The 62272-nt window shown below is 38.6% G+C and overlaps 2 protein-coding genes and 1 pseudogene across 4 annotated transcripts in view; all 3 read left to right on the forward strand.

Annotated features, from left to right (window-relative positions):
* The window catches only part of LOC131237770 (uncharacterized), an 11454-nt gene extending 10437 nt beyond the window's left edge, over positions 1-1017 (forward strand). For all 3 annotated transcript variants that reach the window (XM_058235738.1, XM_058235740.1, XM_058235739.1), the window contains exons 6-7: positions 619-679; positions 779-1017. In XM_058235738.1, the coding sequence (XP_058091721.1) occupies positions 619-679; positions 779-819 (102 nt within the window). In that variant the 3' untranslated portion in view covers positions 820-1017. The remainder of the gene's footprint in view (positions 1-618; positions 680-778) is intronic.
* A 10000-nt stretch (positions 1018-11017) lies between these two features.
* On the forward strand, positions 11018-40292 carry LOC131237771 (probable histone acetyltransferase HAC-like 1). The gene is made up of 17 exons (XM_058235741.1): positions 11018-11129; positions 13875-14092; positions 15254-15359; positions 15960-16116; positions 17467-17769; positions 17866-19031; positions 21229-21522; positions 21977-22255; positions 23985-24113; positions 24884-25084; positions 25610-25752; positions 25854-26160; positions 27342-27481; positions 29755-29833; positions 30182-30570; positions 30757-30883; positions 37554-40292. The coding sequence occupies exons 2-15, from the start codon at positions 13884-13886 to the stop codon at positions 30401-30403; spliced, it is 3735 nt and encodes a 1244-aa protein (XP_058091724.1). The 5' UTR covers positions 11018-11129; positions 13875-13883; the 3' UTR covers positions 30404-30570; positions 30757-30883; positions 37554-40292.
* On the forward strand, positions 33432-59229 carry LOC131228073 (histone acetyltransferase HAC12-like; annotated as a pseudogene).
* The last annotated feature ends 3043 nt before the right edge of the window (positions 59230-62272 follow it).

Genomic DNA, 62272 nt, shown 5'->3' on the forward strand with positions numbered 1-62272 from the left:
TTATTCTTGGGCCAGGATATGTTCTGTCAGTCCCACCTTGTGAATGGCTTAGATCACATGTATATGTCTAGCCAGGATAGGTTCTGTTAGTCCTGCATGATGAATAGCTTGGATCATGTGTTTGTGTTATATCTCCGAAACCAATGGAATGTCCTTGTTTTGTGTATTATATCTCTGACACCAATGGAATGTCCCTGTTTCGTGTAATATACATTCATGTCTATATAACTTGATATATGTATATATGCCTGCATGCATGTATGCAAGTTCACTCATGCGTGTAACAACTCATGTGCCGAATCAACTAGCCTCGAAAATGGACGGCCCTGAAGCGCATGACTTATACCCGGCCAACTGGATGATTGACATATGCTGATGACTAGGAGGGCACAGCAGCTGCCCTAAAAGCTGGGGCGCTAGCCAATGCCAAGCAGCCACCTGTTCTGTGCGGATCTTGGCGATAGTAGAAAATATTCAAAAACAAAAGAAGAAGGAGAAGAAGAAGAAGACGAAGAAAAGTGCCCTTGTGTGTGCTTGCATAACTTGCAATTTTGAGTATGCATCCATGTGTTTATCATTGTGGTGATTCTCATGTCTTATGTTTATTTGGTTGTTTAGCCCACTCAAAACCAGCAAGCACGCCCTAGGCGATCTCCTTACGCTCCAACAGACGGTGAAGGTTCGTCGGGGTGATTAAATTTCCATTTCAAAGATATTTATTTTCTCTGTTATTATTTTGTCACCAACTCGTCCCCATACTTTTTCTTTCCCTGCTCAGATGGAGGCAACGCTTCAGAGGACCCGAATGGCAACGAGTAATTTGTCTGTTTTGGCATATTGCTGATGATTATTCTGATACTCTGAATGTGATTCTTTCTTTCATTTTTTTTTTTTTTCTTCTTTTTTCTTCCATGAATAAGCAATGCAAAGGAATTTGCATTTCCTATGAACCATTGTGTGTGCCAACTTCTCTAAACTCGTATATATTTCTCGTTCATTCCATTTACCAAAAACACATTTAGGTTAGCTTTAGAATACCTGGTTTGTGTTGGAGATTGCATTGCTTGCCCTTGTATTCAGCATTAGTTTAAAAACTCAAAAACTCAACTTGATATCCAGTCGGATAGGGTGGACTCAAAAGACTCTATTTGGCTTGATACTTAAATGTTTATATGTTTCTACTATAGACAAGCTACACAATATCTCCTGTTGGTTATGCCCCCAGTGTCCTACCACAGCCTACCTACCACAGTGCATGTGTCAGAGGGAGGGAAGATAATGATTTAATGGAAAAAAAATGTGAGTAGAAGGAATGGCTTGAATTGTTTGATTGGTATGGCCTTCCAACTATGGGCCATTTTTCAGGTGTCTGTATCAGAGTTCAACGTTTCCCCATCCAGGAAATTTTTGGAGAATGGTCCAATAGGGGCCAGCTACACAAATCTTGTTAGGAAATTTCACGTATTTAATAATGTATCTATAAACACTTAGATCTCTAGATTCGAAAATGAAAAATACTAAGTAAAAAAAAAAAAAAAAAAGCAGTATTGATGAAATTTTGGTATTAATGGTGAAATAGACAATGGAAGTTCCAAAAACAAGAAGAATCTTTTAGAGGGATAAAAGTGAGATTCTCATTATAAACCACCCATATAAGATATTTCTTTTATTCCATATAAAGCTATAGAGAAAAGCTTTGAAAAATATAAAAACTTTGAATTTTTTTTAACGAAGAATAATTTTAATTTAGTGTAATCATAAAATTGCCAAAGTACACAAAACATTCACTAATGGGTATCTCTTCCTTCAATGGAAGTAAGTTTCAAGTATATTAATTGTCATTGCAAGCATTCATCAAATATACATATGATATTTAAAATATCAATTTAAAACCTGAATTACTGAGTCAACCCTACCACCTTGACATTATGTCGAGTTGGATTTTCATGTTTTTGAGCTATGCTAACAACTTGTTGATGAAGAAATTATTCATATCAAATTACCTACTTTCAACCGTGTATATGCTTGCATTGCATCATAAATGTTTCTTGCAATTAGCGCATCAAGTGGTGAGCTCAAAGCTTGTCGAGTTGCACGAGCAAGGAAAAATGGCATTGTTGGTTTCCAATAGGCTGTAACTGGGACTCCTTTGGATGCACTTGTAATGTAATAGATTTAATTATGACATGTAGCCAACAATATAAGGTGTCCATCTACTCCATCTAGTGGCAGAAAAGAAGTTCATAATGTAAGATAAACCCAAAAACTAAATCACTTGTACTCATACTAGCAAAAAGAAATCCATAATTTAAGATAATCATGAAAAATGGTTAATTTCAACATTTAGAAGCTTGTTGCATAAATATTAAAAAAGTAAACAATTGAAGGTAATTCAATTCATGCAAGTTTCATGCTTAAAAAGAAGGGAAATAGCAAAAACTATTGGTTGGAGTAGGATATAAAATCCTGCTTACTCCTGATAATCGTGCAAGTGCATCTTCACACTAGGGTATTGGCTGGTAAGTTTGAACATGCATCCGTGCACATATTAACAAATAAATAAATAAAACCGCATTCGTGTGTGCTTGCATAACGTGCAAGTTTGAACATGCATTATCAGTGTGGGGGTTCTCATGTCTAATGTTTATATGGTTGTTTAACCCACTCGAAACCAACAAGCGTGCCTTAGGTAATCTCCTTAACGTTCCAACAGATGGTGAAGGTTTGTGGGGTGATTAAATTGCCATTTTAAAGATGTTGTTTTCTCAATTGTTGTTTTCTCACTAACTTATCACCACTCTTTTTTTTTTTCCACTCTCAAATGGAGGCAACTTTAGAGGACCCAACGAGTAATTGGTCCGTTTTGGCATATGATACTCTTGATTGTGAATTTTTTTTCCTTTTTCTCCATGAATAAACAATACAAAGGATTTTGCATTTCCTATCATAGGGATCCACTGCCAGTGTGCCAACTTCTCTAAACTCATATTTATTTTCCATTCTTTCCATTTTCACTAAACACAAGCGAGTGCTTGCTCTCATTTTTAGTGAGTTTAAAAACTCAAAAACTCAACTCGATATCCAATTGAATAAGGTGGACTTGAAGACTCTACTCAACTCAATACTTAAACAATTAAATTATAAATAACATTTAACTAAGAGAGATGTTCCAGTGCTTTCAGAGGACTATAAGGGTTGTTTGGCAAGGTCAATTGGTGTGAATTAGAAAAAGTAAGGTTATTGGGTTGGTGTGAATTAGTGTGAAATGGAATCAGTGGTAAATGGAAAATTGCTTTTAGGTGGTTTTGAAATCACTCTGTTTTGCTGTGAATTGGTGTGAATATGTGGCAGATAGAAAGATGCTTTCTTTTAAAAGACAAGAAAGTCGTACGAGTAACAGAGGTGTCACTAAGGGCCTATTTGGATACTACCAAATAAGTAACTTTTTTAACTTACGTTAAGTTAGTAAGTTACTTTTCTTAAATAAGTTAGTTTGGTTATTAAACTTAAACAAGTAGCTTTAAAAAAAAAAAAAAAAAAAAAAAAAACTTATTTTATCAGTTAGTTTTTACTTCTTTTCAACTTCCTAAAGTAACTTATATTCTTCATTTTCGGTATCATGATAACTTATGAAATTATTTAAGAGAATGTGCTCTATGTGGCCATGTGCTCCTTCTAAGTTCATGAGATTGGAAAACCATCCAAGGAATTTGTAAATGAGCAAGTGGGCTCCACATGATGATGGCTCGTATCGAGGTGACCAATGTAATGGACGATCCACATCAAAGGTCTGCCCCTAATGATGAATGACCCACATCCAAGGCAAGCTCCGCATGATGGTTGAAGGTGGGGCCCACATGATAGGCAACCTACATCAAAGGTGGGCTCTACATGATGGACAATTAATAATGGTGGGCTCCACATGATGGACAATCCATATCAAGCCTAATGATGAGTGGCCCATATCCAAGGCGGGTCTTGCATGATGGACAACCTACATCAAAGGTGGGCCTACATGATGGATGGTCCATATTAAAGGTGGGCTCCACATGATGGGCAATGAATATTGAAGATGGGCCCTACATGATCGACACTAACATTGATGGTGGGCCCCGTATGATGGATCACTAACATCAAAGGTAAGCCCTACCTAATGAATCTTGCACATTAAAGGTCGGCCCCAATGATGAATGGCTTACAATCAAGGTGGGCCCTGCATGATGGATGGCCCACATCAAAGGTTGGCCCCACATGATGGACAACGGATGTGAGGGGAACCACACAGACTTTTGGAATAATTAATTATGATGTTGGAAAACAAATATGCTTTTCTACTTTTTGGATGATAAGTATGTTGTTTGTCAAATATACTTATCTTATGATTAAGTAAAAACCAAGATAAGCTACTTACGGCATAAGTCACTTATGATCCAAACACCCCATAAGTTACTAATCTGCCATACACGTGGCATGCTAATTACACTGTCGAACAATTTTATTATCGACTACATCACTAAAATCATAGAATGATCTAAACTTCGGCCATGTAATAAATGGTTAAAAAACATTAGCATGTCACATTGTCTGAGATTCTTATGTTGTTGGCCCACCTAAGGCTTGAAATTTCCTCATTTTTTGTCAAAATACATATTTCAATGGGTTGATTATAATCATCGTCAAATGTCACAAATGTATATTAGTTTGGGGCATTAAAGCTGATTTACCTAATCAAATTCAGGTTCATGTGCATATGCTATAGAATTCCTAATGCATTCTAATAATCTTCCATGCAAATATCACAATGATCTGACCAATATTGATGCATTTGATCATGGTCCTAAATGAAAGATCCGTTGGATTATCCCATCAGTATAATTTATGTATGATAGGCTGCAAATGTGTCCTAAGCTTAATGGACGGTTCCGATCCATTGAATGGACCTTCCAATGCTCTTTTTGTTCCCATCCATTCTTAGCCATTTCCTTTCAAACTCATGTTAGATTTGGGTCTGGTACATTCACTTGGGTTCCCATCATTTGCTATGAATTTGCCGCTTGGTGGCCATTGAATAGTTTGAGCCCAGATTTTCAATGGCTAGATCTGGACCCATCCAAGGTGGGTCCTATCCGATGATTGGTTTAGGATTTGGCAGGTCTAAGAAAAGCCAAGTCCCTGATAAGGCATCAAAGGTGGAAATCATCGACGTTTTATTTCTTTAGCTTTTTATCGCCGAATTAGTGAATATTAATGAGGACTTACGTAATCCTAATATAGGGTATATATGTGGGTTCCTACTTCTCATGGTCCATAATAAAATATGATTTGGATGGTCTGGATTGGTGTAGATGTATATAACTTGTATGGTGGATGAGTTGTCTAGAATAAAAAAATGGCGGCATCTATGCACCCTATTTCTCATTTGAATGTTTTTAATCTATCCTTAGATTATGTGGGCCACACATGTTTATAAATAAATAATTAAAAAAAAAGGACATTTGAGAAGAATCAAACCAATATTCTACGTTGGAAGATGAATGGGTTGCATGACTGTAGCCCAAACCTGACCTGAAAATCTTATATTGCGGATGCAAGGGCCAAGCCCGGCCCACGGGCAAAGTTCATAGGATGATGCCTGGCTCAATAGCTGGGTTGGATTCGTCAGGTGAGCCTGATACAAAGCCCAGGTGGGCCATAATGCGTTATTATTATTATTTTTAACGGGTTGATCTTTGTATGTGTCGTAAACATAAGGGTTATTACTTGATGAACGGATGGATTTCACATACAGTATATGGTGGGCCGAAACTTGCGGTGAACCTGACTCCATATCATCGTTCTCTTAGGTCTATCTGATTTCGATATGGAAAAGCTGCACAATATCCGCCGTTAGCTGTGGGGCCTCCCAATATCCCACCGCTTAACGTTAGGAAAGCATTGTTGTAAATAATTTCAAAAAAAATAGTAGATAATATTAAAAAAAAAAAATAGAAAATTAAATAATAAAATAAAGTTTAAAAAAAATGATTTATTTATTTGAGAAAATATGAATTATTTGTTTGAGTCCAGATGTGACTAAGTCACAAGCTTAATATGCCTCTTGTCATAAGTGCAATAAGGAATCTTGTACAGTTGGACTCCAAGATATAATGACAATGATCTGGTTCCAATGGTGCACTTGTTGTATATAGGTAAAATATCGAACTAGAGACTTATTTTAAAGAACCAAAGATACATTGCTGGTTTTGAATCTTGGACAGTTAGCTTTCAAGATACAGTGACCACTGTGACCAATCCCAATGGTGCATTTGTTGTGTGTGGGCAAGTAGAAGAAAGAAATCATTGGTTTTCAGTGAATGAATTTGGCAAAGGAACAGGTCTAGGTGCTTAAAATACTGTTTTAAATGAGTTAGGTCCAATTGGTTCAACTCAATTGGTCCAGACACCTCATTTCAACACTTGAGGTCTTGGTATCGATCCCTAGTAGGGGTGGCTAACATGGATTGTGTGTACCGACATGGGTGTGTACTAACAAGCTAACCACCCCATGGGTGTGTACTAACAAGCTAACACCCCCCCCCCCCAAAAAAAAAAAAAAAACCCTCAATTGGTGGGGCCACCCGAACAGACATGTGCCGATAAGTGTGTTCAGGTTAATAGCATAGACTCGCATTGGACCAAATTCATATGCTTCCAGAAGAATTCAAGCTCCCTGCGAACCTCTTTTCATATATACTTGATTTTTCTTTGATTCTTTTTAATATGGAACAAAAGAAATATGCTAAAATCAAAATACTTCAAGAAAAAAACATATAGAAAAATTTTAAATTTTGAAATAAAATTATTTTAAAATACAATGAGTATAACGATGATAGGACCCATGAACAGTAATTGTTTACATCATGCATTTTACACAGCTCCTAGGCCACTAAATATGTGGGGCCCATGTTGTAAATGTAAATCAAATCCAGTCATGAGGTGACAACCTTTACTGATGTCACCTGTATTGAACTGAAAATGCGGAAAAAAAAAAAACAATAAAAAGGGTAAAAAATAAGAAGGGCCACACCAATGGTTACATTGTAAAATTACTCCTGCAACCTCTACATTAATGATGTATGGCCCGCATGTGTTTTGGATTTGGCTGATTTTTACATTTTCACTTCAACCCAGTGAGTTGTATCTGATTAATGTGTTAAATGAAACATAAACACCATGGTGGCCCCATGTAAAGTCATGGTATTCCATTCCCATTGTTTCCTTTGGTGTGGCCCAGCTGAGTTATGGACTTGGCTGATTTTTAGCCCTAGGATTTAGAATCAAGGATGAAACCTGATGGATGGAATGGATTTACAAATCACCACCAAATATAATGCAAATAGCTTTGGACATTTTAACCTGGCAGTTAGTCTTTTTAACGTTGGTTAAGAGAGTTAGAGGTTGAGATTTTACCGCAAAATCACCATTGCTTGTTTCATATAGTGTGGTCCACTTGAGCTTTGGATTGCTTATTTTCGGACTCATGCCCTTAAATGAGCTGCCAAAATGGATGGATGGAGGATGGGCCCCACATGAGGTCCCCACGCAATCTGCCTCCAAGCTGGGTACAGGCAGCACCAGGGTTACTTTTACATGCATGCATAAAATCCACGCCGTGCATCACCGACCATCACGTATGTCAGACATCACCACTTTTTAGGCGTTGATACCAAAAATCATGTTGATTCAATATTCAAAGTGGGCCACCCAACAAAATTATACATAAATTAATGTGGTATGGCCCACCTATGTTTTGGAATACTTAAAATAGAGAGACAAAAGCAGCGTAGGAGCAAGAAGCTACGGCCATCAAGGAATGAACGGATGATGGGAAGAGAGAGGTATTAGACCAGAGGAGCAATTGGGCCTAACCTGCTGTCGAATCATTCGTTCCACTCCTATTCCCTCTTTTAGCCATTGTTAAGCTCTACATCAATGGCTGAGATGTTCAGCCGACTCCGGTCTGTAGGGTCCGGACGCCTACCAGTGAGCTAAAAAGGGAGGAGGAAAGAGGCCCCAGTGAACTATCATAATAAGTGAAGAAGTGTAACCTTCACGACCACTCCCCCTCTTCCACTCATCCCTAATTTGATTCAAAAGGTGATTGAATTGTGCTCATGGAAGGCATTTGAGCCTTGTTGGCAGCTTGGCATGACTTTTCTAGCTCCGGACTTATAGCTAATTGGGGGGAGGCTTTACAATGGGCTATTGGAGAAGAAGAGAGGAGGAAGATGGTTTTTTTTATACTTAGGAATATTATAAGTAGAATACTGTTTTATATTTTGAATTATGAATGTAGATGTTACAATGCTTTCAATTATTGGAAAGGGAGATTTCTTTTTTTATTGCCTCCCATGTACATGAAGTCCCTTTTATAGACTCTTGAGAAAGAATCTTTATACAAAAATAAATGTTCTACAACTTTCTATAAAGAGCATTAATTATTTAGAAAAATTTAAAGACACTTTTTAAACTAGATTAAGATGCTTTCTAGGTTTTTCTAACACTTTTTAGACATTTTTCAAATAATTTTTTTATTTTTTAAACTTATATTTTCAACATGGGCTCTATTACCTTAGTGGAGATGTAATTGATCCCATAGCTGCAAGACATCAGACCATTGTAGGGCCTTACCCTCTATAGGGATTGGAGGCTGAGTGGCATATTACCACTAGTGGATGAAGCTCGTATATAGTAAGACCTGCAATAGGTTGAGCGCTTTAAGGATCCACCCTGAGAATCAGCTATACATATTAGATCCAAACCCATAGACCCTCTCACACAGAGGAGTATGAGCACAAGTAATCTTATCACAGATTCATCGGCATATCATGGCTGGAGTAGCTTCAATAATATATCCATGCATTGTCGACTAAAACTTTTGACTTTTAAGAGCGCTCATTTAAGGCTTCATCACCCTTTAAGCTTTTTACTTCAACTGTAGGAAAGTAAAAAAGATGCTGACTGAATCTCAATAGAACAGGAAGAGGAGTTTTAAAAAAAAGTATGACCACCAAAAGTAACAACCACCTGGCCTTGGTCTCAACATCTTATTCTTTGGATAAGGAGAGATGGAGGAACATGAATGGAAGTCTACCAACAAACCAGCTTTATCATATTCCATATAATGCAGAGAACTAAGTGTAGGCGTTCTATCTGAACTGTTTTCTCCTACCCGAGTTATGGATTATCATTTTTTTTTTTTAGCTTTTATGGTTAAAATCATGCAGTGATGCTGATCAACGGTCTGGATCTAATGAAGTTCCACCCACGTAGCTCTCAGTTTTAGAGGAGCGGATTGGGTGTTACCCAGGTAACATTTTAGTGGGTGTTACCGGTACCGTGTTGCTCCCACTTGGATGAATGCGCTGTATATCCATGTCTCCATCTGTTTTTTTAGTTCATTTTAAGACCCTATCTCAAAAATTAAGCAGATCAAAATCTCCAGTAGTGTGGTCCACCCGAAAAGAGTGATAAACGAGCATTAAAAACCTTTTATAAGCTACAAAAGTTTTGGGTTAAGCTCTTTTTTTTTGCATATTCTTCTAGTCTAATTGACCTTATCAATAGCTGGGATGAAAATAAGCATTACAAATCTGCTCACAATGAACCGTGATAAGTTTTTTTTAATGGTGGGCATTCAACCACTGTTACCTGTTGTGGGGCCCAACTGAGATTTGGATCTGGTTACTAGAAAAAGGGCACGGATTAGGTACTACCCCCACCTGTTCGGAGTGTGTGTGTGTGTATATATATATATATATATATATATATATATATATATATATATAAACTCCTACAGCTGAAAATTTCTTAGAGATCACAAAAGTTTTGGATCAAGATGATATTTGTTTTTTCACTTCATCCAATCGTATGTAACCATATCAACAGGTTGGATGTAAAATAAACGATACGGTGGAACTTAAGAAGGTTTCAATGGTGGACGCCCTTAGTACCATTGTTTCCTTTGGTGTGGTCCATTTGAGGGTTAGATCTGCCTTACTTTTGGTCCATTACCATAAAATGATATGAAAAAGTGGATGGACAGTGTGGATAAAATTCATACGTCACGGTAGCAACTCAGTAGCGCTCGGAGCCTCCGCCACTCCCGAGCTCCGAACAGGCGGGGGTAGCACCCAATCCGCGCCCTTTTCCGGGGGTAGTACCGAACAAACGGATGCATTGCGTCGATATACAACACATCATCAAGGTGGGCCCCACGGTAAGGTTAACGCCCGCTATGGTAAAACCTGATCTGCTTTCCAGTTTTAGAAAGTAGGAAACCGATCGGCTACTCCGTATCCGCATGTACGTTCGCGCGGAATTGCGTGGCGACCCTGCCACGGGACGCGAGATTACTACGACGTTGTGGGGCCCACCATGATGTATGCATTGTATCTACACCGTCCATCCATTTGGAGAGATCATTTTTGGGCATAAACCAAAGATTGAGGCAGATGCAAAGCTAGTGGACCCACCACAGAAAATAATGCGGATTGAACGCCTACCATTGAAAGATTTTTGGGGGCCACAGAAGTTTTCGATCAAGCTGATATTTGTATTTTCCCTTCGTCCACGTCTGTATTAACTCATGAACAGGTTAGATCTCAAAAAAAATAAAGGTGGGCCCTATGAAGGTTTCAACGGTGGGTGTCACTGTTTTCTGTGGTGGGGTCCACTTTAGCTTTGGATCTCCCTCGTTGTTTGTCTCATGCCTTAAAATGATCTCTAAAAATGTATGGACGGTGTGGATACATGATATACATCATAGTGGGGCCCACAGAACTTGGTGACGTCACTTCAGTAGCGAATCTGGCTACTGACACTGTCAGTAGCTAATCCGCGTCAGCCGTGACGAGCCGACGTGGCGGGATTTGATTAGGCCACGTGGAAATCTGCGTTCCGTTGGTTACAATCCGACGTGGATGGAATCCACGTCACGTTCCTGCGCGAGGTACCGAGCGATTTCCGATGGTAACAGGTTTTCAGGTAACCCTGCTTATTAAGTTATAAGTAGCCGCTCCATCTGAGTCCTCCGACGAAGAGGTTTCGGGATTTCGAAGGAGTGGTAGAGAGATACTTCAAGAATGCAGGTATATTGTATATTGTAAATTCATCTTCTGAATTAATCTTTCAGCTTTATTTTTTGAAATTATATTTTAGAATTAAAGAAATTTTAATGAAGATTTTACTCATTTATGGAATGTGAAAGTTGTAATTTCCTTTGATTGGATCCTCCTCTTGTATATATTCAGAGTTCTATACTTTCTCAATGCCTTTTAAAAACCAAGCTCTCAGCATTCCAGTCCTTTCAAGGTAACAAAAACACACCAAAAAATTCAAAATCAATCTTCTTCTTTTTTCTTTTTTTTTTGTAATCAAATGCGGAATTAAAGGGCTTATATATGCCTCAGTAACGGAGACTAAACAATAGTAACAATAATAAGTGGGTCACTCATCATTAGGCTTGATGTGGACTGTCCATCATGTGGAGCCCAATTTGATGTGGATCATCCATCATGTAGAGCCCACCATTATTAATTGCCCATCATGCGGAGCCCAACTTTGATCTGGGTTGCCCATCATGTGGGCCCCACCTTCAATGTGCATCGCCCATCATGCGGGGCTAACTTTGAATGTGGTCCATTCATCATTAGGGGCAGACCTTTGATGTGGATCGTCTATTATGTGGGGCCTCCTCGATACATGCCATCATCATGTGGGGCTCACTAGATCATCTACCCATTCCTTGGATGATTTTCCAATCTCATGAACCTTAAAAGGGTTCATGGCCACATAGAGCATATTCTCTTAAATAAATAATAGCAGTATGCAAATCAAGGACTTGTCCAAGATAGTTGATGCGACAAAGTCATCGGTCGTGTAAAAAAGCCACGGCCGATGAGCCATCATTCGAGGCAATCAACTCCATTGCCTCAAGTCCTTGCCCTTGCTCCAGTGGTAGACTCCCTAGAGTTTCAACACCTGGTCAAGGGTTCAAGTACCCATAGGTGGTGAAATCCCACTGCAGCCTGAGTGTGTGGCTGTGTGTTAAAAAAATAATAATAATTAAAAAATAAATAATAATAAAAATCAACTCCATTGCCAAATTGGAAGTGGAAGGAAATGACAAAAATGCAGAGATCACAAAAATAATGGAAGAAGTGGCTTGATCTACAATGTCATCCCACGCAAGAAATGCCTATTAGATGTTGAAGATTTTACTACCAACTGCCACTGAAGCCAAGGGGAACATGTTACAAAGGTGGAATGTACACATGGATCAATCTTGGTTATCAAACTTAAGGATGAGCTTTTTGAAAGCCATGGGGAATTGATGCAATTGAACCCAGTAAAGAGGTTCCTCATCATGTGCTACAGTGCAGCTCTAGTGACACTACAATGCTGTTAATCTTAGCATGGTTTATCTTGAATGCATAGTTCAAAAATTCGAAAACAAGCTCGACTCAATGTCTAGTTGGGTTGAATTGACTCAAAGACTCAAACAAACTTGATTAATGCATAAAATTAAATTATAAATATTTATAATAGTGAAAGAATTTCAAAATTATTTATGTTAAGTCAAACAAATTAACATTGGGTAAGTTTTGCATCAAATGTCAGTAGGGTCAGTGTTTAGAGGTGTTACCTCTCTTAGGACAGGTCACGGGTTCCATTCTCAGGCCTTGCAGTTTACTTTTTAACTATTCACCAACCACTTTAGTTGCATCGAGTCAGCTGAGTCTTCGAGCCAGTTCAATGAGTCTTCTCGAGTTACGGCAGAGTCGTGCTTAGGAGCGAGTTTACTACTGACTCGAGTCAAATTTTCACCAATCAAGTTGACTTGACCAAGTCTGGAGTCGAGTCACCAAGTTTTAAAAATATGCTTGAGCCCTAGTGTAGTTTGGAGTTCTAGTATGAGTTGGTTTTTTATTTTATTTTAGGAAACAATTTGTTATTAGTAGTTGGATATGTTTAGGAGTGTGTTTGCACCAGTTAGGGATAGTTTGTGTTTCACTTGGAACCTATGTACTTAGTCTATAAGTAGGGTAGTAGGTCATGCATATGAACAAGATTCTATGATTTTTCTTTGATTTTCCTTCAATTGGAATTTTCTTTTAGATGTGTGCTGCCCCATAAACTGACAGTTTGACTCTGTCAGCTTTCTGCAGTGCGACCCCACATATTAATCTTTCTGCTTATCATCTTTTTGGTTCGAATCTTGGATGTGTGATTCACTTTATGCAATTAGTTTCAGTCTTGTTGATCCTATTTGCATTAGGCCCTACCAGATGAATGACAAACATCTTACACGTGCAAAATCAGCACATGGGGAGAGAAGGATTTGCATGGCTATACACTTTTGTAGTCTTTGGCTATTCTCATTCTATTTCTTATATTGTGTAACAATTGCATACAATGGGCAGTTGGTGGTAATTTTCAGTTTACTTTTTTTGCTTCTTTGTTATGCATATGCTAGTTTGCGGTGAGCTACAGGTGCATCGTGAAGTAAGTATTTAATAGATCATTGACTTCAATATCCCTAGGGAGCATAGAGGGTCAGTGCGGACATTATCTACCACTTGACTGTTGGCAGGGATCTGTACACATTTCAAAATATGAATTTTTAAAATGCCATTTAAAAGTGTCTTAAGATTCCCACCTGCGATTGTAGGACGGTGGTAGATATGCATGCACAGCCTCTCCATGCGTGCAAAGCACACACAGTGGTTCCTTATGTAATAAGTTCAACCGACGTGCCTGTGGATTTTGTCAAGGTCTCTATTGTACTTTCTGTTGGCTTGAAATTTGATTGCGATTGGTTGTCTGATTTACAGTGGAACTAGATGCATATTAAGGGAGGTCCAGTTATGGAACATATGCCAGGAAGGTTCTTACAGCAGGGGCAAAATCAACCTACTCTGGTGATGACGGGCCCTTCCCGACTGGTTGGAAACACTTATCATTTCCATGGAAATAGTCGAACAATTTCTCAGAGTGGATGGCGTAGGGATCTGGATATTACTGTGATGCGTAAAGCCATGTTCAATAAAATGTAAGTTCCAGTCCTCGAACTTTTCATTCAAGCCTACAATTTTGTAAATTAGTATTACTCGCTAAGGATGAATTTAAGTTCCAGTCAGTGAAATTTTTATTGAAGCCTCTAACTTTATGAACTAGTATTCATGTCAAGGATGCATGTGGATGCTCAATTGAATTGATTTAAGTGAATTCAATATAGATGAATGGACAAAGTGGGGTTGTGCCATGTTAATTTACAATGATGGACAAGCACCTAATTGCAACCAAATGTGTTTCAAGTAGGATGTGGAAGGATCATGATTCCAATTTGGGCGGCTAGTCTTTCATCATGAATGAAGAGGGGTTAGCCTCACATTAATATTTCCAATTTACTAAATCGAGTTATTGTGATTCATTTTAGTTGATCATTCAATTGCAGAATCCTGGTAGATAAAGTTATAGTTGTCAATTTTCTTACACCAAGGGTGTCTTTGGATCGAGGTTAAATTAGGGGAAGCATTCAGTTTACCTCAAGAAGATATTGTACTTGCATGGAAAGCGGAGAATGCCACAACAAACTGTTAGCCTTAGGTCTTTCCCAAGTAAATGAGGGAAGAATATAACCTTTTTTTCCTTCAAAAAGTTAGAGGGTGGAATAAACAAGGTTTCCTTCTTATATAAGCTTTTAAATGTCAAACTTAGAGGGAAAAGCGGTTTCCCTTTATGGATTGCAACCCAAACACTTTCAAATGTAAGGGAAAGCAGTTTTCAGGACTTCTTGTGCAAAACAAACAAGTGTAAAGGGTTTCCTTTGCATGTTGCTGATGTCAATTCACCATATGCTTATGTAAAAAAATTCATTTCCTTTGCATTCCCTAGTTTATGACTATTCCAAACGCACCCTGAAATGCATGTGTACACCCGCAGGCTAACTTGGCATTGGCCACCTATTGCTTAGAGAATTGATATCTACAACCCACACTCGTTGATAAACAAGCTTCTCTCAGTAGAAAGAAAGGTTGCATCTATCAACTAGGGTGGATGTGGAGATTTCAATTAGGCTCACTAACCAAATAGAGAAGCAGACTTGTTTCATTTTCAATTTCTATTTCAGTTTAGCTAGTCTGATATTAGAATTTTATGCACTTCAAATTCTAAATATTTTAACCTTTTCATTGTTTTGAAACTTCTGTAGCTATGGCTATTTTCAACGGCAACCAAAATTTTCCATTTGGAAGCACAAAGTGCCGACTATTGTAATGAAAATTGAAGAACGACTATTCGTAAATGCTTCTACAAAGGTATGTTGTTGTTTTAGCTTCTTTTTTTTTTTTTCTAAGTTTCAAACAAGAATTCTCTGTTATGGGACAAGCATTGCATGATTGCTTTTGGGGTTATTACATCCTAATAACTAATAAGTCAACTCGTGAGAGTAGGATCTTGAGTCTCACTACCCCCACATAGTTGACACGTCTGTAAGATCAGGGCCATCATCACACGAGCCGTGTATATGTTGTTGCCTAAAATTTAGGTCGGTATGATGTGGATAAATGTGTATATTGAATATGGACCCTTGGTCACCGTCATATTTCTGGTACATGTGGTACCCACTATCTGGCTTGATTTTCAAGACATGTTACCCTATAGGCCCATACTGATGAATGGTCCAGACCTCTCAGCACTAAGTGGGATTTTACATCCTACGCTAACCTATAGTTTTAGTATTTCCTTGTTTTATTTCATGGAACTTGAATGAATTGAGCGAGTACTTTTCAATGTATTACTTTCTTAATATTTATGCAACAAGCTACGTAAATTATGGATTTCCTTTTGCTATTGGGAGTACAAGTGAATAAGTTTTTGTGTTTATCTTACGTTATGGGTTTCTTTTTTGCCACTAGGAGGAGTATATGGACCAAAATACTTTAGAGCATCGGTTCCATATTATCATTAAGTCTGTACGCTCCAAGCGCATCCAAGCAGGTCGCAATTGCAGCCTGCAAGGAGACAACAATCCCATTTTTCATTCCTCCATTAGTGCAACTCCACAAGCTTCAGGTAGGGTTGACTTCGAAACTTGAGTTTTAAAATGATATGTTAAATATCATATGCATATTTCATGAATGTCTGCAATTAAATTGAATCTACTTGAACCTCATTTCCATCAAAGGAAAAGATAACAACTTGTGAATGTTCTGTGTACCTTGGAAATTGTATGATTAGAGTTAGTTGAATTAGTCTTCATTTACATAAATTCAAAGTTTTTGTATTTTTAATCTTTTTTTCTATATCTTTATATGGAATAAAAGTGGAGAATATCTTATATGGGTGATTTATTGTGGGAATATTACTTCTATCCTCTAAAAGATGGGTCTTATTTTTAGAACTTCCATTGTTTGTTTCATCATCAATACCAAAATTCCATCAAGACTGCTTTTTTTTTTTTTAGTATTTTTAATTTTCAAATATGGAGATCTAAGAATTTATAGATACATAACTAAATATGTGATATGTATATTTGTTGAATTATACCAGGTGGAATAATATTTGTGTAGCTGACCCCTATTAGTTAAGATAAGGCTTAGGCGAAGATGGTAATGATTGAATTTAGAGACATCATCATCCTTAGTAAGCTTGTCTCAAACTGCATGTTCATACCCAACTGTTCCCAGATTTCCCTTTTGTGGATAGCGTGTTAGTTCAGTAACACGGCATGGAGCATGACCTTGGTGGCTTGCAGGAGAAGTTCGGTGATTATGGATCATTGATTTCCTTGTGGTTTTGTGCAGCCAACCCACTCGAGCATGACCCTTCCTATTTCTGTGCAAGTCATGCTCAATGGTTTGTCTAGCAATTGAGCCTCGATCCTACTTGCTTGTCTACTCTTTGGGGGTGCAAGTAATAGATGATGGCAAGGGGATAGTGTTGGGTGGGGCTCTGTTGGCATGTAAGTGTTGTCAATGTGCCCCTCTACAATGTCCATTTTCGAAAAGCCTAGGTAAAAGAGGAAGGTTGATGTTTGGTGGGCAGCTGATAATATAATTTTTGTGAATCTAGCTTCTAAAGTAACCACAAATTGGTATGAGAAGAGTAGAAGACTAAGACGACAATTATAGTGAAACTAGAATAAAATAGTCATAAATAATTAAATACTACATATCTAAGCATTAAAAAACTACTCCTGTCTCTTTCTTTTAAAAAATAAAAATAAAAATGATCTAGAATAATCTTTTATTCTTGTGTGCATGCGTGTGTGGATTGGTTGTGGTGAGTTTGCAGTGTGTTTAGATTTTATTTTTTTGAAGGAAACTTGACTCTACTTAGGCAAGTCAGCCGAATTTGAAAATAACTTGATAGGTTTTAAAACAATGGTAGTCAGTACTGATGGTCTTTAAATCTACTTTGCAGGATGCCTGGGACAACAACAACCTTCCAATACGTTTCTTGGATATAATGGTAACAACTTGCTTTCACCTACCAGACTGAATACTACTTCAGGACAGTACATTGGAGGTCTAGACAGTGCTGTGTCCTATAATATTAGCCAACAGATGGTTATTGGGATAGCTTCCAGCATAAATCAGTGGCCTCTCTCTTTTGGCTCTCTGATTGGAGCTCCAGATGTCATGCCGACATTTATGGAGAACGAGATGCCATTGGTTGACGGGCTAGCAACAACATCTGAAGGCTATCTCAATTCTTCAATTTATGGTAATATTCCAAAATCATCTATGGACTTATTGGTTCCCATCTTTTTTTCTTTTCTTTTTTATAAATCAAAATATGATTGGTGTATTGTTCTACCAGATAATGATCAATTGAATTCAACTCCATTTCCACGTGACCAAAGTATGCAAATATCTCCAACAACTGGAATACAGTATCATAATGAGGTTTTCCAAATGCAAAACCCTAAAGATCATCAGCTTTCCGAGCTTCAATATCAAGAACCAAAGAATGTCATGATTGAAGGCTATTCGAGATCTTTCTCTATGGAATCACAAACTCCACTTACATGCGCTTCAGATCAGTGGGAGCAAGAGTGGCATTCAGACCAATTGACCACCCAGTCTTCTAACAACATCTCCAAAGGTTCACAGACCGATGCAGTGGTAAAACAAGGGCAGTGCTATGCTCCAATGGAGCAAGAAGTTCACATGTCAGAGCAAGGACCAGTGCCAGAGCAAGTGTGGCATTCAGACCAATGGACCACTCAGTCTTCTAACAACATCTCCAATGGTTCACAGACCGATGCAGTGGTAAAGCAAGGGCGGTGCTATGCTCCAATGGAGCAAGAAATTCAGATGTCAGAGCGAGGCCCAGTACCAGAGCAAGCGCGGCATTCAGACCAATGGACCACTCAGTCTTCTAACAACATCTCCAATGGTTCACAGACCGATGCAGTGGTAAAGCAAGGGCAATGCTATGCTCTAATGGAGCAAGAAGTTCACATGTCAGAGCAAGGCCCAATACCAGAGCAAGTGCGACATTTAGACCAATGGACCATTCAGTCTTCTAAGAACATCTCCAATGGTTCACAGACCGATGCAGTGGTAAAGCAAGGGCAGTGCTATGCTCCAATGGAGCAAGAAGTTCACATGTCAGAGCAAGGTCCAGTACCAGAGCAAGTGCGACATTTAGACCAATGGACCACTCAGTCTTCTAACAACATCTCCAGTGGTTCACAGACCAATGCAGTGGTAAAGCAAGGGCAGTGCTATGCTCCAATGGAGCCCGAAGTTCACATGTCAGAGCAAGGCCCAGTATCACATGTTCGAAAAGCAACTCATCAAAAAGTAACCCAACGAGATGAAGTGCGACAACCTCAGTCTCCTCATTTGAACAGACCTGTCTGTGGTTTTGGAGGAAATATGTTAAGCACACCAAAGATAATGGGTGTGTCCTTAACCGAGATGTTCACTTCAGAACAAGTTAAGGAGCATATCCAAAATCTTAGGCAGTGTGTTGGTCAGGTTAGTCTATATATCTCCATAGCTATATCAGCCTTTTCTTTTTGTCTATTCATTAGCATTTTACAATTTACTATGTGATGTCATGTACATATTATCAATATGCTTATTTCTCATAACCTTAATATGTTAAGAGCTTTGCTATTAGGAATTTGCTAGTGTGTCATTTTTCTAGGATCCAAGTAGCTTGTCAGGTGCCCACTAAGTAAATACCACGGCTCGAAGAAAAGGTTGGTCCGCTCATCAGGTAGCCGACTCATATGCAAAATAAATGGTAACAAAAAAGATTAACCAACAGTCTACATTTGACATACATGTGTGGCCCACCCAACAAGCAGACTTGGCTAATTTTGGGCTCTACATGGTGGGTCTTGCCTAATGGCAAGTCAACATGTTGCTTGCACTGGTACATTTGTAAGACCAAATATTTTAGTCTCACATCTAATACGTTAAATTCATTGTTATATTTGCCAGTCCTATTTTCACATATAACTAGCTTTGCTCATTTTCTGTAGATTAGGCGGTTGACATTTATCTCCACAATGCTTATTTGCCCACATTGATTAAATTCTTTCTTTTTATGAAGAAATTTTTAGTAAAACATAAAGAGCAACGGACCTGCGCAGAAAAACAGATAGAACAAAAAGTGCAGCAGATCACCCATATCAACAGGGAATACTGTCCTTACAAAAAGCAAAACAAGCCCAAAAACAACAAACGAACCCAATTGCTTAGCCAATTTCAAGTGTGGATTTGTGAAATATGTCCTCAGCTAAGATGTCTGCTTCAGAGCTTGTATATCTTATTAAATGAGAAAACTTCACTTGTGACCCTTGATATACTTGTGAGTGAAAGTCTCTCCACCCTTGCGCAGTTTGTTCCCGTGCGGAGTTCCACCCCGCACGTGCGGGGAGTGTTAAAGTCCCTTAATATACATTGATATGCCATCTTATAATGGCTCGAGCTATTCGAGAAGGTGGTTGTTTGACATGGTATCAAAGAGGAAGGTCATGTGTTCAAATCCTAGGAGCAACAAATATGCCTCCCCAGCATATTCTCCCATAGGGGGCCATTGTTTATGGTGTGAGTTGTGAGTTTCCCTCCACTCTTGGCCAGTATGTTCCTGTGCCGAGTTCCACCCCCCACATGTGGGGGAGTGTTAAAGTCCCTCAATATACTTGATACACCATCCTCTAAAGGCTGAAGCTTTTAGAGCAAGTGGTTATTTGACAACTTGCAAGTTGTAGTCTGAAACAAATACCAAACACTTCTTCTAACAGGTCAGCAAACCTCCAGGAAGGAAAGACCTCTTTAAGTCATTTGATTATGCTGCTTGAGACTCATTTGATGATCAACGGAAAGCAATTACAAACCACAACCAGCTTCACCCCTTGTAATTGCTACTGCTTTCACGAGTTTAGAATATAAAATGCAAATTGGGCTGGCGAATTTTAACAAAGGCAGCCCCCTCCAGCCACTCCAGTTGGGTCGGGGATCCCGAGCGAACAACTGTTAATTTAAGTTGCTCCATCTTTTGGAAGGAGACCATCTAATGGACGTAGTTTGTCTATGGAACCTGGGCAACAAGAGCCCATCCCATTTGGATAAAGAATAGAAGAGGAAAATCTTTAATAAAGCCATCAAGGGATTCCCATAAACTTCACTTTCATTAAATATTGTTACTCAGCAAATGTTGCCCCACACTTAGGATGTTCTCACCACTATAAACATCACTGTTAAACCTGATGCATGCGACTTCATTGATGTGTGTATCAAAAATCACTTGTTCAATCACTCCCTGCACAAATCACAAAATCAGGGAAGTTGACTTATCACGTAGGTCACATCCATATGAGAGAAATGAACAGGGCATGTTCATGGTTCACTAATATCTGCCATGCTGGCAAGCGGTGGAGGCAATCACCTTTTCAATCTTTCCTAGTGAATACCACCTCATTAATGGCCAGTTTTGGAATCCTACTTCGATGGGATCAAATTTTGATTTTCTAATATTATCAATATGAGTATAAGACGATTACATAACCAACCATTGATAAATTTCAAACAAATCCAACACTGTCCTTGCCATTAGAATGGTAAAGATTAAGATGCTTCAACTTCAATGTCAAAGTAACACTTGCCTTTCTCATAATATGCTTATTGTCTGATGACATTTTTTTTCTGTTCTGCACTTTTACAGGGTAAATTAGAGGCGGAAAATACTCAAGTAATGGGAGAGTCAGCGAATAAGAACTCTTGCAAGTTGTGTGGAGTGGAGAAGCATTTTCTTGAGCCACCTCCTATATATTGCTCACTATCCAATGACCGTATCAAGCGCAATGGAATATTTTATACTGCGGATAATGGTGAGAAAGAGCACTATTTTTGTAATAAATGCTATAGTAACCACAGCAAGAGTTTCATTGTTGAAGGAGTTGCTATTCCTAAGACGGTTCTAAAGAAGCAAAGGAACACAGTGGAAATCGAAGAAGCAGTATGTCCTCTTTTCCTCCAATTGTTTACTAGTCAGACTTCTAATCTGAGCACAGCTCAACGATCTCCTTATCTGGTCAATTGCAGTCAAAGTGGACACATGGCACAATTATCCATGGTCCAGGCTGTTTATTGAGTGGGTCATTGTGATGGATGTATCGCCATCTACAAATCACATGCATTGGATGATAAGATTTATTATTGGTGGACTTTTTCCCATTCAATGCAGATTGTCGCCAATATTATGATATTGTACGTTTGTAGATGACTAGACATTTAAGATTTTACGATCAATGAGATATTTCTACCATAACCAATCCACTGTCCGACGATCAACAGTCCGGACCATTGACTGCCCACATGTCCAATTTTGTTGGAGCTTACCATGAGGATCCGTGGTGTATGATTAGCAAAATAGATAATCACTTTGTTTTTTTATGGATGTTTCTCTGCAGTGGGTGCAATGCGATAAATGTGAAACTTGGCAACATCAAATATGTGCCCTTTTCAATCCACAGAGGAATTGGGGAGGGAAAGCTAAATACACCTGCCCATTTTGCTACATACAGGAGATAGAAAGCAGAGAGCGAAAGCCCTTACCAGTGACCGCTTTCCTTGGTGCAAAAGATTTGCCTAGAACTGCTCTTAGTGATCACATTGAGCAACGACTGTTCAGGAATCTCAAGCAAGAGAGACAGCAAAGGGCAAAGTTTTTGGGAAAAAAGTTCGACGAGGTAAATTGTTCATTGAGAATGCCTCCCTCCTTTGCATGTATTTTTATTGAAAAATGTAGGGTTTTTAACATATGAAATCCTATCTTTGTGCCCATACTCAAATTCCCCCCTACTTTTTAAGTATATTGCTAGATAAACCCCTACGATTCAAACTACAGTAAAAAGCACCCCTTGCAGTAGTATTTCCATCATGCTAGCTTGATGGAATGGACAAAAGGCAACCATTAGCAATAAACAGAAATGTACAGATTATTTCCTTATGGATGAGCCAAATTCATACACTTGTTTCATATTTACACATGCTCACACATGCAAGGGTATGGCTTTCCATGCATGTGGCACTGGCAAAGGGAGTAGGTAATAGGTGAAAGACGAGTAATAACAGTTGGTTGCCTTGGTGGTAGACTCACAAGAGTTTCAACACAAGGTCATGGGTTCGAGTACCCATTGTGGTGAAATCCCACTGTAGTGTGAGTGCATGTGTAAAAAAAATGGTGTGATGACCCATGGGTAAATGCAAGGGCAGTTTTGGACTTTTGAAAATACAATAATCGCATGTATGGCTCATTGACTGCAGAGAGTTTTTTTTACTAAAGCTTCAAAGATACATGTTTATTTAGGAATATGTAGAGGGTAGCGGGTATTCAGGTATAGGCCAAAAGGCAGTTTATATGACCAAAGCCCAAAAAAATATATTACTATTTTTTAGGATTCACAAAAATCAACATACTATTATTAGATAGATTTTTAAGTTCATAAATGCATAGCTATGAAAAAAAAAATGTATAGAAATGTTTTATGACTATATAATTAACAAAACTACTGGAGTATGTTTCGGAACTATATAATTAGTGTACTACCGAAGGACAAGAAATTAAGATATGTTAAGATTTTCTTGCTAATGGTTGTGCTGACTTGTGAAATTTCCTTGCCTTTTGAAGATTTGTAGTCTTGCAATTCTCTTGTTTCTTTTTGAAATCTGTTGGGAGGTGACTTAAAATGCCAGCCCATTACTTTCTTTTTTACCTGTAACAAACAATATAAAACAGGACATTCTGCACCCCATCGTTTGGTTTTGTTGTTCACATTTTACAGATGGACGATGAGCTCATAATAGAATAAGCCACTCTCTCAATGGGGCTTGCAGACTGCAGTCATATCAAATCACCATCATTGGTTGTTTGAGGACACAAGTCTACAAATTCACTAGTTTTTAATTTTAAAAAAAAAAAAAAAACTCGCAAGGTTCCTCAAGGGAGTAGAATGTTGAATCCTTCTACTGATCTGTTTTTCCAATTTGACCATTTCTACTCTATGAACCTAAATAGTGTAGTGTCCTGATTTTTAGTCCACAGAACATCCATTGGCTCCCACCTTATGCACTCCCCTAGGATTTAAGATCCCACTCTTCGGAGTAGCCTTTTCATTTCCCAATCTAAGGGTATTCATGTTATCTTGGTCTAATGGTGTGTTAATATCACTTTTCGTGGGTAACTTCTCCATATCAGTAGTGTCCAAGTCATTGGCCCTCCATGTCAATAGTGAGATGCTTTTGCATATTCGATTTCTATATTTCTTATTTACCTATTTGGATGCCACACTTCCTCACATTCGGCTTTCACCCACACACAATCTTTATGTGTCCCTCATTTCATGAGTCCTGTTTCTTGCCTCAACAACTACTACAACTTGATGATAGTATATAAGTTCACTTTCATTTGATTGTCAGGTACAAGGCGCCGAAGGTCTTGTTGTCAGAGTGGTCTCATCCATCGACAAGAAATTGGAAGTGAAACCACGATTTTTGGACATCTTTAAAAACAACAACTACCCATCAGAATTCCCATACAGATCAAAGGTGTGTATCTTACTCTCTTAGAGGAATCATCAGGACTAGTCATTTCGAAAAAGGTTTCCAAGGATTATTATTTAGCTTCCCAGCATTCAATAATTATCCAGTGCTAGGAAGTTAAAGAAGTTTTCCAGGGTGGTCAACCCGGTAGCTGACAAAGTCAGGCAGGTAGTTTCAGCTGCTCCCACGGTTTGGAGTGGCTACCCTCCTCACTTTGTTATCTATATAGGAGAGATGCTCCGTTCTCTCGTGGTACTATAAGTTGTAGTGCTCCTAGTTTCTTTGGCTAGCTTGGACAGCCCAACAGATCAATCTAATCTATTCATTAAGTCTGGAATACATTTCAAGGGCTCCCTTGTAAAAATAAGACTGATCAGATGATCAAATCCATCTAGATTCAGCCTTAATGTTTATCCATCCTTCTTCCATCTATGGATGGGATTGTTGCCTAGGAGAAATAATTGTTTAGAATCACAAGCAATCGATGATGGGAGCCATCGATAAGATCGTTGAGATCATCATATTTGATGTGGTATTTGCATGGTAGTCCGTGAAATTTTTGTGGGAGCTAATGGACAGTCTAGATCAATCGATTGGAGTCCTAATACACTAGGAGCACTATAGCTCATAGTGCTCTATGGAGCTTCTCTATATAGTACAAAGATAAGCATGGCATTTTTTCAATTGCCCTTTGGAGCATGAATGAATGATCATATTTTGGCCTGCGAACAAAGAAAAGATGGCTCTTAATGATATTTCATTGACTCTTTTTCCAGGTCATTATGTTGTTTCAGAAGATTGAAGGGGTGGATGTATGCCTGTTCAGCATGCATGTACAGGAATTTGGATTGGAGTGTCCATTCCCAAATAAGTGGCATGTTTATCTTTCATATCTTGATTCTGTCAAATACTTCAGGCCCGAGATAAAAGCTGTGACTGGAGAGGCTCTGCGCACCTTTGTTTATCATGAAATATTGGTACATCTTAGTTCATAATCATCCGTCTCCTAACTTTCCGCATTCTTTTATTGTGACTCTAATGTTTATCATTCCATAGGTTTTTGTTTCTCTTGGCTAAGAGAAATGTGATGTCTAAGGGTTCAAGTCATACTCTCCCCCTAAATACTAATGCAACATGTGCAAGATCGTAGTCTTTGACTAGTGGGCCCACTGTATTTTTTTGTGGTGCAAAAATCAGGCCTGTCTGGTCATTGGACAGGCCACATGCATGAACAGAGGAGATGGGGAAAGAAGTTGACAAAAGGTCCACATTTGACATACATACATGTGTTGCACATCCGGTGACTAAACCAGCCTGATCTTTTGGGCTTTGTCAAGAACAAGATGGGACCAATCTAATGAATGGCTTGGACCTCATGCACACATTAGGGGGGTAGCCATAGCAGGGCTAGTTGGCTAATAATTTTGCCTCATTTGAATAAGTGAGCCCCTTTAAAGCTTCTTCATACTCACATATGTAAACTTATTTGTACTTAATTGTAGATTGGATATCTTGATTATTGCAAGAGACGAGGTTTTGTTAGCTGTCACATATGGTCCAGCCCACCTTTGAAAGGAGATGATTATATACTAAATTGTCATCCTGAGACACAGAAGTTACCAAAATCTGATAGGCTGAGAGAGTGGTGAGCACGACAGTTTTTATTTGTACATGTTCATATGTGTGTACAAACACATGTTTCTCATTATCTAACATTAGTTTGGTGTTGTTTAAATGATCTCTCAGGTACCGATCCATGCTACATAAAGCTCTCAAGGAGAATATTGTGGTGGAGCGCACTGATTTATATGATCGTTTCTTTGTGCCTGTTGACGAGTGCAAGGTCAAAGTAAGTGTGACTCATTTGCCATATTTTGATGGTGACTACTTGCCGGATGTTATCGAAGACAGTATAAATGTTCTCCAACAAGAAGAAGATGAACGAAAAGTGCATAAGAGGGGAAGAAAGCCAATAAGCAGAAGGGCTCTGAGAGCTGCTGGTTATGCTAGCCTTTCTGGTGACACCTCAAAGGATATTCTTCTAATGCAGAAGGTAAATCTTTCAGAAGCTTTTCCTTTCCTTCTCGTTATATTAACTTCAGTAAGAGCTCTTTAGTATTTAGGACAGCCATGTGGCTGTCAACGCACCCTTTACATCTAAGCAATTTTTTCACTATTGTTCAAACGTGCAGGCCATTAATAGGCCTGTTCAACAATGTGAACAGAATCCCATGGATCTACATGGTCAAGATCTGTGGACCTCTGTAGAAAAATTCAAGATGCGCAGTCTACTTCTATTTGCCCATCTAATCAACTAGTAGAGTGGAAATTTATTAAAACCACCCCTCTGATTCACAAGCAGGATGACCCATCATATATGATCAATGGCTTAGATCATAATATCTAAGTGAATGGATGGTCTAGGATAGCCCTTTCTCTTGCTCTCTTCGCCCAACCTCTCTTCTTTCCCATTCAAACTCAATTGATGCCACACACACACACAGAGCTGTGGGATCCACCCATTAGTGGCCGGCCAGAAGCCCTATGGCCAACAAAATAGTCTAGTCATCCTGCCACATTGTTATATACCCAAGGTTCCACATATATGACATTCAAGGTTGTTGAGCCCTGTGTTAACTATACAGATTCCACAGAGAATCAACAATACCACAAGCAAATCTTACACAATTGCATGTGGACATGTGTCATACTTGTACAAAATCCAGATTGTTTATCTGGTGAGCCCAACATGGATTGTGCCATCACTTTAAAGTTGCATCAGTGAAACAGTTTTATTTTGCTTGTATGAGGATTTCAGTCTGTGAATTGTCTTTTTTTTTCTTTCTTTCTTTTTGTAACTAGCCCCTTTTTTCATTAGAACTCCTTTGATAGAATGGTTAGGATCATGAGAATGGTGTCCATGATACGGTTCACACCAGGTGATTGGTCCAGATGCCATACGCAGTTCCCTGTGCCCCATGGAGGCGTGGAATGATTGAGTGATATTAACATTCCTCATATCCTTTGTAGTTTATTTGATATGATATGATCTACACTTAATTTGTATCTATGCGTGATGTTGCATTGTTAGGAACTGAGTGTTGAGTCTCATCTTGTTTTTCTCATGAAATTGCAAGAAAATTAATGTCTGAGCAATTCCCTACAAGCTTGCTTTTGTTTATATTTGAATATTGCTACTACTTGTTATGCCTTACTGTCCATTTCATTCAACAGCTTGGTGAAACTATCTACCCCGTGAAGGAAGAGTTCATCATTGCCAACTTGCAATATTCTTGCTCTCAATGCTCGCAATTTATAGTAGAAGAAAAGCGATGGGTTTGCAGCCAATGCCGAAATTTTCAACTTTGCCAGATGTAAGTCTTTTCTTGATTTACATAATCCTGTTGGTTTTTGGAACTGAATATTGTGTTTTCATTGTTGTTTAAGGATGTGTTTGGATGCATTATTGAAGTAAATTGCAATAATTAGTTCAATGGAGAGGAAATGACCAAATTGGAAATATGTTTTCTTTACATATTCATTGTGACAAAGCTGTCCCTAGTGTTTTAAATAGTGAATAGTGTGTAGCGTAGCGTTCACCCCTTTGAAGCGTGAGGTGTAAGCTACATATGATGTACCGTAAGCTACATGTTACTTCTAGATTTTTAATCAAAGTTGTGCCTGGTTGCACTAATTCCATGATATTCACAAAATTAGATTGATTAATAATGAAATTTAACAAATTTTCATGATATTTGGTGCAACCAAATTCAACTTAAAGTAATAGGAAAGGGTAATCATCAAGTATAAAGGTAAAGAAAGACAACCGAGGCTGATTTAATACTATTGCTTATTATTTTTACTAAAAGCATTAAATATCAGAAATAGAAAAATATAACAAATCATTGAAAATATTATTTGATTTTAATGTTTTAATGAAAAATAGCTTGTAATGTGAGGTATGTAGTGTGTAGCGTAGTTTATGTAGTGGTTAGCGTATGCAAATTATCATGTAGCGTAGGCTACACACGACTTAAGCTATTTTCGTGAGCTATGTAGCGTTAAGGCTAAGCTACGCTACGTAGCGTTAGCTACACGCTACATAGCATAGCTATTTAAAACACTGGCTGCCCCCAAAATGGAGTTGCATTCCTTTCAAATCCAATGACTAATATCCATTAAGACAGATAAAAGATCATCAAATCAATCTAATTTTGTCCTAACGCGCCATCGTATGGTCATCATTATCATCATCTAAGCCTTATCTCTGCTAGTTGGAGTCAGTTACATGAATCATGTTGTCATCCACTCTATCAAGGACCATATCCTCAGTTAAACCATAGGTCCTTGAATCTTTTCTACCTACCTCCACGCACGTCCTTTTGGGCCTTCTCCTTGCTCTTTTATAGCCTTCACATTGAACCAACTCACTCCTAACTAATGCAGCTATTGGTCTCTGTTGTACGTGGCCAAACTAAGTCTACTTTCTCCCATCTTATTACCTGTTGGTGATACTCCTAAGTTCCCTTGAATTCATTCATTTCTAATTTTATCCTCCTTTATCTTGCTACTCATCCAAATCAATATCCTCATTTCAGATACACCCATTTTATGAACATATTGTTCCTTAACTGCCCAAGATTCCGTCCCTAAAAGCGTGGATGGTCTTATACCTATCCTTTAAAATTCTGCCCTCAGTTTGATTGGTATGTTGTGATCACACAAAACTCCATAGTCTCATCTTGACTTCATCCACCCAGCTCGAAGTCTATGAGCAACATCCTTCTAAGTCTCTCTACTCTCATGGATTATCAACTCAAGATATTGAAAATGGTCATTTGGGGTATTTCATGATCTGCAATCTTAAATAATTCCTCATTTCCACTCCTACTTTACTAAAATTGCATTCCATATCTTCTATTTTAGTCCGACTAATTTGAAAACCTTGAGATTCTGAATAGACTAACATTTTAAATAATAATTAAAAAAAAAAAATGTTTTAGTGGTGCATTCATTTATTGGGTTGATATTGATTGCACACGTTACAGTGTTATTGACTTTTGATGAGGAAAATGAAATTTATCTATTAATAAATTCAATACAGATTCCTCTTTTTGCCCAACAATGTCACAGAGGTATAGATATTGCTTGTGATGTTAGGTACCTTATAAGCAATGTGAATGTAGCATGCAAGGGTTATTTGACTGTTGCCAATGTCCCAACCAGATGAGACAGGCTTCACCAAGCTTTCCCTCTGGATAGGTTTTAAAGTCCAAATTGAAGCTGTTTAGATTATGATTTGGGAGGAAACATGTATTTTATGCAGTTATCAGAAAATCCCCAGCACAGATGTGTACTGAATGGATATTTATTCGATCACCATAGATATCAGATCGAATCGTAATTTAGTATACATCGAAGTGGTCGACTTATGCAGGATGTCTTGGCAATGTTCTTTGATAATTCTAATAGTATCATTGCTAGGAAATTCATGGTAAGAGATTAGTGTTTTCATGCTTTGTTTTCCTGCATCTATGATTCTATGGACTCTTGACTATTATCATTGGGAAAACACAACTGAATGCAGTATGGGAGTTTCTGATGGTTGTCAAGTACATTCTATTTCATGACTTCTATATTATTGCAGGTGTCACGATGTAGAGCAAAGACTTCATGAGAGTGAAAAACACCCTATAAAAAATAAGGAAAAGCATTTACTTCATCTGGTGAGTACTTGAAATAAGTGTCATCCTCCGTATATCAAGGAGTGCCACATGCACAAATCGGCAGGCATCCATGTGTTCCAAAGCTGGCATGCGTGTGTGGATCAACATGTGGGTTAACTGTAGGGTGGTGGTTATCCTTTTCCAACCATCTATCTTTGAACAGGTCTGGCCCACCTGACAACTAAACCTGCCTAGTATCTGGGCTAGAGAAAATTCACCATTGGAACCTCCTGATGTATGGCCTGGATATAACACGTGTGCCACTTTGCGCATGTTTCTGCAAATAGTATTCATCTTTAATGGATCTGTTGTTATTTTAGTGTTTCTGAATACTGAGCAACCTTTCAGGTTGAGGTGAATGGTGTACCTTCAGATAACAAGGGTAAAGAAGAGACTATTGGCTGTTACATTTCCCAAACTAGGGATATGTTCCTGAACTTCTGTCGAGTGAACCATCTTCAGTACGATACTCTTCGTCGGGCTAAGCATTCTTCAATGATCCTCCTCTATCATCTGCATAACCCAAACGAGCCCATTTTTCATGGGCTAGTGCGCAGTCTGTCACAATAAAATCAAAATGGGTCAGTGTTGGCGTTGCGAGATTTGCCCTGAGTATGATGTATGCGATGCTTGTCATCAAAGGGAAGGTGGCGTTGATCATATTCATGAAATGAAACGTCATCTTTCGATGGATGACCTGCCGTGTACAGAAAGCCTAGAAGAAGCCTATTGCTTAGGTATTGTTTCTTTCATCTTTCTAAATGAAACTTTAGGATGTAATGTTCTTGACTTAAAGTTTTTATATTTTTACTGCTGGGGTTTAATCCTATGGTTTACCATTCCAGTTGAATTGTCTGAGAATGCCACATAGATTTACCGAACTAAGTTTAAAACATGAGTTGCCTTGTTTGTTTGTTTTGCAGAAGTCAAAAGAAAAAATCACCAATAACTGATTAAAGGTTGCTTGTCATACAACCCATCTGACGTGCCAACTTGACAGTCAACTTACCAGACAAGCCCCACGAGTACACTGAATCGGAACATTCACAGGTGAGATTTGAATTATCAATTATTTACATACAGTAGCCTGATTAATGATTGAACCTGTTTGATTTTAGCGCCAGATGATCTTAATTGTCTGGACTACCTTTTCCACAGCTCATTAGTCCTCCATTTGTTGGGTTGTTGGTGCATGAGACAGATGGTATGTTAGCCTCACCCACAACTGGTAGTTTTGGTGATCATTCCTCAAATTTAAATTGTAACTTGGCACATTATTGGCATACATGAAGTAAAAATATATTTATGTTCAGTTCAGGTGTGATAACATGATACATGTTTTTACAAAAGACAGGCATGCGTAGACCACACTTACAAAAGGCTGCACAAAGCGTGAGTTGGAATAGGAGTGGGGAAGTTTGTATTATTAAAATGTTAGGAAGTGTGGGTGCCTAGGGAGTAGATGGGAGGAAGATTCATGTGCAGTACAAAACAAGTGATGCAGGACAACCAGGTCATTGGAATAGGTCCAAAGTAGACCCACTTGCCAGCTAGTTAAACAGAGGCCAGATCCATCATCCAACTGGATAACAGGGCCCAAAAATCTAATTAGATGGCAAATGATAATGGTGATTGGATTGCAGGACCCTCAAGTCCAATCAATTGTGTTTTAGGTTTATTTACAAACCATAAAAGAATATACTGGTTTTTGGACAACTGTACTTCTTGAAAGCATCATACAGTCATGCATGTTGAAAATATTTGAGTGATATTTGGAGCCTTTGGGGTGGTTCTATTTATTAGTTTTTTTCCCTCCTTTACTAGAACTCTTTGAGATTGGTTGTGTAGATTGGTTTCAGTTAAATTTGGTAAGGTCAAGCATTCCAATAGGAAATAAGTAGGCGTTTACTTCTGATTGGGAATTCTTTAAACAAATGGTATGAACCCAAGAGGGGTATTTATTTCATCGAAGAGTGCAACACTGACCATTCAAACACCGAAGGAAAACTACACTAAATCTTACGAAGGATCTTGAAGAGAAAAAACCATCGGAGCCTTACACTCAGGGCAAGCATCTCTAAATACAGATGCTGGAAGATCCGGGTTGCATGATTGCACAAGAGGAAGTGGTGTCATCTGCAACACCACCACTTAGAGAGGTGCTTAGCTTAGATGTTGACCTTCATCACCAGCTTCCACGAAAGTCAATAAAGACATGATACAAGGACGACATGTGACAGGTGACGAGCACAAACTTGATGATGATGTTTTTAAGTGGGAGAATTGATGCACGACCACATCATCACCACGATAGGTCCAAACTCCAAAGTGGACTATTTTTACTATTAGACCCACTTGTTGGCCAATTGAAGAGAAAGTCAAATCCATCATCTAATTCGATTGTAGAGCCCAAAAATCCAATGCAATGGCTAAAAGTTGCACCAATTGGATTGTCTGGCCCAATGGTTCAATCGATTAGTTTGGAAACAACGGTTATTGGAGTCTTTGGGTTAGTTTCCAGTCTTTGATTACAACTTATAAGAGTAATTTGAATTAATTTAGGAAATGCGAAAGTATGGACCAATTGGGAATAGTTTGAATTACTTTTGATTGGGGATTTTATAAGCAAAGAGCAACATATATAGGCTAGGCATGTGAACCAAAGATTGGAATGATGTCTTTGTGATTGGAAGAAACCCTAAAACGATGACTCTTCTAGAGCTCTAAAAGCGAGACTCCTTTAAGATGTTCCTGCGGTGATACTCCACAAATTCATCCCCTCTTCTATCTCTCTTCTCCATTTCTTTATATTTTCTGCTGCAATTGCTCTTATTTCCTTTGATTGGAAGTGATTATCAAGTTTAAACCATCTCAAGGGAAGATGGGAATAGCTAATCGACATCTATTTAGTAGAATTTCAATTTTCCCAACTCACCCCATCACAAAGCATGCGTTTGCAATTATAGCCTAATGTGATACCATATACGAAGTCTATACAAAGTTTGATCAGGACTTTTCTATTGTCAAAGTGTCTTTAATCTATCGAGTGGAGTTCAATTGATCAAACTCCAATAGGGTCAATCGAACCTCCCTGTAATGTTCCCGATCAACCAAGGTTGGATTTCGGTCAACCGAGAGTCCCTGTGATGATTCCGGCTGACTGAATGTCAGGTGGGATCGATCGATCGGGATGCACAAGTCCTACGTAAGTATGGGTTTTGTTTCTAATTTTGTATGGAAGTCTATATAAGCCTTTGTAATATGGAATTAGGGTTAATCCGTGTATTGTAAAGAGAGTCTACATGACTTCTAGGGTTTTGCAAGGGGAGAAAGCTTGGGCTTTCGAATCTGCAGTTGTCCATCTCTTAGAACTTTCTGATTATAGTGGATTGTTTGTTGCTTGGTGCCGTGGTTTTTACCCGCAAGGATTTTTCCAAGTAAAATCTTTGTGTTTCTCTATGTTTGCTCGAATTTTCATTTTCCTATTGCGTGCTTGATTCATTTTATGGTTACTTCTACACCTACAAGTGGCAGCTGCACACAACAAGTGGTATCAGAGCATAGGCTTTACATTGGGGTTTTATATTGAATATGAGACATGGGATCGAAGGGATCGAATGTAAAGTTCGAAACTGAGAAGTTTACTGGTAAAAATAATTTCAAATTATGGAGGTTGAAGATGAAAGCCCTTTTAATTCAGCAAGGGGTGTCACGGGCACTCCTTGGCAAAGCGAAACGTCTAGAAATGATGAAAGAAGAGGTTTGGGATGACTTAGATCAGAGGGCGATTAGTGCAATTCAATTGTGCTTGGCCGACGAGGTCCTTTATAATGTTATTAGTGAGACTAGTACTACGGGCTTGTGGGTGAGGTCGGAGAGCATCTACATGACAAATTCGCTCTCCAATCGCCTATATCTAAAGAGACAGTTGTACACTTTGAAGATGACAGAAGGGTCGGATCTTTCTGAACACATCAGCGTCTTCAACAAACTAGTTTGCAAACTGATGAGTGTGGAGGCGAAGATCAATGAAAAAATTAAAACCCCAATGATGTTGACATCCCTTCCAGGTTCTTACGAGAATCTAGTGGATACTCTATGCCATGGTAGGGATTCCTTGGACCTCAATATTGTTATCTTTTCCCTTCAGTTGAAGCATCATAGAAGGAATAACGGTGGGAAAGGTACTTTTATAGGGGCACTGGTTGCAAGGGGGGGACCGTCTAAACGAGAGAAGGGTAAGTCATGATCGGGGTCCAAGTCGAAGCATAAAGGGAAGTTGAAGTGCTGGAATTATGGCAGGACATGATATATGAAGGACTACACAAATCCCAAAACACAAAGATGATAATTCACCAAAAAGAACAGTTCATCGGAATCCAGCGAGGAGATGAGTGGCTACGATGTATTGTCTGTGTCTAAGGTCAGACACTTGTATAACGAGTGGATTTTGGATACGGGGGCATTGCATCACATGTGTCCTCATCAGAGTTGGTTCGCCACATACAGTGAGTAAGATGATTGGAATTGGATCAATTTGTATAAAAATGTTCAATGGGGTGGAACGCACTTTGACAAATGTGAGGCATGTTCCAAACCTGAAGAAGAATCTAATATCTCTAAGAGCTCTTGAGGTACTCGAATGCAAATTCGTTGGGTATGAAGGTGTCCTGAAAGTTTCCAAGGGGGCACTCACTGTTATAAAGTCACAATGAAGCAGAAACCTTTACAAGTACAAGTTGATCAAGAGCACTATATCGGATGGACCTGCAACGTCTGTAGCAGACTCCACATTAGCACGTGGTGGCATGTGCGCCTGGGCTAGATGAGCAAGTGCAGTATGAAGGTACTACTCGATCGGGGTTTAATTCTGGATTTTAAAATTTTTAGTTTGGATGTATGTGAGCATTGCATATATGGTAAATAACTAAGATTGTCATTTAAAACCAGGAAGCATATAATTAAAGGTCAACTTGACTATGTGCATTCTGATGTGTGGGGACCGTCACCCGTTGTTTCTATAGGAGGGTTATCATTCTTTGTAACATTCATCGACGACTACTCTAAAAAGGTGTGAGTTTATTTCATGAAGAATAAATCTGATGTGTTTGTCACTTTCAAGTTGTGAAAGGTAATGGTTAAAAAAACAGTTAGGGCAACAGTTGAAAGTTATGAGGACCGATAACGGCGGAGAGTTTACTTTAAATGAATTTAATTTATTTTGGAAGAACGAGAGGATCATGAGGCATAACACAGTTAGGCATACACCAGAGTAGAATGGTGTAGTGAAGCGTATGAATCAGACTCTTTTGGAAAGAGCCCGAAGTATGCCAAGTAATGTGGCATTAGGCAAGGAGCTATGGGCTAAGGTTGTTAACACAACTTGCTAGTGAATCGTTCCCTGTCTACACTAATTGATTACAAAATTCCGGAAGAGGTATGGAGAGGCCAAGAAGTATACTACTCGGGGCTGTGGATTTTTTGTTGCGATGCTTACTGTCATGTACTAGCAGTTGAGAGAGATAAGCTAGCTATTATGATGGAAAAAAAGGGTACAGGCTGTACGACCGGGTTCCATGAAAAATCATATTTAGTCGTGACATCAAATTCGATGAGGGTTCCATGTATCGGAAGTATGAGCACTAGGAAACCGAAAAAATTAGTTATTGATGTGGAAATAGACAGAAGCGAAACACGAAGAAGCTGAGCGGTACAGGAACAGGTGATGGCTCCACTTGTTAAGAGAAATCCACCGAGAAATCGCAGGTTACCAATGAGATACAAGGATTACTCAAATGTTATGTTTTCCCTCATTATGGATGAGGGAGATCCGTCTACTTCCAGGAAGCATTAGATGACCCAGATGCTGAGAAGTGAATGACGGCAATGCATGATGAGATGGATTCTCTGTACAATAATGAAATGTAGGAACTAGTAGTGCTTCCCGTTGGGAGAAAAGCGATTGGGTGCAAGTAAATCTTCCGTAAGAAACTGGACAAGTACAGGGCTGGACTGGTTGCGAAGAGCTATGCTAAACAAGAAGGTTTCGACTTTAGTGAGATATTTGCACCAGTTGTGAAGTAGTTATCTATCGGATTCGTATTAGCGTTGGTTGCCCAATGCAATCCAAAATTAGAATAGTTGGATGTGAGGACAACTTTTTTACACAGGGAACTAGAAGACCGTATTTACATGAAGCAACTTGAAGGGTTCGAGGTGTAGAAAGTAGAGAATAAGGTTTGCAGGTTAAAGAGGACGTTGCACGACGTGGGACAGTCGCATACGCAGTGGTATAAAAAGTTTGATTATTTCATGTTGAGCTAGAGGTTTATCAGAAGTGAATTTGATTATTGTGTCTACTTCAGATCACTGAGTCATGGAGAATTCATTATTCTGGTATTATATATTGATGATATGCTTATCACCAGCCATAGCATGTTTGAAATCAATATATTGAAAGCTCGGTTATCTAGGAGATTCGAGATGAAAGATCTAGGGGCTGCAAAGAGGATTCTTGGCATCGATTTACACAAGGACAGGGAAAGGAGCAAGCTATGGTTGTCCACTCTTTGCAATAGACTCTTGTTGGTTGTTGCCTGTTTTTTGATTTTATCCTTTTGATATATGCCCATCTTTTCTCTTAATGTTATATTGGTATTCTCAAATACAACTAGTTGGACTGTGTCATATACCAAGTAACTCATTAGTGCCATCATGTAATGTGTATGCAACTTGCAAGGCATCCAAAAGCTGAGCCGCACCATGAAGATACCCTAGCACAAAAATCAGGTCAATCTTCTCACATGAGCTACACCAAAGAATACACCAAAGAAAACAATGGACTGCCACCAATCTGATCCAATGGACACATGTGGCCCATCTGATAAGTGGATTGGCATGACTCTTTTACCAAGTGATCTTCATGCAGGGCCAACCATTTGGACAGGTAGGATGTCTTGAACACATGACTATTGTCACTAATCCACTAGTTGGTGTTAACTTTGTTCTCCAACTAGTTGAGTTTGACACTAATACATACACACATGCCTAAGGAAAGTCATCACCATGCTGCAGCATGTGCTGACTAGGCACGTGCCTGCAAGATCTAATCTGTCCATCAGGAGGGTCCCACAGTTTTAATGCGCTTTCCCAAAAATCATGCCAGTCAACTCATCGGGCTAACTGACAGCTAAAGAAAACTTAGCTAACTTCTTTTAAGCCCTAAATTTATCTCCAATATCATGGTCCACTTGATGAGTGCACATGTCTACATGTGTGTGTGTGTGTGTGTGTGTGTGTGTGTGTGTGTGTGTGTGTGTCAAATGAAGGTAAAACAGTGTTTCTGCAAATTCAAGCATACCTTTAGCATCATTTAATACTTAATACCTAATTGGTTACTGCAAATTCAAGCATGCAATAAATGTGAATTTAATGACATTTATTGCCAAACACGTTCTGAGAAACTCATGCTGCATTTGGATGTGATACTGAATTGGATTTCACGATCAGTTTACATGGAGTGGAAATGACCAAATTACAATTAGCTTTGTATTAGTATAGGGGAACTAGGTCCTTTCACAGCAATCATGTGGACAACTTAACATGCCTCTTAGTTATGAATCTTTTGTGGTTCTTTCAGCTTCCTGATTTTGAACGCAGCTAGCTTAGTGAAACTTTGGCCTTTCACATTTCCCTCCTATCAATATGTGAGTTGTTGCAGAATGGGAAAAATGTGATCTTCTGGAGATGCTCCTCCTCGATGTAGTACTGCCAATTTCCATTATACAAGTTGCTGTATAGCTGAAGAATTTCTCGGCTGTGGCCATACTAGCAAGACCAGTATGTTCATGGAGGTTGTGTTTGCTGCAAGGAAGTAGAAGAGTCCAATTGCCTTGTACTGTGTTGCATGTGACCCACCCATCTTTAAGCTTTGAATTTTTATTTATTTATTTATTTTTGCAGCTCTACTAATCAGTGGGACAGAATAACAGGTCCCATCAAAATTTTCCAGTGGCAATAAGAGATTGGTATCGCAGTCCAATCATCGGCAGAGGTCTGCACCAATGAAGAGAAGGCGAAACAGTAGAGGTTGAAGAAAACAGTAACTTACCCAATTGTACAGTTGGATGGGTATCAAACAATTGTACAGACAGAAGAACTAGATGTGTGGTGGAACCGTGGAAGGTGGCAGTTTTTTTTTTTTTGGTTACCGGTGGTGGTAAACACAGTTGCCAATTTAGGCATAGGAATTTTTGAAGAGAGCATATTTTCAAGAAACAAGTGCTATATTAAATGTGTTCTCATACATTTTTGGCAGTTTCTTATTTTTATCATAGAGGGAGTGGGAAAAAGAAAAATGTAAATTGTACATGAAAAGAAAATGAGTTTTTTCCTCCTTGTTAAATGAGATATTCTTTCAGACTCACCATTTTCCAACACAAAATTCACTTTCCTGTGGGCTGAGTGTGGTGCAATATTGAATTTAATTTCAATAATCAGTTCAATAGAGATGGAACAAGCCAAATTCTAATTACCTTAGGCGTTGTTTGGCAAAAGCCTAAAAATGAGTTCATCTTGTTTTTTAAAAAAGTAATTATGTATTACAGATCAAGATCTCTAATACATAGTGTTAACTAAAATGAGATTAACTCATTTTTAGGCATCTACGAAACAGGGCCTTAGTATTTCCTATGAGGAAGTAACCTGATTTCAGTTAAGAATATGGTCACTTCCAATTCACTGAACTAATTTGCAATTTGGTCACTTCCAATTCACTGAACTAATTTTATTGCAATGGAATTCAGTTGTACGTCCAAATGCAACCTTAGCTTGTGAGTATAATTCCTCAGTCTTCATATGCAAACTGAGAACTACAATGGACGAGTTGATCATGCAAATGTGACCTTGGTGCACGCATAGAAGCTATATCTTTGCTTGTCATGGAAAGTGGTGACCAGGTATCGTCCTCCACCCAAAGCTTTTACCACAATTTACCAGTCTCAACCTTTATTCTTTGACTTGTATCTAACATTCTCTAGCTTTGATCATGCTATGTAACTGTCTTAACATATCAATCTTCAAGATAAAGCTCCCGGGTTGGGTCAGTTTCCCAATAGCTTTTCTTCCAAGTATTTTGGAAATAAGTTAAAGGGATCTCTTGGCTTTTATGGTGGAATTCCATGGAGTCCCATGTGGGTGTGTCCTTCATTGGTATTGATTCCAAGCTAGGCAGTGCAGCAAAGCCAAAGATTCCATACCCATTAGCTTGATTTGAAGACCATACAAGATCCAAGCTAAGGTGAGGCTTCTGGTTTTTGTCAAGTTCCAGATCACATCATCTCTCTATCCCAATGGGCATTTATAAAAATCAGACCAACCCTTGATGACCATGGATCAAAATATTGTCTGATATGACTCGATTTCACCTAAGTTGTACTGATTTCATTAGAGAACAGGACGTGTCACCAGACCAAAATGGGGACTGAAACAGAATGAAATGGGGCAAGTCTTAAAGTTATGGTCTCTAGGCGAGTTGCACTCCGGAAGCGCTATTTGAAAGCATGTTGATGAGGCCCACATGGCTCATGAATGCATCAACTGAAGATCCAAACATGGAAGCGTTGATTTATGGTTTGAGTTAGAGCAATTAAAGTTTTAAATTTCTCACATGCAGTTGCAGGGTGTATGATCCTTTTCTGTGATGGAACTTTGAATCTCATATATATTCTTAAGATGCTTGGTGGCAGTTTTGGGCAGAAGGTAAACCTTTCTGAAAGGCAAGCTTTTTTCGGTGAGGCTTGAAGTTAGTCTGGGTGTATTAGTTGGCCAGAATTTTGTGGTGCAAAGGAGGGCCACTTCCCTCGACATGCCTTATAATCCATTGCTGGAAGGAATCAAGAGGTGATTATCAGCATCAAAGGGGATATATCTATCATTTGGGTCGTATTCCACTTGTCAAGATGGTGCTTTCGCCTATGTAGATATGTTTTATGTCTTTGTTCCAATTTCCCCTGATCATCAGTCATTCAATTCATGCACCTATAAAATATGAAAATACCAAAACTATTGGTTGGAGTAGAATGTAAAATAATACTTAGTGCTGACAGGTCTGGACCAATCATTAGTTTGGGTCTATTGGGTAACTTGTTTTGAAAATCAAGCTAGACAGGTCATCAAGTGGGTAGAACATGCAAGAGAAAAATGGAGGGTGTGATGGCTGCCCTAAAACCTAGGGCACCAGCCCAGGCTAAGCAGTTGTCAGTGCAGATCTTGCCAGTAGTAGCAAATATTTAGTAAAAAAGAAGTAAAAATTATTCAAAGTGAAAAGAAAAGAAAGGAAAGAAAAGTGGATTTGTATGTGCTTGCATGACCTGCAAGTTTGAGCATGAATCCATGCACAAATTAATGTGGTAGTTCTCATGTCTTATATTTATATGGTTGTTTAGCCCAATCTAAACCACAAGCGATCTCCTTAAGTTGCAACAAATGGTGAAGGTCTACTGGGGGTTATTAGATTGCCATTTCAAAGATATTTATTTTCTCTATTGTTGTTTTCTCACTACTTATACCACAATTTTTTTTATCTCACTCAAATGGATGCAATGCTTCAGAGGATCCGAATTGCAACGAATAATTGGTCCTCTTTTAGCATACTGTTGATGATTCTGATACTATGAATGTGATTCTTTTTTTGTTCTTTTCTTTTCCTCAATGAATAAGCATTATGAAGGATTTTGCATTTCCTATCAAAGGAAACCATTGTTAGTGTGCCAACTTCTCTAAACTCATATCTATTTTGCATTCATTCCATTTTTCGCTAAACACAAGTGAGTTAGCTTTAGAATGCCCATGTTGGAGATTGTATTGCTTGCTTACATTTTTAGCGTAGTTTGACAACTCAAAAACTCAACTTGATATCCAGTTGGATAGGGTGGACTCGAAGACTCTACTTGACTCGATACTTGACAATTAAATTATAAATAACGTTTAATTAAGAGAGATGCTCTAGTGCTCTCAGAGCACTATAATGGGTTGTTTGGCAAGGGTGTTCTGGTGTGAATTAGAAAAAGTAAGGTTGTTGGATTGGGGTGTAAATTAATGTGAAATGAAATTGGTGGTAAACCAAAATTTACTTTTTGGTGTGTTTTAAAATCATTAAGTTTAGTTTTGAATGGATCGGAAGAGGTGGTAAATGGAAAGATGACTTACTTTTTAAAGGCAAGAGAGTCGTGCGTGTAACAAAGGTATCACTAGACTTCTAATCCACCGTACAAGTGGCATATTGATGACATCGTCCCAAGCAATCTCATTATCGACTGCATTAATAAAATCACACAAATAAAATAATCCAAACATTAGCCATGTAATGGATGGTTAAAAAACGTTGGTGAGTCATGTTGTCTAAGAACCTTATATTTGTGGCCCACTTAAGGCTCATAATTTTCTCATTTTTGGTCAAAATATATATTTCAATAGTTTTATTATAATCATTGTCAAATGTCATACATGTATGCTAATTTGGTGCATTAAAGCTCATTTACTGAATAAAATTTAAATTCAGGTGCATATACTATAAAATTCCAATGCATTCTTACGAGCTTTTATACAAATACTAACCAATATTGTTGCATTTGATCACGGTATGTAATATGCACGGTCAAGATAATTTACACAAAAATAAGTCCAATTAACAATTAGAGCCATCGTTTTGATAGGTTTGATAGGACCTATCTTGGATTGTTTATGATTTTAAGAAATCAGTTTTGTTAGGCAATTGTAACAATTACATCCATGGCTAAAGAAATGGATGGCTGTAGAAATAAGGCTAATGAAAGATGCATTGGATAATCCCTTTAGTATATTTTTGCATGATAGACTCCAAAATGAGTCCTGCTGGACTTAATGGACGGTTCCGATCCATCAAGAGGACCTTCCAATGCTCTTTCTGGTCCAACCCATTCTCTTCCAACCAGCCATTTCCTTTCAAACAAATTTTAGATTTGGGTCTGGTACATTCACTCAGGTATGTAACGATGGATTGGAGAAAGTCCTATGATTTGCCATGAATTTTCTGTTTGGTGACCATTGAATAGTTTGAACCCAGATTTTTAATGGATAGATCTGGGCCCATCCAAGGTGGGTCCTATCCGATGATTGGTTGAGGATTTGGCAGGTCTAAGAAAAGCTGAGTCCCAACGATAAAGAATCCAAGGTGGAATTCATTGACGTCTTATCTTCTTTAGCTTAGTACTGCCGAACTAGTGACCATCAATAAGGAATTACATAAATCCTAACAGAGGCTATATACATGGGCCCCTACTTCTCATGGTCCATAATAAATCATGATTTCGACGGTCTGGATTGGTGTAGATATATGTAACTTATATGGTGGTTGAGTTTACACGAATCAATAGATGGCGGCATGTATGTACACCATTTCCCACTTGAATGTTTTTAATCTATCCCTTAGATTATGTGGGCCACACATCTAAAAAAAAAAAAAATAAATACATTTTAGAGGGATGAAACTAACATTCTACATGCAAGATGGATCGGTTGTATGACTGTGGGCTAAAATGACTGGAGCCCAAACCCGACCCAAAACCTCAAATCCTCATGCAAGGCCCAAGCCCGGCCCACAGTCAAAGCTAGTAGGCCGATGCATGGTCCATGGCTGCTGCAGCGTGCGTGCGTGCGCGCGCGCGCGCGCACACACACACACACACACACACACACACACACACACACACACACACACATATATATATATATATATATATATATATCAGGTTGGTCTTTGTACTTGATGTAAACATGAGGGTTATCACTTGAAAACGTGGGCGAGTTGGATGTCATATTCAAACCATGTGGGCCCCAGCCAGCTTTTGCTCAACCCTGCCACAACTTGCAGTGAACCTGACTCCATATCATCGTTCTCTTCGGTGCATGTATCAGAGGGAAGGCAGATCAGGGTCGTCCAAGTAGTGAAACCTACGGATCTTAGTTCAAAAAGCAAATTCTCATATCACGTCCGTCCATCCACCGATGACTTTCAAATAGACGGTGAATGAAAGTTGGTTTTAGGGCATCATCCAAAAAATGAAGCAGAACCAAGTCTTAGGTGGACCGCGCCACTGGAAACAGTGGTGATTGACCATTAAAAACTTCTTGTGGTCCACAAGTTTTGGATCAAGCTCATATTTGCATCGTCCCTTCATCCAGGTTTTTGTGACCTTATCAACAGGTTGGATGGCAAATAAACATTTTGGTGGCCCCCAAGAAGTTTTTAATGGTGGGTATTCAATCACCACAGTTTCCTGTGATGTGATCCACCTAAGATTTAGATCTGCTCATTTTTTAGATCATGCCCTAAAACGAGCTGTTAAAACAGATAGACGGAGTGGATGCAAGGCATATACATCACCGTGGGACCCATGGTCAAGAATCCACCGAAGCTGGTGCCAATGGAAAGGAGACCAGTCAAGTAATGTGGTGATGTGTTGGGCGCCATGGGGTCCACCGTGATGTATTTGTTTTATATCCATGCCATTCATCCATTTTTCCAGTTCATTTAAGTGCATGCACCCAAAAATGAAGCAGATCCAAAGCTCGAGTGATCCACACCACCGGAAATGGTGGTGATTGAACACCCACCGTTAAAATTTTCTTAGGGGCCACAAGAGTTATGGATCAAGCTGATATTTGTGTTTTACCTTCATCCAGATCCGCAGGACCTTATCAACAGCTTGGATTGAAAATAAATATTATCGTGGGATTCTAGAAAGGTTTCAATGGTGCGTGTCATCATCCCCACTGTTGCTTTGGTGTGGTCTAATTGAGCTTCGGACGTGCTTCATATTCGGTTCATGCCATAACTAAAAAATAAGCTCAAGTGGGCCACACCACATGAATTTGCGGTGATCCAACACCCACCATTAAAATTTTCTTGGGGGCCACAAATAAACATTAGATGGGCCCTAGGGAGATTTCAATGGTGATTGAATGGCCACCATTAAAAGCTTCTAGTGGCAACAAAAATTTTGAATTAAACTAATACATGTGTTTTCTTTTTTCTCCATGTTTGTGTGACCTCATCAATAAGTTAGATTAATGGTGGTGTTCAGTCAGCATTGTTTCGCCTGGTCCACCTGAGATTTTGACATGCTTTATTTTAGGCTCATGCCCTGAAAAGAGAGATTTGAATTAGGGAGTGACCCGCTCCTCCTGTATCCACATTGGTGTTGGAAAAAGCTCTATGGCCCACTCTAATTTATGTATTTTATTCATTTTTCCAGCTCATTTCAAGAGGCGAGCCCAGAATAAGGTAGATCCAAATCTCAAGTGAACCACACCACATGAAATAGTGGTGATTGAATGCCCTTATAGTGGGCCTAAGGAGGTTTCTAACGGTGGGCATTCAATGGCAAGCATTACCCAGGTCTGTATGACGTAGTCAAAAAGTTGTATGGCCAATGGGCATTCAATCACCGTTGTTTCCTGTGGTATGATCCACTTAGAAATTTATACTTTGTTTTTGGCTCATGCCCCAAAATGATATGGTAAAATGGATGGCCCTAGTGATCAAACAAATACATTATGGCAGAACCCAAAGCATATATCTCGGCTTATTATAGAAGGTAGGCCCGTCACACCGACCGAACCCCTCTAAAAATTGTTCGGTCCAATTTATTTTGGGATCATTTCAGCATGACGTCCAATCAAATGTAAGTTAGGTGGAAGTGAATTGGGTGGTGACCCGATACATTATGTACGTTAACCCCATTCCCGGAAACGGATAGGCTACTACCCTGCCAACAGCCAATGGCTGGTGGTCGGTGCTCCTTGGACCCCTCCATGATGTATGTGTTTCATCCATTCCGTTCATCAATTTTTACAGATCATTTTAGCAATTGATCCCAAAAAATGAGAGGGATATAAATCTCAGGTGGACCATACCACAGGAAAACAATAGTGATTGGATATCCACCATTAAAATCCTCCTAAGGTCCACTGTACTGTTTATTTGACATCCAATCTGTTGATTAGGTCATGCAGGCCCAGATGAAGGGAAAAAACAAATATCAGCTTGATCCATAACTTTTATGCAACACTGTTTCCTATAATGTGGTCCACTTGAGATTGGGATGTACCTAATTTTTGGTCTCATAGAATAAAATGATCTGGAAAAATAGTTGGACGGCATGGATGAAACACGTACATCATGGTGGGCCCACAGAGAACCGACAATCAACCATTGGCTGGTGGCAGGGAAGTAGCCAATCCATTTCCGGGAATGGGGTTAACGTACATAAAATCAGACATAACCACTTTTTAGGCGTTGATCCCAAAAATCAAGTTGATTCAGCATCAACGAAATCATGCCTGCGTTTTGGAATACTTAACGAGACGCATCAGGTGTGAATGGATTGGATGGCATAAACACCAAGGTGGGTCCTGCGTAGAACTAACGGTGGGTGTTCTATCCCAACTGAGTTCTAGATTATTCTGATTTTTGAGTTTAATGGTTAGAATGATGCAGTGTATCTGATAGACGGAGTGTACCGAATCAAGTTCTACTCACATGGCTTTCAGTTTGTAACAACCGTAGGCAGTTCGCGCCAATTACCTAACGCTGCTGGAGGCGGATTTCCAGGTAACTTCCTGTGCTGGGAATCTAGGGAGGCCCACTGTGATGTTTGTGTGAAATCCACACCTTCCATCCGTTTTTTGAGATTATCTTAAGTTATTGTGCCAAAAAGGAGACCGATATAAGACTCAGGTGGCCACACGATAGGAAACAGTGAGAATTGAATGGTTACCATTCAAACATTCGTAGGGTCACAAAAGTTCTGCATCAAGCTAAGGTTTTAGAGTTTTCAGTTCATCCAAGTGGTAGTTAACTTATAAATAATTTGGATGACATATAAACTTAAGGCAGAGCCCAGGAAGGATTCAACGGTAGGAATTTCTTTACACAGTTTTCCGTATCCTGTGGCCGGATCCGGCTTATTTTTGTTCTATTGTCCTAAAATGATCTATGAAAACGTATGGACAGGATGGATTTCTAAAAAACAATACGGTGGGCCCCACCTAGCTTCCCAGCAGGACAGGAAATCGTGCGGAAGGCTTTCCCAGTAAATTCGCGTCCAGCGCGGCTATCCCAACCCAACGCGGAGACGTTGGCGCGAGCTCACGTGGCGGAATTTGATTGGCCCCCGTCCCCGCATCCCTTGCAGAGCATGTTCCCGCGCGTTTTCCCGACGGCAGCAGTTGATCAGGTAACGCTCTGCTTATAAATATCGGCTTCATATCAGTCATCTGCGATTTTTTCGAAGGGGAGTAGATAAACTTCTTCTAAGCGATTTCGGAAGAAATTTCAAGAACGGTTATAATTATGAAGGTATATCGTAAATTGATCTTTTCAATTAATCTTTCCGCTTTATTTTTTTAAATTATGCTTTGGAACTATCATAAATTGATATTTTCAATTGATCTTTCTGCTTTATTTTTTGGAATAATCTTTTAGAACTAAAAAGTTTAAATCGAGACTTTCAATTAATCTTTCTGCTTTTATTTTTTGGAATAATCTTTTAGAACTAAAAAGTTTAAATCGAGACTTTGGAAACAATGTGAAAGTTATATGGGACCCATCCTTTTTGACAAGTGTACGAGGTGATCACCGTCTTCCTCAGGGGTAACTACTTCGAATCCACGAAGCTTCTCTGGACTCCTCAGACTTCTCGAATCCACGAAGCTTCTCTGGACTCCTCAGACTTCTCGAATCCACGAGTAAAAATAAAAACTAGAAATAATTTTAATATATATGAAAGAAACTTGTTGATTGATTGATAGATGAAATAAATGAGTCTACAACCCTTTAAATAGGGATACCAAGACTTGGAATAAGTTTAGGAATTAAACTATAACTAAAACTCCCTAAAATTCGTAACGTAAATTTTCTATTTACAGTGTCCTATGTAGCTTAACCACATTATTCTACTAATTTTTCTAAACACTTTTCATGTTTGGCGCAACTCCTAAAGTCCAACCGATGAAGATTTATAATCAAACTAAAACTTACTATTTATAGTAAAAACGGAATTAAACATGGAATTTGACCTTCGATGTGGTGGAATCTCGCAAATTCGGCGTGGCATGCTGGGTTGGTTGGCTAAAGTAGCTCGTCCTACCCCAAAGTCATATATGGTACGTCGAGTAACTCATTCCGGTTTGCGAGATATGCGTGTTTTAAGGTTCTGACAGTCTTGATGACTTCTGCCTCCGATCGGGCCTTTTCTCATCCATCTTGGACATGAAAGTGTCTGCTACCCGACTCTACATCAACGAGGGATTCCTTTGACAACTCGTTCCCTTTGACAACTTCCCAAAATAACCAAACGAAAGCCAGAGGAAACCCATCTGACAGAAGTTATTTTAACAGTTGGAAATAAGCTTTAGGCTCAACTAACCATTTTGATGATGGTGGTGGTGAGCAATACTTCTTACCGGCTAATAAGACGTGATGGTAATCATACTTATTCCACTGTTTAATGAATATATGTCTACAAAAAGCTAGAGGAAAGTTTTCTATAACAATGGCATATAATCCCATTTAAAGATCCATGGAATTCCATATTTGGAAAAGATTCGAAGTAGATTAACTTTGATTGAGAGAGAAGAATTAAGGTTAAATCAAACAAACACTTCATTTAGCGTTTATGGGAGGATGACTAAAGAAGCACCATAAGACCAAAAGATAAAATAGTTTGGTATAGGAGATTAAACCTGGTTGGAAAATCGAATAAACCATGAAATCTTTAACTGCTACCCTGATTTTAGTCTTTATGTACCTTAACTGCTACCCTGATTTTTCAATCTATTTAACTGACCCGGAAATCTTTAAAAACTTTAACATTAAATATTCAAATGGAAGAGGTGAAGATGGATCCAGCTGTGAAACTAAAAGAAAATAGCAATGTTGTCAAAATTGTTATCGTCTCGCAAATCGTAATAGGGGTTGAAATGTATCGAATCACAAATGGTGTTGTAAATCATAAGATTTTTTATGATCTTCTTAAAAATATGAAATATATAAATAAATCAGAAAATTAAAAATAAAAACTCAGCAATCATCCTTTTGCCATCAATATGCACCAGGCTATACCATGTCATGATAGTGTTAAACGATTCTTATCTTTAAGTCTTCTAAGAAATTTTCCTTAAAACCATGCAAGAATCCTTTAATAATTTATGTTCTTGTTAACTTTCTTGAATGTAGAATCACGTTGGAAAAGCGGCATTTGATTCTGTAGGCCAATGAAAATATATATTTTGATTTCTAACCATAATTGCACAATACATACAAGTCAATATGACTGTAACCATCCATATACACTGGTTTGGTGTTTTGACTAGTTAAGAAGTAAAAAATTATTTTAAAAAAAAAAAAAACTCTACAATTTAATGTTGAAGAGAATATATATCATTTAATCTCTTATAAAGAACAAAATAAAATAATATACCTTTTCTAAATGATTTTTTTTAATTATTAAAAGCTTATTTTCTAAATGATTCTTGAGGCCCCCACCAATTCAAAAACATAAAATGAAAGCCAAGTGAAGCTTAAAATGAAGAGAACAGGTATAATTTGAATTGTAAATTGGGATTTGAATCGTAAGTCATGGATTCAAATCATAAAATCATAAGATTCATATAAAAAGGGATTCAAAGATGGGATTTAAATCATTTTGATTAAAATTTGACTCAAATTGTAAATCGTATATCGTAGGATTTTGACAACACTAGAAAGTAGTCATAAATAATTAAATACTACATATCTAAGCCTTAAAAACTGATCCTTTCTTTCTTTACAGAAAAAAAGAAAAAAAAGATCTAGAATAATCTTCTATTCATGTGTGCCTGTGTGTGGATTCGTTGCAATGAGTTAGCAATATGATTAGAGTAAAGAAAAAAAGGAAACTAGACTCGACTTAAGAAAGTTTGGCGAATTTGAAAATGACTTGATAAGTTTTAAAACAATGGTAGTCAGTACTCACTATCTTTAAATCTATTTTGCAGGATTCCTAAGACAACAACAACCTTCCAATATGTCTCTTGGATTTGGTGGAAACAATATACTTTCACCTACTAGACTGAATACTACTTCAGAACAGCTCATTGGAGGTCTAAATAGTGTTCTGTCCTATAATATCAGCCAACAGATGGATATTGGGATGTATTCCAACATGAATCTGTGGCCTCCCTCTCCTCCCTCTTTTGCCACTCTGATTGGAGCTACAGATGTCATGCCGACATTTATGGAGAACGAGATGGCATTCACTGATTGGCTAGCTGAAGGCTATCTGAATTCTTCAATTTATGGTAATATTCCAAAATCATCTATGGACTTATTGGTTTTCATATTCTTCTTTTTAAATCACAATATGATTGGTTTATTATTCTACTAGATAATGATTGGTTGGATTCGACCCCAATTCCATGCTATCAAAGTACGCAAATATCATCAACAACTGGACTACAGTATCACAATGAAGCTTTCCAACAGCAAATTCCTAAAGATCATCAGCTTTCTGAGCTTCAATGTCAAGAAACAAAGTATGTCATGATTGAAGATCCATGGGATCAACTCTGGAATCCAAACCTATGGGTCATTCAGGCTTCTAGCAGAATCCCTAGTGCTTCACAGACCGATGCAGTGGTAAAGCAAGAGCAATGCTTTGCTCCAATGGAACCAGAAGTCCACATGTCAGAGCAGGGCCTAGTACCATGTCTTCAAAAAGAAACTCATCATATAATAACCCAACAAGATGAAGCTCGACAACCTCAGTCTCCTCATTTGAACGGACCTGTTTGTGGTTTTGAAGGAAATATGTCAAGTACACCAAAGGTAAAAGGTGTGTCCTTAACCGAGATGTTCACTTCAGAGCAAGTTAAGGAGCATATCCGAAATCTTAGGCAGGGTGTTGGTCAGGTTAGTCTATAAATCTCTACAACTATATCAAGCTTTTCTTGTTTGTCTATTCATTATCATTTTACAATTTACTATGTGAGGTGACCCCACTAAGTACCATGGCTCAAAGAAAAGGTTGGTCTGCTCATCAGGTAGCCCACTCATATGCAAAATAAATGGTAAGAAAAAGATTAACCAACGGTCTACATTCGACATACATGTGTAGCCCACCTGATGAGCAGACTTACCTAATTTTGTGCTGGGGAATCTACATGGTGGATCTTGCCTAATGGCAAGTCAACATGTCACATGCATTGGTCCATTTACAAGACCAAATATATGAGTCTCGCATCTCATATGTTAAATTCATTGTTATATTTGCAAGTCCTATTTTCACATATAACTAGCTTTTCTCATTTTCATTAGAGTAGGCAGTCGACACTTATCTCTACAATGCTTATTTGTCCACTTTGATTAAATGCGGTCTTTTTATGAAGCATTTTTTATTAAAAGAGAAAGACCAATAGACCGGCGGGGAAAAACAACTAGGACAAAACGTGCAGCAGCTCACCCCCTAACAACAGGGAATGCTACCCTTACAGAAAGCAGAACAAGCCCAAAAACAACAAAAGAACCCCAATAGTTAGCTAATTTTAAGTGTGGATTTGTGAAACATGTCCATAGCTAAGATGTCTGCTCAGAGCTAGCAGATCTTATTAAATAAGAAAACTTCATTTGCAAGTTGCAACCTGTAACAAATATCAAAAACTTCTTCTAACAGGTCAGCAAACCTCCAGTAAGGAAAGACCTCTTTCAGCCATTTAATTATGCTGCTTGAGACTCCTTTGATGACCAATGGAAAGCTATTACAATCCACAACCAGCTTCACCCCTTGTAATTGCTACTGCTTTGATGAGTTTAGAATCTCAAATACAAATTGGGCCTGTGAATTTCAACAAAGGCAGCCCCCTTCGGCCACTCCAGTTGGGCTGGGGATCCCAAGCGAACAACTGTCCATTAGATGGCCCCCAGCCCAACCATTGATAAATTTCAAACAAATCCAACTCTATCCTTGCCATTAGAATGGTAGAGATTAAGATGCTTCAACTTCAATGCCAAAGTAACACTTGCCTTCCCCATAATATGCTTATTGTCTGATTACATTTTTTTTTTCTGTTCTGCATTTTTCCAGAGTAAATTAGAGGCGGAAAATATTCAAGCAATGGGAGAGTCAGCGAGTATGAACTTTTGCCAGTTGTGTGGAGCGGAGAATCATTTTCTTGAGCCGCCTCCTATATATTGCTCACTATCCAATGACCGTATCAAGCGCAATGCAATGTTTTATACTGCGGAAAATGGCGGGACAGAGCACTATTTTTGCAATAAATGCTATAGTAACCACAGCAAGAGTTTCATTGTTGAAGGAGTTGCTATTCCTAAGACGATTCTAAAGAAGCAGAGGAACACAGAGGAAATCGAAGAAGCAGTAAGTCCTTTTTCCCTCTAATTGTTTGCTAGTTGGACATCTAAGCAGAGCACACAGCTCAACAATTTTTATCTGATCGATTGCAGCCAAAGCGGACACATGGCACACTTATCCATGGTCCAGGCTGTTTATTGAGTGGATCACCGTTATGGATGTACTTCTGTCTACAAATCACATGCATTGGATGATAAGATTCATCCAATTGGTGAACTTTTTCTCGTTCAATGCAGATTGATGCCAATATTCTCTCATATTGTCCGTTTGTAGATGACTAGATGTTTAAGATTTTACGATCAGTGAGATATTTCTACCATAACCAATCCACTGTCACGTGATGAACAGTCTGGAACATTGACTGCGTACATGTCCATTTTTGTTGGAGCTTACCATGAGGATCCATGGTGTATGGTTTAGCAAAATAGATAATCTCTTTCCTTTCTTATGGATGTTTCTCTGCAGTGGGTGCAATGCGATAAATGCGAAGCTTGGCAACATCAAATATGTGCCCTTTTCAATCCACAGAGGAATGGAGTAGGGCAAGCTGAATACACCTGCCCATTTTGCTACATGAAGGAGATAGAAAGTGGAGAGCGAAAGCCCTTACCAGAGACTGCTTTCCTTGGTGCCAAAGATTTGCCTAGAACCGCTCTTAGTGATCACATTGAGAAACGACTCTTTAGGAATCTCAAGCAAGAGAGACAGAAAAGGGCAAAGCTTTCAGGAAAAAAGTTTGAAGAGGTAAATTGTTCATTGAGAATGTCTCCCTCCTTTGCATGTATTTTTATTAAAAAATATGGGGTTTTTAACATATAAAATCATATAGTTTGGCCTATACCTTATAAGTATTCCTAGATAAACCCCTATGTATTCGAACTGCAGTAAAACAAAAACAAAAAACACTCGCAGTAGTATTTCCAGTACTCTAGCTTGATAGAAAGGACAAAAAACAACCATTAGCAACAAACAGAATGATGTACAGATTATTTCCTTCCTGATGGACGAATCAAATTCATACACTTGTTTAATATTTACACGTCCTCACATGTGCAAGGGTATGGCTTTAAATGCATGTGGGACTGGCAAAGGGAGTAGGTAATAGGTGAAAGATGAGTAATAACAATTGGTAGTAATTGTGATAAATGGTGAAATGACCCACATAGGTAAATGCAAGGGCAGTTTTGGACTTTTGAAAATACAATAATCGCATGTATGGATCATTGACTGCAGAGGATTTTTTTATTTTTATTTTACTAAAGTTTCAAAAGATACAGTTCTATTTAGGAATATGTAGAGGGCAGCGGGTATTTGGTTATAGGCCAAAAGGCAGGGGTTATATCTCAAAAGCCCAAAAATATATTGCTATTTTTAAGAATTCATGAAAATCAAAATATATTATTATATAGATTTTTAAGTTCATAAATGCATAGCAATGAAATAAATGTATAGAAATGTTATGTGACTATATATTTAGTGAACTACTGGAGTAGATTTTGGAACTATGTAATTAGTGTACTGCTGAATGACAGGAATCTAAGATATGTTAAGATTTTCTTGCTAATAGTTGTGCTGACTTGTGAAATTTCCATGTCTTTGGAAGATTCATAGTCTTACAATCCTCTTGTCGCTTTGTGAAATCTGTTGGGAAGTCACTTAAAATGCAAGCCCATTACTTTCTTTTTTATCTATAATGATCAATATATAACAGGGTCTTTTGCATGCCATCGTTTGGTTCTACAGTTCACATTTTAGAGATGAACGATGAGCTCATAATAGAATAAGCCACTCTCTCAATGGGGCTTGCAGACTGCAGTCATATCAAATCACCATCATTGGTTGTTTGAGGACCAAGTCTACAAATTCACTAGTTTATAATCTAAAAGAACCTTGCAAGGATCCTCAAGGGAGTAGGATGTTGAATCATACTCTCCTCATATTTGACTGGACTACTGATCAGTTTTTCCAATTTGGTCATTTCCTCTCTATGAACCAAAATAGCATACCGTCCTGATTTTCAGTCCACAGAACATTCATGCTGCTGCCCACCTTATGCACTCCACTAGGATTTAAGATCCCACTCTTCGGAGTAGCCTTTTCATTTCCCATTCTAAGGGTATTCATGTTATCTCGGTCTGATGGTGTGTTTGATATCTCACTTTTCATGGGTAATTCTTCTCCATACCACAAGTTTCCAAGTGATAGGCCTTCCATGTTAATAGTGAGATGTTTTTGCATATTCAGTTTCTCTATATTTCTTATTTACCTATTTCAATGCCACACTTCCTCACATTCCACTTTCACTCACATGCAATCATGGTGTGTCCCTCATTTCATGAATCTGGTTTCTTGCCTCAACAACTACTACAACTTGATGATAGTATATACATTCATTTTCATTTGATTGTCAGGTCCAAGGCGCCGAAGGTCTTGTTGTCAGAGTGGTCTCATCCATTGACAAGAAATTGGAAGTGAAACCCCGATTTTTGGAGATCTTTAAAAAAGACGACTACCCGACAGAATTCCCATATGGATCAAAGGTGTGTCTTACTCTCTCAGAGGAATCATTAGGACTAATCATTTTGAAAATGGTTTCCAAGGATTATTATTTATATTCCCGGCACTCAATAACTATCCATTACTAGAAAGTTAAAGAAGTTTTCCAGGGTGGTCCACCAGGCAGCTGACAAAGTCGGGCAGGTAGTGTCAGCTGTTCCCACAGTTTGGAGTGACTATCCTCCCAACTTCTTTTTTATTTATATACGAGAGATGCTCCGATTCTCCTGTAGCACTATTAGTTATAGTGCTCCTAGTTTCACTCGCTAGCTTGGACAGCCCAACATATCAATTTAAACCATTTATTAAGTCTGGAATATATTTCAACAGCTCCCATGTAAAAATAAGACCGAGTGGGTGATCAAATCCATCTAGATTTTTTATCCATCCTTTTTTCCAACTATGGATGGGATTGTTAGGATTGCCTAGGAGAAATGATTGTTTAGAATCATAAGCAATCCATGATGGGAGCTATCAAATAGATTGATAAATTATTGGTTAGACTTGGACCTGTTTTGTACAATTGATCTTGACTGTTCATATTAGAGGCCATCGATAAGATGGTTGAGATCATCATATTTGGTGTGGTATTTGCATGGTAGTCCATGAAATTTGTGTTGGAACTAATGGACAGTCTAGATCAATAGATTGGACTGTTTAAGTTTCCCAATACGTGAGGAGCACTATAACTCATAGTGCTCTAAGAGTAATGGAGCTTCTCTATATAGTACAAAGATAAACATGGCATTCTTTTAGTTTCCCTTTGGAGCATGAATAAATGATCATATTTTGGTCTGCGAACAAAGAAAAGACGGTTCTTAATGACATTTCATTTTCTCTTTTTCCAGGTCATTATGTTGTTTCAGAAGATTGAAGGGGTGGATGTGTGCCTGTTCAGCATGCACGTACAGGAATTTGGATCTGAGTGTCCATCCCCAAATAAGCAGCACGTTTATCTTTCATATCTTGATTCTGTCAAATACTTCAGGCCCGAGATAAAATCTGTGACTGGAGAGGCTCTGCGCACCTTTGTTTATCATGAAATATTGGTACATCTAGTTCATAATCATCCCTCTCCTAACTTTCCTCGTTCTTTTATTGTGACTCTAATGTTTATCATTTCATAGGTTTTTGTTTCTCTTGGCTAAGAGAAATGTGATGGCTAAGTGTTCAAGTCATACTCTCCCTCTAAATACTAATGCAACATGTGCAAGATCCAGGTCTTTGATCAGCAGGCCCACTATATTTTCTGTGTTAAAAAATCAGGCCTGTCTGGTGATTGGGAAGGCCACATGTATGAACAAAGGGGATGGTGAAAGTTGACCAAAGGACCACATTGGACATACATGTGTTGCACGTCTGATGACTACACTGGCCTGATCTTTGGGCTTTGGCAAAAACAAAATGGGGCCAACCTAATGAATGGCCTGGATCTCAAGCATGCATTAGGGGTGTAGCCGTAGCAGGGCTAGTTGGCTAATAACTGTGCCTCTTTTGAATTAGTGAGCCCCTTGAAAGCTTCTTGATACTCACATATATAAACTTATTTGTTATTAATTGTAGATTGGATACCTCGATTATTGCAAGAGAAAGGGTTTCGTTAGCTGTCACATATGGTCCAGCCCACCTTTGAAAGGAGATGATTATGTACTAAATTGTCATCCTGAGACGCAGAAGTTGCCAAAATCTGATAGGCTGAGAGAGTGGTGAGCACGCGCAGTTTTTATTTGTACATGTTCATGTGTGTGTACAAACACATGTTTCTTGTTATCTAACATTAGTTTGGTGTTGTTTAAATGATCTCTCAGGTACCAATCCATGCTACATAAAGCTCTCAAGGAGAATATTGTGGTGAAGCGCACTGATTTATATGATCGTTTCTTTGTGCCTGTTGACGAGTGCAAGGTCAAATTAAGTGTGACTCGTTTGCCATATTTTGACGGCGACTACTTGCCTGATGTTATCGAAGAAAGTATAAATCTTCTCCAACAAGAAGAAGATGAACGAAAAGCGCAGAAGAGGGGAAGAAAGAGATTAAGCAGTAGGGCTCTGAAAGCTGCTGGTTATTCTAGCCTTTCTGGTGACACCTCAAAGGATATTCTACTAATGCAGAAGGTAAAACTTTCTGAAGTTTTTTCCTTTCTTTCTCATTATATTGACTTAATTAAGAGCTCTTCAGTATTGAGTTTAGGACAGCCATGTGACTGTCAAGGCACCCTTTTCACCTAGGCAATTGTTTCACTGCTGGTCAAACATGCAGACCGTTAATAGGCACGATCAACAAAGCAAACAGGATCCTAGGGATCTGCACTGTCAAGATCTGTGGACCTCTGTGGCAAAATTGAAGATGAGCAGTCTACTTCTAGTGGCTCAACTAATCAACTACTAAAATGGAAAATGATTAAAACCACCCCTCTGATTCACAGTCAGGATGACCCACCATGTATGATCTATAGCTTGGAACATAAGATCTAAATGAATGGACGGTCTAGGATAGCTCCTCTTGCTCTCTCCATCATATATGACTTATAGCTTGGACCATAAGAACGAAGTGAATGGATGGTCTAGGATAGCCAATCACATCCCCATCCGCCCCCATCCCCCCCCCCCCCCCCCTCTCTTTTGTCAATTCAAACTCAATTGATGCATGTCAGAATCATTAGTGGTCACCCACAAGCCCTATGGCCAACAAAATGGTCTTAATCATCCCACCACATTGGTAAACCCAAGGTTCCACATATAAAACATTCAAGGTGTGTGTGTGTGTGTGTGTGTGTGTGTGTATTCCACATAGAATCAATAATACGACGAGCAAATATTACAGAATTGCATGTGGACGTGTCATACTTGTACAAAATCTGGAGTGTTCATCTAGTGGGCCCAACATTGATTGTGTCATCACCTAAAAGTCACATTAGTGAAACAGTTTTATTTGCTTGTATGAGGATGTCAGTCCATTAAATGTGAATGTCTTCTTTTTTTTCTTTGCAACCAGCCCTTTTTTTTCATCAGAACTCCTTTAATAGAATGGTTAGGATCATTAGAATGGTATCCATGATATGGCTCACACTAGATGGTTGGTCCAGATGCCATACACAGTTCCCTGTGCCCCATGGAGGTGTGGAACGATTGGGTGATAATAGCATTCCTCATATTCTTTGTAGTTTATTTGATGTGATATGATCTGCACTTAATTTGTATCCATGCATGATGTAGCATTGTTAGGAATTGAGTGTTGAGTCTCATTTGTTTTTCTTATGAAATTCAACAGCTTGGCGAAACAATCTATGAAACGAAGGAAGAGTTCATCATTGCCAACTTGCAATATTCTTGCTCCCAGTGCTGCCAATTTATAGTAGATGGAAAGCGGTGGGTTTGCAGCCAATGCCGAAATTTTCAACTTTGCCAGATGTAAGTCATGTCTTGATTTACATAATCATATCGGTTTCCAGAATTGAATATCGTGTTTTTGTTGTTGTTTTAAGGATTTGTTTGGATGCATAATTGAAGTAAATTGCAATAATTAGTTCAATAAAGAGGAAATGACCAAATTGGAAATATGTTTTCCTTACATATTCATGGTGAGAAAGCTGCCCCCAAACTGGAGTTGCATTCCTTTCAAATCCAATGACTAATTTCCATTTTGAAAGATTAAAGACCATCAAATCAATCTAATTTTGTCCTAACGCACCATCATATGGTCATCATTATCATCGTCTAAGCCTTATATCTACTAATTGGAGTAAGCTACACGAATAATGTTGTCATCCACTCTATCAAGGACCAAATCCTCAGTTAAACCATAGGTACTTAAATATTTTCTACCTATCTCCACCCACGTCCTTTTGGACCTTCTCCTTGCTCTTTTATTGCCATCAACTTGAACCAACTCACTCCTAACTGGTGCAGTTATTTGTCTCTATTGTATGTCCCCCAACTAAGTCTACTTTCTCCCATCTTATTACCTATTGGTGATACTCCTAAGTTCCCTCAAATGCATCCTTTTACAATTCTATCCTTCCTTGTCTTGCTTCTCATCCAAATCAACATCCTCATTTCGGATACGCTCATCCTATGAACATGTTGCTCCTTAAATGCCCAACATTCTGTCCCTAAAAGCATGGATGGTCTTATACCTATCCTGTGATCACACAGGATTCCAAAGTCCCTTCTTGACTTCATCCACCCAGCTCGAATTCTGTGAGCAACATCCTTCTAATTCTCTCCACTCTCATGAGTTAACAACTCAAGATATTGAAAATGGTCATTTTGGGGTATTTCATGGTCAGCAATCTCAACTAATTCCTCCTTTCCACTCCTATTTTACTAAAATGTTCTTTGATAATTCTAGCATTATCATTGCTAGGAAATTTGTAGTAAGAGATTAGTGTTCCAATGCTTTGTTTTCTGCATGTATGATTCTATGGACTCTTGACTATTATCATTGGGAAAACACAACTGAATGCAGTATGGGAGTTTCTGATGGTTGTCAAGTACATTCTATTTCATGACTTCTATATTATTGCAGGTGTCACGATGTAGAGCAAAGACTTCATGAGAGTGAAAAACACCCTATAAAAAATAAGGAAAAGCATTTACTTCATCTGGTGAGTACTTGAAATAAGTGTCATCCTCCATATATCAAGGAATGCCACATGCACAAATCGGCAAGTGTCCATACGTACCAAAGCTGGCATGCATGTGTGGGATCAACATGTGTGTTGACTGTAGGGTGGTGATTGTCCTTTTCCAACCATCTTTGTATGGGTCGGGCCCACCTGACAACTAAACCTGCCTAGTATTTGGGCTAGGGAAAATTCACCATTGGACCTTCCTGACACATGTGTGCCACTTTGGGCATGTGTCTGCAAATGGCATTCATCTAAAATGTTTCCAATATAATGCAGGTTCTAAAACTTATCTTTGTGGTTCTCTAAGTGTCTTTAATGGATTTGCTGTTATTTTAATGTTTCTGAACATTGAAAAACCTTTCAGGTTGAGGTGAATGGTGTGTGTTCAGATAACAAGGGTAAAGAAGAGACCATTTGCTGTTACATATCCCAAACTAGGGATATGTTCCTGAACTTCTGTCGAGAGCACCATCTTCAGTTCGATACTCTTCGTCGGGCTAGGTATTCTTCAATGATGCTCCTCTATCATCTGCACAACCCAGATGAGCCCATTTCCATGAGCTCGTGAGCAGTCTGCCACAATAAAATTGAAATGGGTCAGTGTTGGCGTTGCGAGATTCGCCCTGAGTATGATGTATGCGATGCTTGTCATCAAAGGGAAGGTTGGTTTGATCATATTCATGAAATGAAACCTCATCTTTCCATGGATGACCCGCTGTGTACATACCCAAGAGAAGCCCAGAAGAAGCCTATTGCATAGGTACTGTTTCTTTTTTCTAAGTGAAGCTTTATGATGTAATGTTCTTAAGTTTTCAGCTTTTTACTGTTGGGGTTTAATCTTATGGTTTACCGTTCCAGTTGAATTGTCTGAGGATGCTACTTAGATTTACACAACTAAGTTTAAAACATGAATTGCCTTGTTTATTTGCAGAAGTCAAAAGACACTGCCAACTTGACAGTCAACTTACAAGACATGCCCCACAAGTACATTGAATCATACCATTAGCAGGTGAGATTTGAATTTTCAATTGTTTTCATACATGCAGCAGCCTGTTTAATGATTGGACCAGATTGATTTTAGCTCCAGATGATCTAATATGTACAGACCACCTTTTCCACAGCTCAGAAGTTCTCCATTCGTTGGATTGTTGGCGCATAAGACAGATGGTCTGTTAGCCTCACCCACAACTGATGGTTTTTGGTAATCATTCCTCAAATTTAAAATGTAACTTGCCATATCATTGGCATCCATGAAAATAAAATATATTTATGTTCAGTTCAGGTGAGATAACATGATACGTGTTTTTACTGACTGCATGAAGTGTGAGTTGGAATAGAAGTGGGGAAGTAGCTATTATTAAAATGTAAGGAAATGTGGGTGGCTGGGAGTAGACTGGAGAAAGATTCATGTGCAGTGCAATACAAGTGACTCAAGACGACCAGGTCACCGGAATAGGTCCAAAGTAGACCGGCTTGCCAGCTAGTTAAAGAGAAAGGCCGGATCCATCATCCAATTGGACAACAGGGCCTACATATCTAATTAGATGGAAAATGATAATGGTGATGGGATTGCAGGATCCTCAAGTCCAACCAATTGTGTTTTAGGTTTATTTACAAACCATAAAATAAGATAGGGTTTTTTGTACAAATGTACTTCCTGAAAGCGTCATACAGTCATGGATATTGAAAGTATTGGAGTGATATCCAGGTTGCATGATTGCGCAAGAGGAGGTGCTATGATCTGCAACACCACCACTTAGAGATTTGCCCAGCTAAAATGTTCACCCTCATCAACAGCTTCCACCAAAGCGGGACGATGTTTTTAAGTGGGAGAATTGATGCATGACCACATCATCACCACAACAGATCCAAACTCCAAAGTGGACTATTTTTCCTATTAGACCCACTTGTTGGTGAGTTGAAGTCAAATCCATCATCTAAATAGACTGTGGAGCCCAGAAATCCAATGCCATGGCAAAAAGTAGCACTGATTGGATTGTGTGGCCCAAGGATCCAATCAATTTTTCCAGTGGCAATAAGAAGTTGGTATTGCAGTCCAATCATCGACAGAGGGCTGCAATGATGAAGAGAAGGCAAAACAGTTGAGGTTGAAGAAAACAGTAGCGGACCCAGTTCTACAGTTAGGTGGGTAGTGACCAATTGTACAGACAGAAGAACTAGATGTGGTGGGAGGTGGCAATTTTTATTTTTATTTTGTCACTGATGGTGGTAAACACAGTTGCCAATATAGGCGTAGAAATTTTTGAATCGAAAGTAATTTTTTCAAGAAATAATGACATGCTATATGAAATGCATTCTCATACATTTTTGGCAGTTTCTTATTTTTTATTGTTGAGTGATTTGGGAAAAAGAAGAATGTAAATTGTACATGAAAAGAAAATGATTTTTTTTCTCCTTGTGAAATGTGATATTCTTTCAGACTCACCATTTTCCAACACAAAACTGACTTTCCTGTAGACTGAGTGTGGTGCAACATTGAATTTAATTTCAATAATCAGTTCAATAGCCAAATTCTAATTACCTTATGCCCTGTTTGGCAGAAGCCTAAAAATGAGTTCACTTCCAATTCACTGAACTAATTTTATTGCAATTGAATTCAGTTGTACATCCAAACACAACCTTAGCGAATGTGATTTATGTTGGTGCATGCATAGAAGCTACATTTTTGCTTCTCATGGAAAATGTGCGAAACAACATTTTAAGAGTGTGGTGACCCACACTGGGATGGACCTGATTTTCAGGACCCGGTGGGAGAATAATATATTTGCTGCTCTCGAGATTCGAACATTGGACCTTCCGCTTTGATACCATATCAAATAACTAGTTCCTCTAAAAGCTAAAACTGTCAGAGTGTGGTGTATCAATGTATATTAAGGGAATTTATCACTTCAACACAATGGACTATTCTACACCCAAAGCTTTTACCGCAATTTACTAGTCTCACCCTTTTATCTTTGATTTGTATCTAACATTCTCTAGCTTTGATTATTCAAGGTAACTGTCTTAACATATCAATCTTCAAGATAAAGCTCCTGGGTGGGTTGAATCAGTTTCCCAATAGCTTTTATTCCAAGTATTTTGGAAATAAGTTAGAAGGGATCTCTTGGCTTTTATGCTGGAATTTCATGAGTCCCACATGGGTTGTCCTTCATTGGTATTGATTCCCAGTATAGGTGGTGCTGCAAATCCAACACCAGCCAGGTCAATCTCCTTTCGTGAGATCATTTTAGAGAATTAGCCCAAAAGCAGTGGGAGATCAAAGTTATATGGGCCCCACGATGATGTATTTATTATATCCACACCTTTCATCCATTTGGTGAGATCATTTTAGAGAATTAGCGCAAAAATGAGTCATCCAAATCTCAAGTGGACCACACCACAAATAGCAGTGTGGACAACGATTCTCACCGTTAAAACATCCATAGGGCCCACCATAACGTTTATTTTGCATCCAATACGTTCATAAGGTCACACAGACCTCTATGAAGAGGAAAAACAAGTGATCCAAAACTTCTGTGACCCTAAAAGGGTTTCAATGGTAGACGTTCAATCCCCCACTGCTTTTTGTATTGTGGTCCATTTGATCTTTGGATCTGCCTTATTTTTCAGCTCAAGGACTAACACGATCTCTCCAAATGGACGGACGGTTTGGATATAACACATACCTCATGATGGGACCCACAGAACTTGGTGACGTCAACACACCAGCCGGGTCGGTGGTGTGTGGTACACTAGCCAATCCGCTTCCAATCCAATTGACATCCCTAAAGTCTAACCATGAC

The sequence above is a fragment of the Magnolia sinica genome, chromosome 2, assembly GCF_029962835.1.
Source record: "Magnolia sinica isolate HGM2019 chromosome 2, MsV1, whole genome shotgun sequence".
NCBI classification, from domain to species: domain Eukaryota; kingdom Viridiplantae; phylum Streptophyta; class Magnoliopsida; order Magnoliales; family Magnoliaceae; genus Magnolia; species Magnolia sinica.

Excerpts from the sequence above, each read along its gene's own strand:
- LOC131237771 (XM_058235741.1), top strand. The coding sequence starts at position 13,884 with ATGCATATTAAGGGAGGTCCAGTTATGGAACATATGCCAGGAAGGTTC. Across the intron at positions 15,360-15,959 it reads TCGTAAATGCTTCTACAAAG|GAGGAGTATATGGACCAAAA; the intron begins GTATGTTGTTGT and ends TTTTGCCACTAG. Across the intron at positions 22,256-23,984 it reads TGGGAAAAAAGTTCGACGAG|GTACAAGGCGCCGAAGGTCT; the intron begins GTAAATTGTTCA and ends TTTGATTGTCAG.